The sequence below is a fragment of the Triticum dicoccoides genome, chromosome 5A (assembly GCF_002162155.2).
Source record: "Triticum dicoccoides isolate Atlit2015 ecotype Zavitan chromosome 5A, WEW_v2.0, whole genome shotgun sequence".
Lineage (NCBI taxonomy): Eukaryota > Viridiplantae > Streptophyta > Magnoliopsida > Poales > Poaceae > Triticum > Triticum dicoccoides.
This window is the reverse complement of record NC_041388.1, coordinates 436,242,582-436,314,670: the sequence shown is the minus strand read 5'-3', so window position 1 is coordinate 436,314,670 and position 72,089 is coordinate 436,242,582. Positions and strand designations below refer to the sequence as shown.

General features: G+C 45.5%; 2 protein-coding genes across 2 annotated transcripts; both read right to left on the bottom strand.

The window, feature by feature from the left end:
- Nucleotides 1–43,166: 43,166 nt before the first annotated feature.
- On the bottom strand, nt 43,167–51,516 carry LOC119302142 (DNA topoisomerase 3-beta-like). The gene is made up of 15 exons (XM_037579175.1): nt 51,410–51,516; nt 51,229–51,285; nt 50,564–50,667; nt 50,139–50,232; nt 49,526–49,625; nt 48,835–49,078; nt 48,223–48,385; nt 48,028–48,147; nt 47,582–47,661; nt 46,501–46,779; nt 46,120–46,288; nt 45,897–46,025; nt 45,559–45,771; nt 44,269–44,448; nt 43,167–43,928 (listed from the first exon to the last, which is right to left on the bottom strand). The coding sequence occupies exons 1-15, from the start codon at nt 51,428–51,430 to the stop codon at nt 43,278–43,280; spliced, it is 2,604 nt and encodes an 867-aa protein (XP_037435072.1). The 5' UTR covers nt 51,431–51,516; the 3' UTR covers nt 43,167–43,277.
- A 1,910-nt stretch (nt 51,517–53,426) lies between these two features.
- On the bottom strand, nt 53,427–59,989 carry LOC119302141 (type I inositol polyphosphate 5-phosphatase 13-like). Its single transcript, XM_037579174.1, has 11 exons — nt 58,864–59,989; nt 58,503–58,755; nt 57,591–58,398; nt 56,723–56,847; nt 56,513–56,597; nt 55,962–56,115; nt 55,797–55,834; nt 55,455–55,722; nt 55,138–55,261; nt 54,683–55,043; nt 53,427–54,268 (listed from the first exon to the last, which is right to left on the bottom strand). The coding sequence occupies exons 1-11, from the start codon at nt 59,795–59,797 to the stop codon at nt 53,864–53,866; spliced, it is 3,555 nt and encodes a 1,184-aa protein (XP_037435071.1). The 5' UTR covers nt 59,798–59,989; the 3' UTR covers nt 53,427–53,863.
- Between the last annotated feature and the right edge of the window lie 12,100 nt (nt 59,990–72,089).

Below are 72,089 nucleotides of genomic sequence, written 5' to 3'. Positions count from 1 at the left end.
CATTAACTCGTACCACTGCTGAGATGCTCGAAGATAAGGACCGAGAGAATCGGGCCTTGAGGCTGGAGCTTTTCAATACCCGTGCTGATCATTGGGCCACATTGACTCGGTTTGCACCTACGGTGCAAGCTGGATGTATGGATACAAGGGATCTGTATCCTGTGAGATCAGCTCTGCCAGACATGGTGGATTGGCATGATGTGGGAGGCATCAACCCACCCTGTGGTCCCCGCAGGCCACCGTTTGTTGGTCCAAGACCTCATCCTATCCCCTATGGTCCACAGGCTCCTCAGGACCGTCTGTTCCCGGATGGTCATGTTGAACTTCCAGGCTACGGAGGTGACTTCTATGAGGACTACTACGGAGCTGTCTGAGTTAGTAGTAGTACCACTAGTATTGTAGTAGTTGTATCTCCACTGTCCTGCATGACTTGTGGAATACGACCTAGTGTGTAGTCAGTTTCGGAGGTGTAGACAAATAATGTATAGGAGCTTGGAATGCCTTCGATGAGATGTAACGTCTTCCGTCATAGTTGTACTATAGCCTGGCTTGTACTAAACTATGTATGATGTGTATGACCGTTGGTATATATATGGCAGTTTTATATTACCATGACATACGGATGAACATCTCTGCATTCCGTGTTATCCATTACATACTGCACTTCCTTGCTAAGTTTGAGCCATCCTTATCTAAACCATTGTCTTGTTTTCTCCTAGGATGGTCAACACCCGCAGCAACCCTACTGCCTCGGAGCAGGGGGAAGCCAGTGTAGCTAGGGGTGAAAATCTGCCTCACCCGCCTTCTCTGGCCGAAGTAATGCTGGAGGCGGAAAGAAACAAGCGTGAGACTAACCGCCTGCTAGAGCGGATTGAGCATAACACTGCACGCCACCCGCGAAATGACTTGGTGTCGATCAATGACTTTATCAAGCTGTACCCACCAAAGTTTAACCATTCCGTCGAACCCCTCGACGCGGATGACGGGCTTCGCAGCATTACCCACAAGCTACATTCTGCCAACGTAGCCAAAGCCGACAAGGTTACCTATGCTGCCTATCACCTCGAAGGCCCTGCTAGCCTTTGGCGGGAAAACTTCGAAGCTATGCGCCCGGTCGGCCAAATCACTACTTGGGCTGAATTCAGTGAGGCTTTCCGTGAGCATCACATTCCGGAAGGTCTCATGGATCGCAAGAGGGAGGAGTTCTGCAATTTCACCCAGGGAAGACTGGCTGTGGATGCATATAGTCGTGAATTTGGAAATCTGGCACGCTATGCTCCTGAAGAGGTATCTACTGACGCTAAGAAGCAGGCAAGGTTCCGCAAGGGACTTAGCCATGAGCTTCGCCGCGATCTTCGTCTGCACAAGTGCACCTCCTTTCAGAAGTTGGTCAATAAAGCCATCAGTGCTGAGACGGGCCAGACTGATTATGACGCTTCACGCAAGCATTCCCGTGACTTTGGCTCATCATCCGGCTCTGGAACTCAGAAGCGCCGGGGGTGGATTCCAAGCACAGAACTGCCACCCAGGTTCATTCCGAGGCCATCCTTTGAGGCGCCTCGTCCCAACCAGCAATTTGCACCACCCAAGCCCTATGGTGGCCCCGCTGCTAATGCTGCTCCACGCCCCAATATGGTGACATGCTTTAAGTGTGGAGAGCCGGGTCACTATAGTCGAGAGTGTCCCCAGAACAACAACCCCATTCAGACTGGAAAGTCCGTTGGCCATGGTAAGCCCGCGGGAAAGACATTCTACGCCAAGCCGGTCACCACTGCCCATGGCCATGTCAACTATGTTTCAGCCGAGGAGGCTCATGAGGATCCCAACGTTGTTCTTGGTACGCTCCTTGTTAACTGCCATCCGGCATCTGTTCTTTTTGATACTGGAGCATCTCATTCATTCATATCCGAGAACTATGCTCGATTGCACAACATGACATTCTGTGACATGCCCTCTACCATGGAAATTCAAACTCCTGGCTCTAGATGGCAAACTTCTAGAGTAAGCCATGGGAACGAAATCCTTGTCGATAGACTTGTCTTCCTTGCATCCTTAATAGCTCTCAAGTCCTCGGACATAAACATCATCTTGGGTATGGACTGGATGTCAGCTCATTATGCTAAGATCGATTGTGCCACTAGAACCGTTCAACTCACTCACCCATCGGGCAAGACAGTCAATGTCTTAACTCGAGTGGCCAAGCGCCAGCTTTACTCTTTAAATGCCAACCCCCTTCCAGACCTTGAGGATGTTCCGGTAGTCCGAGACTTTCCGGATGTCTTTCCAGAAGAACTGCCAGGTGTTCCACCTGACAGGGATGTCGAGTTTGTGATAGACCTTGTTCCAGGAACCGTTCCAATTTCTAGAAGACCCTACAAGATGGCACCCTTAGAACTAGCCGAGCTTAAGAACCAACTCGATGAGTCCTTGAAAAGGGTTTCATCCGTCCTAGGTCCTCTCCTTGGGCTTGCCCCGTCCTCTTCGTTAAGAAGAAGGATGGAACGGATCAAATGGTTGTGGATTACCGACCTGTCAACTTGGTCACCATCAAGAACAAATATCCGCTTCCCAGGATCAACGATCTGTATGATTAGCTTGTTGGATCCTCAGTCTTTTCCAAGATGGATTTGAGGTTGGGCTACCATCAAATCAAAATCAGAAATGGGGACATTCCCAAAACGGCCTTTGTTACTCGTTATGGCCAATACGAGTACACCGTGATGTCCTTCGGTTTAACCAATGCCCCAACCACCTTCTCCCGGTTAATGAACTCGGTTTTCATGGAGTACTTGGACAAATTTGTCGTAGTATACCTCAATGACATACTCATCTACTCCAAGAATGAAGAGGAACATGCCGAACATCTAAGGCTGGTATTGATGAAACTTCGAGAGCATCGCCTTTACGCCAAATTCTCCAAGTGTGAATTTTGGTTGCCAGAAGTGACCTATCTAGGCCATGTAATCTCTGGTAAGGGTATTGCTGTCAATCCCGAGCGAGTTCAAGCCATCCTTGATTGAACTCCACCTGAGACGTTTAAGCAAGTTCGGAGCTTCCTTGGCTTAGCGAGCTATTGCCACCGCTTCGTCGAGAATTTCTCCAAGGTTGCTAAACCTCTGACTGAACTCCTCAAGAAAGATAAAAAGTTCGAGTGGACTCCATAGTGTGAGTTCAGTTTTCAGGAACTGAAAAGACGCCTGACATCTGCTCCCGTACTGGTACCACCAGATTTCTCCAAGGACTTTATTATCTATTGCGACGCCTCGCGACAAGGACTAGGTTGCATACTCATACAAGATCGTCAGTTAATTGCCTATGCTTCACGGCAATTACACCCACATGAGGAAAATTATCCCACACATGATCTAGAGCTTGCAGCTGTAGTCCATGCACTTAAAACTTGGCGACATTACCTTCTCGGTAATCGTTGCGAGATCTTCACCGATCACCAAAGTTTGAAATATATCTTCACCCAACCAGATTTGAATCTCAGGCAAAGACGTTGGGTTGAGTTGATCTCAGATTACGACTTAGGAATAACTTACACCCCGGGCAAAGCCAATGTCATGGCTGATGCGCTAAGCCGTAAGTCCTATTGTAACAATCTGATGTTACAACAAAGTCAACCACTTCTCCATGAGGAATTTCATAAGCTTAATCTTCACATTGTTCCTCGAGGATTCCTATCCACCCTAGTGGCAAAACCTACCCTTACGGATCAGATCATCAAGGCACAGAAGGTAGATCCGGGAATCTCCCGTATTAAGAGAAACATTAAGAAAGGAGTCGTGAATTGTTTCTCCATTGATGATCAAGGTGTCGTATACTTTGGAAATTGCCTAGTGGTTCCAAAGGCACAAAACCTGAGGCGGCTGATCCTTAAGGAAGCTCATGAATCCCCTCTCACCATTCATCCCGGTAGTACCAAAATGTATCAAGACCTACGCCAGAGGTTTTGGTGGACTAGTATGAAGAGGGAAATCGCTCATTACATTGCTAATTGCGATGTTTGTCGTCGTGTTAAAGCAGAGCATCAACGGCCTGCTGGCACCCTTCAACCTTTGGCTATTCCTGAATGGAAATGGGATAAAATCAGTATGGATTTCATCACTGGGTTTCCCAGGACCAAGAGAGGGAATAATGCCATCTTCGTCGTGATCGACCGACTTTCCAAAGTAGCCCACTTTCTACCTGTTCATGAGAGTATCACCGCTAGCCAGCTAGCCGATTTATACATCTCCCGAATAGTGTCTCTTCATGGTGTTCCATTTGAAATTAATTCAGACCGTGGGAGTCTCTTCACCTCTCGATTTTGGGAAAGTTTCCAAAATGCTATGGGAACTCGTCTCTCTTTTAGTACCGCCTTCCATCCTCAATCAAGTGGTCAAGTAGAGCGAGTCAATCAAATTCTGGAAGATATGCTCCGAGCCTCTGTCATCTCGTTCGGAATGGGTTGGGAGAATTGCCTCCCATTCGCGGAGTTTGCTTATAACAATAGTTATCAAGCCAGCTTGGGCAAGGCTCCTTTCGAAGTTCTCAATGGACGAAAATGTCGAACGCCTCTTAACTGGTCAGAAACCGGGGAAAGACAACTCTTTGGCCCGGATATGATTCAGGAAGCAGAAGAGCAGGTTCGCGTTGTTCGTGAGAAATTGAAAACAGCCCAATCTCGTCAAAAGAGTCAATATGATCGTAAACATAAGCCTATGACTTATGAAGTCGACGAGAAGGCTTACCTTCGGGTTACCCCGTTAAAGGGAACCCATCGTTTCGGTATCAAAGGCAAATTGGCTCCTCGTTACAATTGGACCCTTTCGCATTCTTGCCAAACGAGGAGAAGTTGCCTACCAATTGGAACTACCTTCGCATCTTTCCAGAGTTCATGATGTCTTCCACGCTTCTCAACTCAGGCGTTGCTTCGCGGATCCCATCCGTGGAGTGGACCACGAAACGCTTGATCTACAAGGTAACCTCTCATATCAGGAATATCCCATTCGTATCCTTGATCAAGCCGAGCGTACCACTCGACGTCATAATATCAAGTTTCTCAAGGTTCAATGGTCACACCATTCCGAGAAAGAAGCCACTTGGGAAAGGGAGGATCGTCTTCGACTCGAGTACCCCACCTTCTTCCCGGAGGATCCTAAATCTCGGGACAAGATTCTTTTGAGTGGGGGTGAGTTGTCACACCCCAGCTAGTTCAAGCATTAGAGTGTGCATCATGTTTATTTTCCTCTTAAATTTGAAATGGGGATGACAGAACCCCCAACACCCCCCCTGGAAACAACTAGGGTTTACTAAAATTATTTTCAATGAACCTGAAATGCCCTTCTAAAAAGTTCACCCTCTTTGTCTTGGGTTAGAACCTCTGGCAAAATTGGTGCACAATTTTCTAGATCAACAGAAGGTCATTGAATTAAACCATAAGTATTTGAATTTGGGCATTTAAATGCTATAAAATAATTTAAATGCTCAAATAATTCTGGAAATAAATGTTTGCTGTTGGAAATAATCTAAACAGAGCCCATAATTATTTTCAGAATTTTTGGAAAACGTTTTAGTATTTTAATTAAAGCCCAACAGTTGCAGTTAAATAGAAAAACATAAACAAATTAGAAAAAAAGAGAGAGAGGGAAGCCACCTGGGCCTTACCTGTGCTGGCCCAGCCCACCTGGCTCGGCCTAGCCGATTGGCTGCCAGTCGTCGTCCTCCTCCCGCCAGAAGGACGCGGAGCGCGTGGCCGGCGCCCGCGGCCACACGCTGGCTACCTCCTGCTTCCGCCGACGCCTCGGAGACGTCCAGGGATGCCACGCGACCCCCACGTCCCCCTCTCATCCTCTCGCACTCTCCCCCTCGTCTCTCTCACTCTCCCTCATGATGGCCGAGCGCGAACCTCGCCGCCGATCGCCGTAGTTGCCACCAGAGCACCCCCTCGCCCCTCCGACGAGCCCAATAGCTCCGCCTCGTCGCCCTGCACCTCCCCGCCGACCCACGCGACTCCAACCGCCGCCGAACGCCGTCTTCGCCCTCGTCTTCAACCTCAGGCACCCGAGCCATCTCCGGCCGATTCGCCGCCGCCAGGACCTCCCCGAGCTCGCTGACCCCCTCTCCGACCCTGCTGTGAGCTCCTCTTCCTTTTTCCCTAGCTCCCATGCTCGTTTGGCCCCTGTAGCCGCCACCTCCACCGCACCCAAGAGCTCCCCGCCGCCGGCCATGGCGCCGTCGTGGCCAGAGCCACAGTGGCTCGAAGCCAAGCCCACCGTTGAGCTCTGCGCAGCACCAGGAACCCGTAGCCACCACCAACTCCTTCTCCAGTGCATCGTAGCCTCGAAACCAACCCCGCTCGAACTCCGGCCGCCGCCACGAGCTCGATTCCGGCGAGCTCGCTCCACCCCAGCTCCTCCCACTTGCCCCACTAGATGCGCGAGAGCCCCAGCTACGTGTAGCACGTCTCCGCCGTCGATTTGGTCACCAGGGGACCAAATCTGAAGCCCTCCGCCGTCTCGGCCTCGCCGGCGGCTCAATGCCGGCGGGATTAGCCCCGCCGACCAGGGGTTTGACCCTAGTTTGACTCCCCTGAGTCAATGACAAGTGGGCCCCCTCTGTTAACTAAATCAGATTAGTTTTAACTAAAAATAATTAGCTTAATTAACTACTAACATGCGGGACCCACCAGTCAGGTTTGACCTGGACGTCCCTGTTGACCACTGACGTCACCCTGACGTAATGCTGACGCAGTAATTAAATTACTGGAATTATTCTTATACAGGAAATTCCAGAAAATAGTCAAAACTTCTAAAAATCATAGAAAATCAACCATAGCTCCAAATGCAAAGATTTATATATGAAAAATGATCAAAAAAATTCAATCTATCCATCTGTAATGGTTTCATGCATGACAAAACAAGTTTACCTTGCTGTTTAAGAAGAATAAGGAAATGCACTATTAAGGCCATGTTTAATGAGCTAATATTTGAATCTTTGATTCAAATGAGTTCATTCCTTTCTATTATAACTTGCATTAGGCCAGGACACATTCATATTGCCATGTCATAGCATGCATCATATTGTTGCATATCGTCATGTGTTGATTGTGTTCCGATGTGTTCTTCGTGGTAGGTTCTGCCTCCGAGGATATTCACGAGTATCCAACTGAAGGGCAGTATCCCACTACCACTCCATCAGGCAAGCAACCATTGATCATTTCGATACATACCCATGTTCTCGCTTCTGCTCTTGTCTACTGCACTAAGACAACGCGATTCAAACTGCTGTGTGTTACGGTAGTTGAACCCTTATCCTCTGCATGACATGTCATTGCCACAGTAATTAGATGAAACCCACTAGCATGTGTAGGAGTTGATTGAGCCATGTATGTGATTCCTACCTTGCTATGCCTGCTATGCTTAGAGTTGCGTCAGGTCTGGTTCATCTGGGTGATGGGCTAGAGTGAAATGTTTATGTCGGTAATATGAGGGATGTGTTGAACATGTTTTAGTAAAGGTATCGATGAGAGGCCATGTAGGAGTACATGGTGGGTTGTTTCATTGAGGCCATCCATAAGAAATGAGATATGTATGTGTGATTTAAGATGCAGTTACTACCGTACATTGGGCCCGAAACCAATGAACCCTCTCGGCTTCTTAATCACCCTAGTACTCTGTCCAGGAGTTGCAAATAGTTTCTGGTGTTTGTAGGTTATGTGTTGGCGGCCGTGCGTAGCGCTGACCCTAGGGGTGGGCTATGTTGCGGTAGATACACCGTGGCCGGGTATGCCGGGCGCCCGTTAGGCGTCTCGGGACCCTGTTCACATCGTTCGGGGCCGTATGTGGAACTCGGCCGGACTCCCTGCGTATGGAACTTGGATAGGCGATAACCCTGGACTAGAGACTTAAGTGTTAGGTAGGCCGTGGCCGACACCCTCGCTGGGCTTCCGCTTGAAGGTTGCCGAGTACATGTCGTGTAAATGGCGGTAAGTGGTGAAAGCGTGTATGAAGAAGTACACCTTGCAGGGTATAAAACTATTCGAATAGCCGCGTCCGCGGTAAAGGACTACTTGGTTGCCTATACAGTTCATACACAAGTTAATGGATACTACTAAAAGACTCAAGATAAGTGTGAGTACCGAGGATGGCCCTCTCGTAGGATGACGAGGGAGGATCCCCGGTGGAGTATTGTGTTGGTGAGTAGTGGACTCGTGTGCGAAAACTATTTTACTGGTGGAGTTCCGTAGGATAGCTTAGCCAAGAGTCAAAGCTGGCTTGCTGCATTAACCCCACCACCTTCTTGAGAATAAGCATGTTTAGTAGGTTCCGATGTAAGACTTGCTGAGTACCTTTGTACTCATGTTTGCTTAATTACTGTTTTCAGATGACAACACCGCCCCCTCCGATGGGTTCTACGTAGACCTTGATGTCAACGAGTGACTAGCCACCCGGGTGGTGATCCTGGCCATGGAGGGCCCTATGTAGATAGACAGGCTTCGAGAAGCCTTCTTTCTTTCTAGAGTCTGTACTCAGACTAGTTGCTTCCGCATGTGCTTGTATGATTGTATGACTTGAGTGTCGGGTCATGTGACCCCTATCTGTATGAACTTGTTATGTATGGCTCTCTGGAGCCTTTAAATAAAGTACTTGAGTTGTAGAGTTTTGTTGTGATGCCATGTTGTATGTACTCATATCGGGCATATTGTGCGTATGATTGAAATGCTTGGTATGAGTGGGATCCGACAATCTAGTTGTTTATCCTTGGCAGCCCTTCTTATGGGGAAATGTAGTCTAGTGTTCCTTGAGCCATAGTAGTCCGCTACAGCCCGGTTCACCGGAGTCCTGCTAGCCTAGCACTACTGCTCAGGACACTTGACTGGCCGGCATGTGTTTCACTTTGTTCCTATGTCTGTCCCTTCGGGGAAATGTCAGGGGTGATATCCGGAGTCCTGCCTAGCCTGCTACAGCCCGGGTTCCCCGGAGTCCTGTTAGCCCAGTGCTACAGCCCGGAATCACTCGCTGATGATCGACATGTTTGATGTGATTCATGCATGCCTGTCTCCATAGGTCTATACCGCTTTGGGTTCACGACTAGCCATGTCGGCCCGGGTTCTCTATCATATGGATGCTAGCGACACTATCATATACGTGAGCCAAAAGGCGCAAACGGTCCCGGGCCATGGTAAGGCGACACCCATGGGATACCGTGCGTGAGGCCGCAAAGTGATATGAGGTGTTACCGGCTAGATCGATGTGACTTGGAATCGGGGTCCTGACACGGACGAAAATAAATAAATAAAAGAGGCCAAAGAAGCCCAAATAAAAAAAGAGAAAAGAGGCCATAAAAAGAAGAGAAGGCCCAAATAAAAAAATAAGAGAAAAAGAGAGAAGGGCAATGCTATTATCCTTTTACCACACTTGTGCTTAAAAGTAGCACCATAATCTTCATGATAGAGAGTCTCCTATGTTGTCACTTTCATATACTAGTGGGAATTTTACATTATAGAACTTGGCTTGTATATTCCAATGATGGGCTTCCTCAAAATTGCCCTAGGTCTTCGTGAGCAAGCGAGTTGGATGCACACCCACTTAGTTCTTTTGTTGAGCTTTCATATACTTATAGATCTAGTGCAACCGTTGCATGGCAATCCCTACTCACTCACATTGATATCTATTGATGGGCATCTCCATAGCCCATTGATACGCCTAGTTGATGTGAGACAATCTTATCCTTTTTGTCTTCTCCACAACCACCATTCTATTCCACCTATAGTGCTATATCCATGGCTCACGCTCATATATTGCGTGAAGATTGAAAAGGTTTGAGAACATCAAAAGTATGAAACAATTGCTTGGCTTGTCATCGGGGTTGTGCATGATTTAAATATTTTATGTGGTGAAGATGGAGCATAGCCAGACTATATGATTTTGTAGGGATAGCTTTCTTTGGCCATGTTATTTTGAGAAGACATGATTGCTTAGTTAGTATGCTTGAAGTATTATTATTTTTATGTCAATATTAAACTTTTGTCTTGAATCTTATGGATCTGAATATTCTTGCTACAATAAAGAGAAATACATGATGAATATGTTAGGTAGCATTCCACATCAAAAATTCTGTTTTTATCATTTACCTACTCGAGGACGAGCAGGAATTAAGCTTGGGGATGCTGATACGTCTCCAACGTATCTATAATTTTTGATTGTTCCATGCTATTATATTATCAACCTTGGATGTTTTATATGCATTTATATGCTATTTTATATGATTTTTGGGACTAACCTATTAACCTAGAGCCCAGCGCCAGTTTCTGTTTTTACCTTGTTTTAGAGTATCGCAGAAAAGGAAAATCAAACGAAGTCCAATTGACCTGAAACTTCACGGAACTTATTTCTGGATCAGAAGAAGCCCAGAAGACTTGGAGTGCACGTCAGGAAAGAAACAAGGGAGCCACGAGGTAGGGGGCGCGCTCACCCCCCTAGGGCGCGCCCTCCACCCTCGTGGGCCCCTCGTGGCCCTCCTGACGTACTTCTTCCGCCTATATATCTCCATATACCCTAAAAACATCAGAGAGCACAATAGATCAGGAGTTCCGCCGCCAGAAGCCTCCGTAGCCACCGAAAACCAATCTAGACCCGTTTCGGCACCCTGCCGGAGGGGGGAATCCCTCTCCGGTGGCCATCTTCATCATCCCGGCGCTCTCCATGACGAGGAGGGTTTAGTTCTCCCTCGGGGCTGAGGGTATGTACCAGTAGCTATGTGTTTGATCTCTCTCTCTCATGTTCTTGATTTGGCATGATCTTGATGTATCGCGAGCATTGCTATTATAGTTGGATCTTATGTTTCTCCTCCCCCTCTACTCTCTTGTAATGGATTGAGTTTCCCCTTTGAAGTTATCTTATAGGATTGAGTCTTTAAAGATTTGAGAACACTTGATGTATGTCTTGCCGTGCGTATCTATGGTGACAATGGGATACCACGTGATTCACTTGATGTATGTTTTGGTGATCAACTTGCGGGTTTCGCCCACGAACCTATGCATAGGGGTTGGCACACGTTTTCGTCGTGATTCTCCGGTAGAAACTTTGGGGCACTCTTTGAGATTCTATGTGTTGGTTGAATAGATGAATCTGAGATTGTGTGACGCATATCATATAATCATACCCATGGATACTTGAGGTCACATTGGAGTATCTAGGTGACATTAGGGTTTTGGTTGATTTGTGTCTTAAGGTGTTATTCTAGTACGAACTCTAAGGCTGTTTGTGACACTTATAGGAATAGCCCAACGGATTGATTGGAAAGAATAACTTTGAGGTGGTTTCGTACCCTACCATAATCTCTTTGTTCGTTCTAGTGACTTTGGAGTGACTCTTTGTTGCATGTTGAGGGATAGTTATGTGATCCAATTATGTTATGATTGTTGAGGGAACTTGCACTAGTGAAAGTATGAACCCTAGGCCTTGTTTCCTATCATTGCAATACCATTTACGCTCACTTTTATCACTTGTTACCTTGCTGTTTTTATAATTTCAGATTACAAAAACTATTATCTACCTTCTATATACCACTTGTATCACCATCTCTTCGCCGAACTAGTGCACCTATACAATTTACCATTGTATTGGGCGTGTTGGGGACACAAGAGACTCTTTGTTATTTGGTTGCAGGGTTGCTTGAGAGAGACCATCTTCATCCTACGCCTCCCACGGATTGATAAACCTTAGGTCATCCACTTGAGGGAAATTTGCTACTGTCCTACAAACCTCTGCACTTGGAGGCCCAACAACATCTACAAGAAGAAGGTTGTGTAGTAGCATCAAGCTCTTTTCTGGCGCCGTTGCCGGGCAGGTGAGTGCTTGAAGGTATATCTTTAGATCTTGCAATCGAGTCTTTTAGTTTCTTGTTTTATCACTAGTTTAGTTTATAAAAGAAAACTATTTAAAAACGGAATTGAGTTTGTCTCATACGCTTCACCTTTTTAATATCTTTCGTGAGTATGATGGAAAGGATAATTGTGCTCAAGTGCTAGAAGAAGAAATCTGTAAAATGTTTGGCACTAAATATTTGAATGATGAGCATGATTGCAATGTTGTTAGTATGAATTCCTTTAATATCCATGATGCTAATGATATGCAAAGCCACAAGCTTGGGGAAGCTATGTTTGATGAAGATGATATTTTTTGTCCCCCAAGTTTTGATGAGCAAATTTATTATGATGAAAGCATGCCTCCTATCTATGGTTATTATTGTGATGACATGTATGCTTTAAAGAAAAATAATAACAATGAAACTTGTCATCTTGATTTCAATTTTCAATCCCATGATAGTTACTTTGTTGAGTTTTCTCCCACTACTATTCATGAGAAGAAATTTGCTTATGTGGAGAGTAATAAAAATTCTATGCTTGTAGATCATGAAAATAATTCTTTGTGTGATAGTTATATTGTTGAATTCATTCATGATTCTACTGAAAATTATTATGAGGTAGGAATATATGCTTGTAGGAATTGCAATAATACCAAGTTTCCTCTCTATGTGCTTAAAGTTTTGAAGTTATGCTTGTTTTACCTTCCTATGCAAGTTGATTCTTGTTCCCAAAAGTTGTTTGCTCACAAAATCCCTATGGATATGAAGTGGGTTAGAATTAAATGTGCTAGTCATACTCTTCATGATGCTCTCTTTATGTTTCAGTTCTTATCCTTTATGTGAGCATCATTGAAAATCATCATGCCTAGCTAGGGGCGTTAAACGATAGCGCTTGTTGGGAGGCAACCCAATTTTATTTTTGTTCCTTAATTTTTGTTCCTGTTTAGCAATAAATAATTAATATAGCCTCTGTTTAGATGTGGTTTTATGTGTTTTAATTAGTGTTTGTGCCAAGTAGAACCTTTGGGAAGACTTGGGGAAAGTCTTGTTCATCATGCTGTAAAAACAGAAACTTTAGTGCTCACGAGAATTGCTGCCATTTTTATTTGGAGAGTGCTATTTAGTTAATTCTTTTTGAAGATGATTAATAGGTAAATTCCTCAGGTCCGGCAATTTATTTGGGAATTTTATAAGTTCCAGAAGTATACGTTTGATCCAGATTACTACAGACTGTTCTGTTTTTGAGAGATTCTGTTTTTCAAGTGTTGTTTACTTATTTTGATGAATCTATGGCTTGTAAAATAGTTTATATGTTGGGGAACGTAGCAGAATTTTAAAATTTTCTACGCATCACCAAGATCAATCTATGGAGTCGTCTAGCAACGAGGGAGAGAGGAGTGCATCTACATACCCTTGTAGATCGCGCGCAGAAGCGTTCAAGAGAACGGGGTTGATGGGGTCATACTCGTCGTGATCCAAATCACCGATGACCTAGCGCCGAACGGATGGCACCTCCGCGTTCAACACACGTAAGGTTGGGAAGACGTCTCCTCCAACTTGATCCAGCAAGGGGGAAGGAGAGGTTGATGAAGATCTAGCAGCACGACGACGTGGTGGTGGAAGCAACGGTGATCTCGGCAGGGCTTCGCCAAGCTCAGGGAGAGGAAGGAGTGTCACGGGAGGGAGAGGGAGGCGCCAGAGGCTAGGGTGTGTCTGCCCTCCCTCCCCCCACTATATATAGGACCCCTAGGGGGGGCGCCGGCCCTAGGAGATTGAATCTCCAAGGGGGGCGGCGGCCAAGGGGGTAGAGTGCCCCCCAAGCCAAGTGGGGCGCCCCCACCCCTAGGGTTTCCAACCCTAGGCGCAGGGGAGGCCCATGGGGGGCGCACCAGCCCACTAGGGGCTGGTTCCCATCCCACTTCAGCCCATGGGGCCCTCCGGGATAGGTGGCCCCACCCGGTGGACCCCCGGGACCCTTCCGGTGGTCCCGGTACAATACCGATTACCCCGGAAACCTTCCCGATGGCGGAAACTTGACTTCCTATATATAAATCTTCACCTCCGGACCATTCCGAAACTCCTCGTGAAGTCCGGGATCTCATCCGGGACTCCGAACAACTTTCGGGTTACCGTATGCTAATATCTCAACAACCCTAGTGTCACTGAACCTTAAGTGTGTAGACCCTACGGGTTTGGGAGACACGCAGACATGACCGAGACAACTCTCTGGTCAATAACCAACAGCGGGATCTGGATACCCATGTTGGCTCCCACATGCTCCTCGATGATCTCATATACAATTCCCTTTGTCAATCGGTACGTTACTTGCCTGAGACTCGATCGTCGGTATCCCAATACCTCATTCAATCTCGTTACCGGCAAGTCACTTTACTCGTACCGTAATGCATGATCCCGTGATCAACCACTTGATCACATTGAGATCATTATGATGATGCATTACCGAGTGGGCCCAGAGATACCTCTCCATCATACAGAGTGACAAATCCCAGTCTCGATTCATGCTAACCCAACAGACACTTTCGGAGATACTTGTAGTGTACCTTTATAGTCACCCAGTTATGTTGTGACGTTTGGCACACCCAAAGCACTCCTACGGTATCCGGGAGTTGCACAATCTCATGGTCTAAGGAAATTGTCGTGGAATTGTCACGACAGATGTCCTTTTGCAAGGACTTAGTCGTGGAGCCATCGCAACTAGGAAGCTTAAAAGGGTTAATCGGGACAAGGACACGCGAGGTTTATACTAGTTCAGCCCCTTACGGTGAAGGAAGGCCTATGTCTAGTTGGGTTGGAATTGCTTGAGGTTTCGATAACCAGGGAGCGAGATACGCTATGCCTGGCTCTCGATCGATTGTTTTTCGCCCTAAGCCGCTGGCGGGTCGTCCCCTTATATACACGGGTTGACGCCCTGCGACCTACAGAGTCCCGGCCGGCTCATAAACAGTGTCTGGCTCGGCGACTAGTTACTTCTACCTTACAGTACAAGTTATACCAGCACGGCGGTTTATCTTTACGGGCCTCAGAGTTGCATGTGGGCCTTTAAGCCTTTTAGTGAACCGCCATCTTCATGCCTTGGTCTTGGGCTTCTGATGAACCTCTATTTGCATAACCCGGCCCCTCCTGGATGGCTTACACAAATAGTCATATCCCCAACATTAGGCCCCAGATTGATTTGAACCGGTTCATGTCAATCTTTGTAAATCTTATGAACTGGCCTTTAGTCTTCTGTCTTGCGTGAAAATTGTAACCCGTCATGACATCATCCTATGGCTCCGGGTTAAATCATCATGACGTCATATTCAATAAAAACTTATATTTAATTCATCATATCTTCAACGGATCTTTGCCTTTACTGACCCTCCCGAAAATCGAGGCGTCGGGGCCGCTGGATAATGATGTCTTGGCTCCTCGTTTCTCGCGCCGTCTCAGTCGGTCCTCCTTATAAATAGGCGCGACCTAGGTCTTTTTCATTTCCTCCGGTCGTCTTCTTCCTCGCACTCCCTCTTCTGCTGCTCGAGCTCCGCCACCGCCACCGTCGGAAACCTCGTCTTCACCGACTCAGGCCGCTGCATCACCCTGTTTTTTGACCAGAGAACAACGACAACCCTCCGCAGTTCTTCCACATCGGTGAGTTCTCTTTCCCCCCTTTCTCAGATCTGCATTAGTACTGTCTTGAGTTCATCGATTTTCATCGCCGCCTGGCGCAACCTCCATTAGTTCTTACCTCTAATACCTTGTTCAGATCGTAAAAACCACATAGAACTGCCGCGGAGGATGTTGTGTGCTTATTCTGTATGAAAACAGATCTCATTTCCTTGTTTTGGAAGCCCTCCTTGAGTATATGAACTTCCCTGTACTGTTTTAGGTCTAGAAATTTTTCCTTTCCAGAGCATCGTTTGATCCAAAATAATAATTGCAACTTGTGAAACCTGTTTGCTCCACACTTAGCCAAAAACTGTGCCTGTTGACTCTGTTTCAGCCATAGTAGTCCGTGTAACCGGTTTAAGATAATACCGGCTGTCAGCACCGCTTGCCTCTGGCGACTTAAGAAAACCTTAATCATCTTTAATACCTCCAGCTGTTAAACATTATCACATAGTTACATGTATGTCATTAGGCCCCTTCTTAAGCCGCCATCTTAAATAACCCAATAATGTTTATTCTCCGGGTTATAATAAACCGGAAAATTTTCCTTTATCTTGTTGTAGGCTTCAATTTACCCAATGGCACCCAAAGCTGTTAAACCTCCGGTTACCTGCAACTGGGTCCCATCCATTGTTACAGAGAGCAAACTGTCCGAGTTTGTAAAGTCTGGCCATCTGCCCAAGAAGGATGTCATGTCTTATCGTGCTCCTGACCCGTCTGAAGAGAAACCTCAACCCAAGGAAGGGGAGGTGATCATTTTTACCGATCACATGAGCCGGGGATTTGCTCCTCCCGGTTCAAAATTCTTTAGAGACGTTTTGCACTTCTTTGACTTAAAACCTCAAGACACCGGGCCCAATTCTTCTTCAGATATGATCCGCTTCTCCTTGGTTATCTCCACCACCTGACAAAGAAAACACATAAACCTTTTTTGGGAGTGGAAAAAAGGACAAAGGTCTTGCTTTATTGCTTTATGTAATATACATAGTATAAGTATATACACATTAGAGCCGATGGCTCAAGTATAATAAGGCCGAAGATGAGCGATATTCCATGGCCGACGGGTGTCCTCCTCCGACTTACGTGAGTCTTTGTGTTCCCGAACGTCGATAAGGTAGTATGATCCGTTGTTCAGATTCTTGCTGACCACAAAGGGTCCTTCCCAAGGAGGGAATAGCTTGTGCATGTCAGATTGATCCTGGATGAGTCGGAGCACTAAGTAGCCTTCCTGAAAGGTTCTGGACCTAACCCGGCGGCTGTGGTAGCAGCGCAGGTCTTGCTGGTAAATCATCGAGCGGGCTATTGCCAAGTCTCGCTCTTCATCCAACAGGTCAAGTGCGTCTTGCCGAGCTTTTTCATTGTCTTCCTCAACATAAGCCACCACACGGGGTGAGTCATGGATGTCACTTGGCAGGACCGCATCTGCTCCATACACCATAAAGAAATGCGTGTAACCCGTAGATCTGTTAGGTGTAGTATTGATGCTCCAAAGTACAGAAGGTAACTCCTCCACCCAACAACCCGGCGTCCGCTGCAAGGGGACCAAGAGCCGGGGCTTGATACCCCTCAAGATTTCTTGATTAGCTCATTCTACTTGACCATTGGATTGAGGGTGAGCCACAGCTGAAACGTCAAGCTGGATATGCTCTCGTTGACAGAACTCCTCCATAGCTCCTCTGGAGAGGTTAGTGCCATTATCAGTTATAATGCTGTGTGGAAACCAAAGCGAAAAATCACCTTTTTCATAAACTGGACCGCCGTGGCTGCATCACACTTACTGACTGGCTCCGCCTCCACCCACTTTGTGAACTTGTCAACCGCCACCAAGAGGTACGTCTTTTTATCCTTAGACCTTTTGAAAGGCCCGACCATATCAAGCCCCCGGACTGCAAATGGCCAAGTAATTGGAATCGTCCTCAATTCTTGAGCCGGCACATGGGCTCGTCGTGAGAATTTCTGACATCCATCACATTTACTGACCAGGTCTTCTGCATCAGCATGAGCCGTCAGCCAATAAACCCCATGATGGAAAGCTTTGGCCACAAGAGATTTTGAGCCGTCGTGATGACCACAATCGCCTTCATGAATCTCACGAAGGATCTCCTGACCCTCTGTAGGTGACACGCAACATTGAAACACTCCAGTGACGCTGCAATGATGTAACTCGCCATTGACAATTGTCATGGACTTGGACCGCCGGGTGATTTGTCTTGCCAAGGTCTCATCTTCAGGCAACTCTCCCCGGGTCATGTAAGCCAAATAAGGCATTGTCCAATCCGGGACAACGTGGAGAGCCGCCACTAGCTGTGCCTCTGGGTCTGGTATTGCCAGATCTTCCTCTGTAGGTAACTTAACAGAAGGATTATTCAAAACATCAAGAAAGGTGTTAGGCGGCACCGGCTTACGCTGAGATCTCAGCCGTCTTAAGGCATCAGCCGCCTCATTCTTCCTTCGATCAATGTGTTCCACCACATAACCCTTGAAATGTCCAGCCATAGCATCGACTTCACGACGGTAAGCTGCCATAAGGGGATCTTTAGAGTCCCACTTGCCTGACACCTGTTGAGCCACAAGGTCTGAGTCTCCCAAGCATCTTACCCGGCTCAAGTTCATCTCTTTGGCCATCCAGAGACCATGGAGTAGGGCCTCGTACTCAGCTGCATTGTTAGTACAAGGAAACATAAGCTGGAGCACATAACAAAATTTATCACCTCGAGGGGAAGTTAACACGACTCCAGCCCCCGAGCCTTCCAACTGTCTGGACCCATCAAAGTGAATAGTCCAATAAGTGTTATCGGGCTTCTCCTCAGGTGCCTGTAGCTCTGTCCAGTCGTTGATGAAATCCACCAAAGCTTGAGACTTAATGGCAGTGCGTGGTACGTACTTCAGACCATGAGGCCCGAGCTCGATGGCCCACTTGGTGACTCGTCCTGTAGCCTCTCTGTTCTGAATAATGTCTCCCAAGGGGGCAGAACTTACCACAGTAATAGGGTGACCTTGGAAGTATTGCTTCAGCTTCCGGCTTGCCATGAACACCCCATAAACAAGTTTCTGCTAATGAGGATATCTTTGTTTTGACTCGATGAGTACCTCACTGACATAATAAACCGGCTGTTGAACCGGATGTTCCTTACCAGCCTCCTTGCGCTCTACCACAATTGCCACACTGATGGCTCGTGAATTAGCAGCCACATATAACAGGAAAGGCTCTTTGTCAATGGGGGCTGCAAGAACTGGCGGCTCAGATAACTGCCTCTTCAAATCCTCAAAAGCGGCATTAGCAGCATTACTCCAGACAAAGGTGTCTGCCTTCTTCATCAATTGGTACAGCGGTAGGGCCTTCTCACCTAACCGGCTTATGAACCGGCTTAAAGCGGCAACATGACCCGCCAGTCGCTAAACATCATTGATACATGCCGGTTTAGTCAAAGAAGTGATTGCCTTAATCTTCTCCGGATTAGCCTCGATGCCCCTGTTTGATACCAAGAATCCCAAAAGCTTGCCTGCAGGCACACCAAATACACACTTCTCCGGGTTAAGCATCATTTTGTAAACCCGAAGATTGTCAAAGGTTTCTCTGAGATCAGATATCAAGGTTTCCGCCTCTCTGGATTTCACCACTATGGCATCCACATAAGCTGAACATTGCGCCCAATCTGATTGTGGAGACAATTCTGTACACACAGTTGATAAGTCGCCTAGGCACTCTTGAGCCCAAAAGGCATAGACACATAGCAGAAGGCTCCAAACAGAGTGATGAAAGCCGTCTTCTCCTGGTCCTTAACTGCCATCTTGATCTGATGATAACCAGAGTAAGCATCCAAAAAGCTCAAACGCGCACAACCCGCCGTAGCATCAATGATTTGATCAATACGGGGGAGAGCGAAAGGATCAGCCGGACAAGCCTTATTTAGGTCCGTGTAATCCACACACATCTGCCAGGTGCCGTTTTTCTTGAGCACGAGCACCGGGTTAGCCAACCACTCCGGGTGAAACACTTCGACAATGAACCCAGCCGCCAAGAGCCGGGCGACCTCTTCTCCTATAGCTTTTCGTCGTTCCTCATTGAATCGCCGCAGAAACTGCCTGACCGGCTTATACTTTGGATCAATATTAAGAGTGTGCTCAGCGAGTCCTCTCGGTACACCCGGCATGTCAGAAGGCTTCCATGCAAAAATGTCCCGGTTCTCACGGATGAACTCGATGAGCGCGCTTTCCTATTTAGGATCCAAGTTGGAACTGATGCTGAATTGCTTAGACGAATCGCCCGGAGTAAAATCAACGAGCTTAGTATCTGCAGCCGATTTAAACTTCATGGCCGGGTCATGCTCCATAGTCGGCTTCTTGAGGGAGGTCATATCCGCCGGGTCAACGTTATCTTGAGAAAATTTGAGCTCCTCTGCTGCACAGACAGACTCGGCATAAGCCGCATCGCCTTCTTCGCATTCCAGGGCCACCTTTCGGCTTCCATGCACAGTGATGGTACCTTTGTAACCCGACATCTTGAGCTGTAAATAAACATAACACGGCCGCGCCATGAACTTGGCATAAGCCGGCCGCCCGAACAAAGCGTGATATGGGCTCTTGATTTTTACCACTTCAAAAGTTAACTTTTCTGCCCTAGAATCATGCTCGTCTCCAAAGGCCACCTCTAGCTCAATCTTACCCACAGGATACGCCGACTTACCAGGTACCACTCCTGGAAGACGGTGTTGGAAGTCTTTAAATTCTTGTCAGTTAAGCCCATGCGCCGAAAGGTCTCATAATAGAGGATGTTGATGCTGCTACCTCCATCCATGAGCACCTTAGTAAATTTATAACCACCAACCTGCGGTGCCACTACCAAGGCCAGTTGACCCGGATTATCAACCCGGGGAGGGTGATCCTCCCTGCTCCAGACAATAGGTTGTTCCGACCACCTCAAGTAACGAGGGACTGCCGGCTCAACAGAATTCACCGCCCTCCTATGAACTTTCTGATCCCGTTTACACAAACTTGTGGTGAACACGTGATACTGCCCACTGTTTAGCTGTTTTGAATGGCTCCGATAACCCGACTGCTGCTGCTGCTGACCTCCTTGACCAGACTGCTGTTGATTATAACCACCCTGGCTTCCCTGAAAACCGGATCCTGAACCGCCGCCCAGACCATGAAAGCCGCCAGCTCCTGAGCCGCCGCCTGGGCCTTGATTGCCATCAAACGTATTAGAATTCTTGAAAGCCTTCATGATTGCGCAATCCTTCCATAGATGAGTCACTGGTCGTTCCCGGGTACCGTGTTTCGGGCAGGGCTCATTGAGTAGTTGCTCAAGAGACGGACCTGGCCCACCAAACCGAGGGGGTGGTTTTCCTTTGCGTTTCTGATTGTTACCCTATGCATTGGCCACAAATTCCAGGTTACCATCCGCCTTACGCTTATTGCCTCCTTGACTCGCCGGGTTATGCTGCTGACCCTTTCCATTACCGTTCTTCTTTCCCTTCCCTGTCTTTTCCTCATCAGACGCGGGAACCTTGGTACTATCAGAATCGGCATACTTGACTAAAGCCGCCATCAGCGTCCCCATATCGTTGCAATCATGCTTAAGGCGCCCCAGTTTCTGTCTCAGAGGCTCAAAGCGGCAATTTTTCTCCAGCATGAGAACTGCTGAGCCGGCATCCATCTTGTTAGACGAATGTATTATGTCTTTGACCCGGCGCACCCAATGAGTCGTAGATTCACCTTCCTCCTGCTTACAATTTGTCAGGTCCACAATCGACATAGACCACTTGCAAGTGTCCTTGAAGTTCTGGATGAAACGGGCCTTTAGCTCCGCCCATGACCTAATGGAATTGGGTGGCAAACCCTTTAACCAAGAACGGGCCGTTCCGCCCAACATCATGGTGAAGTATTTAGCCATCGCTTCATCACTAACCTCCAGCAGCTCCATGGCCATCTCGTAACTTTCAATCCACGCCCCAGGCTGTAAATCGGCCGTATAATTCGGCACCTTTCGAGGTCCCTTGAAATCCTTGGGCAGACGTACATTACGTAGAGCCGGTATCAGACAAGGAACTCCTCCGGTTCTAGTAGCAACACCCGCCTCAACGGAAGTCGTCGGGTAAGCCGATGAGTCCTGTTGGGCTGCTAGCTGAGCCGCCCGCTCGTCCTCCTAACGTATCCGATCCTGAAACGGGTTAACCCGCCGGGCTGGTTCCGGCGTTGAGTGCTACTTGACAAGGCCTCTGACTCCATGTGTCTACTGTAACTCGGGCTCCGGTTTTGACGAGGCGGAGCTAACCAGGGCGGAGGAGTTGAGTGAATCATGTCCCGGCTGTAGGAGTAGGTCTCTTGCTGAGCCAGGGCTGTTTAGACAAGTTCCCTAATCCTCCGGGTTTCCATCGCTGTCGGATCATCACCATCTACTGGGAGAGCCGCCAAACGTGCTGATGCCGCGATTAAGTTCTCCATGGGGTTGGAGAAGTGACCCTGTGGTATTGGTACGTAATGGGGCGATGCCATGTTGCTGTGAAGAGGCGCCGTCACCGGAGGCTGGACTGGGCCTCCCGCTTCGGATGTCATAAACTGATTTGCACCTGGCGGGTTACTTGGGCCGGCCCCGGGTGTAGCAAAGAGATTCCGAGGATCATAAATCTGAGGTAAACGGGACTGAGTTTTCTGATGTCTCCTTCTCATTACCTCATTAGATGTGTTCAAGCTCAACGTGAGCTAAAAGGCCTCTGCCTGAAGTTGCTGCGCCCGTACGTCCAAAGCCGCCCGCTCTGTGGCTAATGTAGTATCTTCAGCTGCTAAGGTTTCCTTGGCCCGGGCGATCTCATCGCGAACCTGTGCCACCTCTGCCTCATGCTCAGATTGGTTCGCAGGGACGACTGTAACAGTTAATAAGGCCGTAAGTTTATCCATGAGATCCATCAGCACCTGAGCCGGTGAGCGCACAGGGCCTCCTGCCCCGGCTGCTCCTAACCCGGACGTTATCGCCGCTGAGGCCGTAGAATTTTGGCCGGGTTGAGTACCAGCCATGAAGACTCCTGCCCAGTTTGGCGACTCTGAGGGGTCCGAAATAGTGCTGCCATCGGAATAGCCCCCAAGCACACCATCTTGAACTTGATATAGTGAATCTGTTGAGCCGGCGGATGAATCACCGTCAGAGAGGACGGCCGGCTCACCATCACCTTCAGATCCTTCAGGAAGTTCACCTCCGTGGATGCAACCCACAAAGGCACGCTTCACGACGGGTTGAGCTCGGGCGGGTTTTGCACGATGAGCCGTCTCGACGAGGTCGGTGCAGCTGTCCGGCTCAGGGCCCAGCTCACCAATTCGTCCGATGAAGACGTGAATTCCACCAAAGGGGACCCGGTACCCATACTCAATTGAGCCGGTGTTGGGGCCCCAGCCTTCGTTGTCGATGTAGATCTTGCCGCGACGACTCTTGGTCATCCGGCCAACTGCGTATCCCTTGAGCCCTTCGAAGCTGCCCTTCAAGAACTCAAATCCACCATGCGCTGGCCCCATGGTGGGTGCCAACTGTCGTGGAATTGTCACGGCAGATGTCCTTTTGCAAGGACTTAGTCGTGGAGCCATCGCAACTAGGAAGCTTAAAGGGGTTAATCGGGACAAGGACATGCGAGGTTTATACTAGTTCAGCCCCTTACGGTGAAGGAAGGCCTACGTTTAGTTGGGTTGGAATTGCTTGAGGTTTCGATGACCAGGGAGCGAGATACGCTATGTCTGGCTCTCGATCAGTTGTTTTTCGCCCTAAGCCGCTAGCGGGTCGTCCCCTTATATACACGGGTTGACGCCCTGCGACCTACAGAGTCCCGGTCGGCTCATAAACAGTGTCCGGCTTGGCGACTAGTTACTTCTACCTTACAGTACAAGTTATACCATCATGGCGGTTTATCTTTATGGGCCTCAGAGTCGCCTGTGGGCCTTTAAGCCTTTTAGTGAACCGCCATCTTCATCCCTTGGTCTTGGGCTTCTGATGAACCTCTATTTGCGTAACCCGGCCCCTCCTGGATGGCTTACACAAATAGTCATATCCCCAACAGAAATGATACTTGACATTCGGAAAAGCTATAGCAAACGAACTACACGATCTTTGAGCTATGCTTAGGATTGGGTCTTGTCCATCACATCATTCTCCTAATGATGTGATCCCGTTATCAATGACATCCAATGTCCATAGTTAGGAAACCATGACTATCTTTTGATCAACGAGCTAGTCAACTAGAGGCTCACTAGGGACGTGTTGTGGTCTATGTATTCACACATGTATTACGATTTCTGGATAACACAATTATAGCATGAACAATAGACAATTATCATGAACAAAGAAATATAATAATAACCATTTTATTATTGCCTCTAGGGCATATTTCCAATAGTCTCCCACTTGCACTAGAGTCAATAGTCTAGTTACATTGTGATGCATCGAACACCCATGCAGTTCTGGTGTTGATCATGTTTTGCTCTAGGGAGAGGTTTAGTCAACGGATCTGCCACATTCAGGTCCGTATGTACTTTACAAATATCTATGTCTCCATTTTGAACACTTTCACGAATGTAGTTGAAGCGACGCTTGATATGCCTGGTCTTCCTATGAAACCTGGGCTCCTTGGCAAGGGCAATAGCTCCAGTGTTGTCACAGAAGAGAGTCATCGGGCCTGACGCATTGGGTATGACTCCTAGGTCCGTAATGAACTCCTTCACCCAGATTGCCTCTTGTGCTGCCTCCGAGGCTGCCATGTACTCCGCTTCACATGTAGATCCCGCCACAATTCTTTGCTTGCAACTGCACCAGCTAACTACACCACCATTCAAAATATACACGTATCCGGTTTGTGACTTAGAGTCATCCAGATCTGTGTCGAAGCTAGCATCGACGTAACCCTTTACGACGAGCTCTTCGTCACCTCCATAAACGAGAAACATATTAGTCCTCTTCAGGTACTTCAGGATATTCTTGACTGTTGTCCAGTGTTCCATGTCGGGATTACTTTGGTACCTTCCTACCAAACTTACGGCAAGGTTTACATCAGGTCTGGTACACAGCAAAGCATACATGATAGACCCTATGGCCGAGGCATAGGGGACGACACTCATCTTTTCTCTATCTTCTGCCGTGGTCGGGCATTGAGCCGTGCTCAATCTCGTACCTTGCAATACACGCAAGAACCCCTTCTTTGACTGATCCATTTTGAACTTCTTCAATATCTTGTCAAGGTACGTACTCTGTGAAAGACCAATGAGGCGTCTCAATCTATCTCTGTAGATCTTGATGCCTAATATATAAGCAGCTTCTCCAAGATCCCTCATTGAAAAACACTTGTTCAAGTAGGCCTTTATGCTTTCCAAGAATTCTATATCATTTCCCATCAACAGTATGTCATCCACATACAATATGAGAAATGCTACAGAACTCCCACTCACTTTCTTGTAAAAGCAGGCTTCTCCATAAGTCTGCGCAAACCCAAACGCTTTGATCATCTCATCAAAACGAATGTTCCAACTCCGAGATGCTTGCACCAGCCCATAAATCGAGCGTTGGAGCTTGCACACCTTGTCAGCATTCTTAGGATCGACAAAACCTTTCGGCTGCATCATATACAATTCTTCCTTAAGGAAACCATTAAGGAATGCCGTTTTGACGTCCATTTGCCATATCTCATAATCATAGAATGTGGCAATTGCTAACATGATTCAGACGGACTTCAGCTTCGCTACGGGTGAGAAAGTCTCATCGTAGTCAACCCCTTGAACTTGTCAATAACCCTTAGCGACAAGCCGAGCTTTATAGATGGTTACATTACCATCCGCGTCTGTCTTCTTCTTAAAGATCCATTTATTTTCTATGGCTCGCTGATCATCGGGCAAGTCAGTCAAAGTCCATACTTTGTTTTCATACATGGATCCTATCTCAGATTTCATGGCTTCCAGCCATTTGTCGGAATTTGAGCCCGCCATCGCTTCTTCATAGTTCGAAGGTTCACCGTTGTCTAACAACATGATTTCCAAGACAGGGTTGCCGTACCACTCTGGTGCAGAACGTGTCCTTCTGGACCTATGAAGTTCAGTAGCAACTTGATCTGAAGTTCCATGATCATCATCATTAACTTCCACTCTAGTCGGTGCAGGCACCTCAGGAACATTTTCTTGAGTTGCGCCACTTACCGGTTCAAGTGGTAATACTTCATCGAGTTCTACTTTCCTCCCACTTATTTCTTCCGAGAGAAACTCTTTCTCTAGAAAGGATCCATTCTTGGCAACAAAGATCTTGCCTTCGGATCTGAGGTAGAAGGTATACCCAATAGTTTCTTTAGGGTATCCTATGAAGACGCATTTTTCCGACTTGGGTTCGAGCTTTTCAGGTTGAAGTTTCTTGACATAAGCATCGCATCCCCAAACTTTTAGAAATGAAAGCTTAGGTTTCTTCCCAAACCATAATTCATACGGTGTCGTCTCAACGGATTTCGACGGAGCCCTATTTAAAGTGAATGCGGCAGTCTCTAAAGCATAGCCCCAAAATGACAGCGGTAAATCGGTAAGAGACATCATAGATCGCACCATATCCAATAGAGTGCGATTACGACGTTCGGACACACCATTACGCTGAGGTGTTCCAGGCGGCGTGAGTTGTGAAACTATTCCACATTGTCTTAAGTGTGTGCCAAATTCGTGACTCAAGTATTCCCCCCCCACGATCTGATCACAAGAACTTGATTTTCTTGTCACGTTGATTCTCAACCTCACTATGAAATTCCTTGAACTTTTCAAAGGTCTCAAACTTGTGTTTCATTAAGTAGACATACCCATATCTACTCAAGTCATCAGTGAGGGTGAGAACATAACGATAGCCACCGCAAGCCTCACCACTCATTGGACCGCACACATCAGTATGTATGATTTCCAATAAGTTGGTTGCTCGCTCCATTGTTCCTGAGAACGGAGTCTTGGTCATTTTACCCATGAGGCATGGTTCGCATGTGTCAAATGATTCATAATCAAGAGAATCCAAAAGTCCATCTGCATGGAGCTTCTTCATGCGTTTGACACCTATGTGACCAAGGCGGCAGTGCCACAAGTATGTGGGACTATCATTATCAACCTTACATCTTTTGGTATTCACACTATGAATATGTGTAACATTACGCTCGAGATTCATTAAGAATAAACCATTCACCAGCGGAGCATGACCATAAAACATATCTCTCATATAAATAGAACAACCATTATTCTCGGATTTAAATGAGTAGCCATCTCGAATTAAACAAGATCCTGATACAATGTTCATGCTCAAAGTTGGCCCTAAATAACAATTATTGAGGTTTAAAACTAATCCCGTAGGTAAATGTAGAGGCAGCGTGCCGACGACGATCACATCGACCTTGGAACCATTCCCGACGCGCATCATCACCTCGTCCTTCGCCAGTCTCCGCTTATTCCGCAGCTCCTGCTTTGAGTTACAAATGTGAGCAACCGCACCGTTATCAAATACCCAGGAGCTACCACGAGTACTGGTAAGGTACACATCAATTACATGTATATCACATATACCTTTAGTGTTGTCGGCCTTCTTGTCCGCTAAGTATTTGGGGCAGTTCCGCTTCCAGTGACCACTTCCCTTGCAATAAAAACACTCAGTCTCAGGCTTGGGTCCATTCTTTGACTTCTTCCTGGCAGCTTGCTTACCGGGCGTGGCAACTCCCTTGCTGTCCTTCTTGAAGTTATTTTTACCCTTGCCTTTCTTGAACTTAGTGGTTTTATTCACCATCAACACTTGATGTTCCTTTTTGATTTCCACCTCCGCTGATATCAGCATTGAATATACCTTAGGAATGGTCTTTTCCATCCCCTGCATATTGAAGTTCATCACAAAGCTCTTGTAGCTCGGTGGAAGCGACTGAAGGATTCTGTCAATGACCGCGTCATCCGGGAGATTAACTCCCAGCTGAGTCAAGCGGTTATGCAACCCATACATTTTGAGTATGTGCTCACTGACAGAACTATTTTCCTCCATCTTACAACTGAAGAACTTGTCAGAGACTTCATATCTCTCGACCCGGGCATGAGCTTGGAAAACCATTTTCAGCTCTTCGAACATCTCATATGCTCCGTGTCTCTCAAAACGCTTTTGGAGCCTCGGTTCTAAGTTGTAAAGCATGCCGCACTAAACGAGGGAGTAATCATCAGCACGTGACTGCCAAGCGTTCATAACGTCTTGGTTCTCTGGGATGGGTGTGTCACCTAGCGGTGCTTCTAGGACTTAATCTTTCTTGGCAACTATGAGGATGATCCTCAGGTTCCGGACCCAGTCTGTATAGTTGTTGCCATCATCTTTCAGCTTTCTCTAGGAACACGTTGAAGTTGAGGGCAACATTAGCGTGGGCCATTTGATCTACAAGACATAATGTAAAGATTTTAGACTAAGTTCATGATAATTAAGTTCGTCTAATCAAATTATTCAATGAACTCCCACTTAGATAGACATACCTCTAGTCATCTAAGTGAAACATGATCCGAGTCAACTAGGCCATGTCCGATCATCACGTGAGACGGACTAGTCAACATCGGTGAACATCTTCATGTTGATCGTATCTTCTATACGACTCATGCTCGACCTTTCGGTCTTCCGTGTTCTGAGGACATGTCTGTACATGCTAGGCTCATCAAGTCAACCTAAGTGTATTGCGTGTGTAAATCTGGCTTACACCCGTTGTATTAGAATGTTAGAATCTATCACACCCGATCATCACGTGGTGCTTCAAAACAACGAACCTTCGCAACGGTGCACAGTTAGGGGGAACACTTTCTTGAAATTATTACGAGGGATCATCTTATTTAAGCTGTCGTCGTTCTAAGCAAATAAGATGCAAAACATGATAAACATCACATGTAATCAAATAGTGACATGATATTGCCAATATCATTTGCTCCTTTTGATCTCCATCTTCGGGGCTTCATGATCATCGTTGTCACCAGCATGACACCATGATCTCCATCATCATGATCTCCATCATCGTGTCTTCTTGAAGTTGTCTCGTCATCTATTACTTCTACTACTATGGCTAACGCTTTAGCAATAAAGTAAAGTAATTACATGACATTCATGTTGAGACGCAGGTCATAAATAAATAAAGACAACTCCTATGGCTCCTGCCAGTTGTCATACTCATCGACATGCAAATCGTGATTCCTATTACAAGAACATGATCAATCGCATACATCACATATATCATTCATCACATCCTTTTGGCCATATCACATCACACGGCACATGCTGCAAAAACAAGTTAGACGTCCTCTAATTGTTGTTGCAAGTTTTTACATGGCTGCTATAGGTTTCTAGCAAGAACGTTTCTTACCTACGCCAAAACCACAACGTGATATGCCAATTTCTATTTATCCTTCATAAGGACCCTTTTCATCGAATCCGATCCGACTAAAGTGGGAGAGACAGACACCCACTAGCCACCTTATGCAACTAGTGCATGTCAATCGGTGGAATCAGTCTCACGTAAGCGTACGTGTAAGGTCGGTCCGGGCCGCTTCATCCCACGATGTCGCCGAATCAAGATAAGACTAGTAACGGCAAGCAAATTGACAATATCCACGCCCACAACTGCTTTGTGTTCTACTCATGCATAGAAACTATGCATAGATCTAGCTCTGATACCACTGTTGGGGAACGTAGCAGAATTTTAAAATTTTCTACGCATCACCAAGATCAATATATGGAGTCATCTAGCAATGAGGGAGAGAGGAGTGCATCTACATACCCTTGTAGATCGCACGCGGAAGCGTTCAAGAGAACGGGGTTGATGGAGTCGTACTCGTCGTGATCCAAATCACCGATGACCTAGCGCCGAACGGACGACACCTCCGCGTTCAACACACGTACGATTGGGAAGACGTCTCCTCCAACTTGATCCAGCAAGGGGGAAGGAGAGGTTGATGAAGATCCAGCAGCACGACGACATGGTGGTGGAAGCAACGGTGATCTTGGCAGGGCTTCGCCAAGCTCAAGGAGAGGGAGGAGTGTCACGGGAGGGAGAGGGAGGCACCAGGGGCTAGGGTGCGGCTGCCCTCCCTCCCCCCCCTATATATAGGACCCCTAGGGGGGCGCCCGCCCTAGGAGATTGAATCTCCAAGGGGGGCGGCGGCCAAGGGGGTGGAGTGCCCCCCAAGCCAAGTGGGGCGCCCCTACCCCTAGGGTTTCCAACCCTAGGCGCACGGGAGGCCCATGGGGGGCGCACTAGCCCACTAGGGGCTGGTTCCCCTCCCACTTCATCCCATGGGGCCCTCCGGGATAGGTGGCCCCACCCGGTGGACCCCCGGGACCCTTCCGGTGGTCCCGGTACAATACCGATTACCCCGGAAACCTTCCCGATGGCCGAAACTTGACTTCCTATATATAAATCTTCACCTCCGGATCATTCCGAAACTCCTCGTGACATCCGGGATCTCATCCGGGACTACGAACAACTTTCGTGTTGCCATATGCTAATCTCTCAACAACCCTAGCATCACCGAACCTTAAGTGTGTAGACCCTACGGGTTCGGGAGACACGCAGACATGACCGAGACGACTCTCTGGTCAATAACCAACAGCGGGATCTAGATACCCATGTTGGCTCCCACATGCTCCTTGATGATCTCATCGGATGAACCACGATGTCGAGGATTCAATCAATCCCGTATACAATTCCCTTTGTCAATCGGTACGTTACTTGCCCGAGACTCGATCGTCGGTATCCCAATACCTCGTTCAATCTCGTTACCGGCAAGTCACTTTACTCGTACTATAATGCATGATCCCGTGATCAACCACTTGGTCACATTGAGCTCATTATGATAATGCATTACCGAGTGGGCCCAGAGATACCTCTCCGTCATACGGAGTGACAAATCCCAGTCTCGATTCGTGCCAACCCAACAGACACTTTCGTAGATACCTGTAGTGTACCTTTATAGTCACCCAGTTATGTTGTGACGTTTGGCACACCCAAAGCACTCCTACGGTATCCGGGAGTTGCACAATCTCATGGTCTAAGGAAATGATACTTGACATTCGGAAAAGCTATAGCAAACGAACTACACAATCTTTGAGCTATGCTTAGGATTGGGTCTTGTCCATCACATCATTCTCCTAATGATGTGATCCCGTTATCAATGACATCCAATGTCCATAGTCAGGAAACCATGACTATGTTTTGATCAATGAGCTAGTCAACTAGAGGCTCACTAGGGACGTGTTGTGGTCTATGTATTCAGACATGTATTACGATTTCCGGATAACACAATTATAGCATGAACAATAGACAATTATCATGAACAAAGAAATATAATAATAACCATTTTATTATTGCCTCTAGGGCATATTTCCAACATTATAAACCATAGAGAAGTTGGAATACAGTAGGTTTAACACCAATATAAATAAAGAATGAGTTCATTACAGTACCTTGAAGTGGTGATTTACTTTCTTATACTAAGGGAGCTTACGAGTTTTCTGTTAAGTTTTGTGTTGTGAAGTTTCCAAGTTTTGGGTAAGGATTCGGTGGACTATGGAATAAGGAGTGGCAAGAGCCTAAGCTTGGGGATTCCCAAGGCACCACAAGGTAATATTCAAGGATATCCAAGAGCCTAAGCTTGGGGATGCCCCGGAAGGCATCCCCTCTTCCGTCTTCGTTCATCGGTAACTTTACTTGGAGCTATATTTTTATTCACCACATGATATGTGTTTTGCTTGGAGCATCAATTTATTTTGTTAGGATTTTCTTGCTGTTATTTAGAACAATGTTTTGCATCTTTTATTTCAATAAAAGTGGCATTGATAGCCTTTACTATGCCTATTTTACAAGTCCTCATGTTGCTGTTTGAAAACAGAAAGATTACCGCTGTTGCAATAATTCCCTAGAAAAGTCAGAATGTGATAAAATGTTTAAACCTTTTGCATATTAAGCTCTGATAAATTTACTACAGTGGGAATTTTCTTTCATAATTTTTTGAGCTAGGGAAGTATGGATCTTGCTGCACTCTTTACAGACTGTCCTGTTTAGGCAGATTGCTGTTATGTTTGCATATGTTTGCTTCTTTGATGATTCTATTTGAGGATAGGACTATTAAATATGCAGAGGCATGTAGTATGCAATGTTGAATAATAATTTTAGTTATTTGCTACAGTAGAGTATGATAAGGTTTTTGCAATGGTTTATACTAACTTATCTCACGAGTCCTTGTTGAGTTTTGTGTGGATGAAGCTTTTGAGATTTAGGGAGACTGTGATATGAGAGGAATTAAGGAGACACAAAAGCTCAAGCTTGGGGATGCCCAAGGCACCCCAAGATAATATTTCAATAAGTCTCAAGCATCTAAGCTTGGGGATGCCCCGGTTGGCATCCCACCTTTCTTCTTCAACAACTATCGGTTAGTATCGGTTGATCCTAAGTTTTTGCTTCTTCACATGATGTTCGCTATTCTTAGATGTCATTTTATTTTGTTTTTCTTGCTGTTTGAATAAAGTATCAAGGTCTAAAATTATTAAATGGGAGAGTCTTCACATAGTTGCATAATTATTCAACTACTCATTGATCTTCACTTATATCTTTCGGAGTAGTTTGTTGTTGCTCTAGTGCTTCACTTATATCCTTTTAGAGCACGGTGGTGGTTTTATTTTATAGAAATAGATGAACTCTCATGCTTCACTTATATTATTTTGAGAGTTCTAAACAGCATGGTAATTTGCTTTGGTTATGAATCCTAATATGATGGGCATCCAAGAGGGATATAATAAAAACTTTCATATAAAGTGCATTGAATACTATGAGAAGTTTGAAACTTGATGATTGTTTTGAGATATGAGGATGGTGATATTAGAGTCATGCTAGTTGAGTAGTTGTGAATTTGAGAAATACTTGTGTTGAAGTTTGTGATTCCCGTAGCATGCACGTATGGTGAACCGTTATGTGATGAAGTTGGAGCATGATTTATTTATTGATTGTCTTCCTTATGAGTGGCGGTCGGGGATGAGCGATGGTCTTTTCCTACCAATCTATCCCCCTAGGAGCATGCACGTAGTACTTTGTTTCAATAACTAATAGATTTTTGCAATAAGTATGTGAGTTCTTTATGACTAATGTTGAGTCCATGGATTATACGCACTCTCACCCTTCCACCATTGCTAGCCTCTCTAGTACCGCGCAACTTTCGCCGGTACCATAAACCCACCATATACCTTCCTCAAAACAGCCACCATACCTACCTATTGTGGCATTTCCATAGCCATTCCGAGATATATTGCCATGCAAATTTCCACCGTTCTGTTTATTATGACACGCTCCATCATTGTCATACTGCTTTGCATGATCATGTAGTTGACATCGTATTTGTGGCAAAGCCACCATTCATAATTCTTTCATACACGTCACTCATGAGTCATTGCATATCCCGGTACACTGCCGGAGGCATTCACATAGAGTCATATTGTTGTTCTAAGTATTGAGTTGTAATTCTTGAGTTGTAAGTAAATAAAAGTGTGATGATCATCATTATTAGAGCATTGTCCCAGTGAGGAAAGGATGATGGAGACTATGATTCCCCCACAAGTCGGGATGAGACTCCGGACGAAAATAAATAAATAAAAGAGGCCAAAGAAGCCCAAATAAAAAAGAGAGAAAAGATGCCATAAAAAGAAGAGAAGGCCCAAAAAAATGAGAGAAAAAGAGAGAAGGGCAATGCTACTATCCTTTTACCACACTTGTGCTTCAAAGTAGCACCATAATCTTCATGATAGAGAGTCTCCTATGTTGTCACTTTCATATACTAGTGGGAATTTTACATTATAGAACTTGGCTTGTATATTCCAATGATGGGCTTCCTCAAAATTGCCCTAGGTCTTCGTGAGCAAGCGAGTTGGATGCACACCCACTTAGTTCTTTTGTTGAGCTTTCATATACTTATAGCTCTAGTGCATCCGTTGCATGGCAATCCCTACTCACTCACATTGATATCTATTGATGGGAATCTCCATAGCCCATTGATACGCCTAGTTGATGTGAGACTATCTTCTCCTTTTTGTCTTCTCCACAACCATCATTCTATTCCACCTATAGTGCTATATCCATGGCTCACGCTCATATATTGCGTGAAGATTGAAAAGGTTTGAGAACATCAAAAGTATGAAACAATTGCTTGGCTTGTCATCGGGGTTGTGCATGATTTAAATATTTTGTGTGGTGAAGATGGAGCATAGCCAGACTATATGATTTTGTAGGGATAGCTTTCTTTGGCCATGTTATTTTGAGAAGACATGATTGCTTAGTTAGTATGCTTGAAGTATTATTATTTTTATGTCAATATTAAACTTTTGTCTTGAATCTTATGGATCTGAATATTCTTGCTACAATAAAGAGAAATACATGATGAATATGTTAGGTAGCATTCCACATCAAAAATTCTGTTTTTATCATTTACCTACTCGAGGACGAGCAGGAATTAAGCTTGGGGATGCTGATACGTCTCCAACGTATCTATAATTTTTGATTGTTCCATGCTATTATATTATCAACCTTGGATGTTTTATATGCATTTATATGCTATTTTATATGATTTTTGGGACTAACCTATTAACCTAGAGCCCAGTGCTAGTTTCCGTTTTTACCTTGTTTTAGAGTATCGTAGAAAAGGAAAATCAAACGGAGTCCAATTGACCTGAAACTTCACGGAACTTATTTTTGGATCAGAAGAAGCCCAGAGGACTTGGAGTGCATGTCAGGAAAGAAACGAGGGAGCCACGAGGTAGGGGGGCGCGCCCTCCACCCTTGTGGGCCCCTCGTGGCCCCCCTGACGTACTTCTTCTGCCTATATATCTCCATATACCCTAAAAACATCAGAGAGGACAATAGATCGGGAGTTCCGCCAGAAGCCTCCGTAGCCACCGAAAACCAATCTAGACCCGTTCCGGCACCCTGCTGGAGGGGGGAATCCCTCTCCGGTGGCCATCTTCATCATCCCGATGCTCTCCATGACAAGGAGGGATTAGTTCTCCCTCGGGGCTGAGGGTATGTACCAGTAGCTATGTGTTTGATCTCTCTCTCTCTCTCGTGTTCTTGATTTGCCACGATCTTGATGTATCGCGAGCTTTGCTATTATAGTTGGATCTTATGTTTCTCCTCCCCCTCTACTCTCTTGTAATGGATTGAGTTTCCCCTTTGATGTTATCTTATCGGATTGAGTCTTTAAAGATTTGAGAACACTTGATGTATGTCTTGCCGTGCGTATCTGTGGTGACAATGGGATACCACGTGATTCACTTGATGTATGTTTTTGTGATCAACTTGCGGGTTCCGCCCATGATCCCTAGGCCTTGTTTCCTATCATTGCAATACCGTTTACGCTTACTTTTATCACTTGTTACCTTGCTGTTTTTATAATTTCAGATTACAAAAACTATTATCTACCATCCATATACCACTTGTATCACCATCTCTTTGCCGAACTAGTGCACCTATACAATTTACCATTGTATTGGGTGTGTTGGGGACACAAGAGACTCTTTGTTATTTGGTTGCAGGGTTGCTTGAAAGAGACCATCTTCATCCTACGCCTCCCACGGATTGATAAACCTTAGGTCATCCACTTGAGGGAAATTTGCTACTGTCGTACAAACCTCTGCACTTGGAGGCCCAACAACGTCTACAAGAAGAAGGTTGTGTAGTAGACATCGGGAGCAAACTTAACAAAATAACTATCATGTGAGGCATAATCCAATTGAAAATTAAAATCAAAATGACAAGTTTCATGGTTATCATTATTCTTTATAGCATACATGTCATCACAATAATCATCATAGATAGCAACTTTGTTCACATAATTAATTGGAACCTCTTCCAAAATAGTGGAATCTTTACTAAATAAAGTCATGACCTCTCCAAATCCACTTTTATAATTATCACAATAAGATTCAACATCCTCCAAAATAGTGGGATAATCACTTCCTAAAGTTGACACTCTTCCAAACCCACTTTCATCAATATAATCATCATAAATAGGAGGCATGCTATCATCAAAATTTGGGGGACAAAAATATCATCTTAATCAAACATAGCATCCCCAAGCTTGTAGCTTTGCATATCATTAGCATCATGGATATTCAAACAATTCATACTAACAACATTCCAATCATGCTCATCATACAAAGATTTAGTGCCAAACATTTTAATGCATTCTTCTTCACACTTTGGCACAATTATCGAAATCCTTATTTTCATGAAAGACATTAAAAAGATGAAGCATATGAGGTACCCTCAATTACATTTTTTGTAATTTTCTTTTATAGACTAAACTAGTGATAAAACAAGAAACAAAAAGATTCGCTTGCAAGGTCTAAAGATAAACCTTCAAGCGCTAACCTCCCCGGAAACAACGCCAGAAAAGAGCTTGATGTCTACTACACAACCTTCTTCTTGTAGACGTTGTTGGGCCTCCAAGTGCAGAGGTTTGTAGAACAGTAGCAAATTTCCCTCAAGTGGATGACCTAAGGTTTACCAATCCGTGGGAGGCGTAGGATGAAGATGGTCTCTCTCAAACAACCCTGCAACCAAATAGCAAAGAGTCTCTTGTGTCCCCAACACACCCAATACAACGGTAAATTGTATAGGTGCAGTAGTTCGGCGAAAAGATAGTGATACAAGTGCAATATGGATGGTAGATATAGGTTTTTTGTAATCTCAAAATATAAAAACAGCAAGGTAACTAATGATAAAAGTGAGCACAAACGGTATTGCAATGCTTTGAAACAAGGCCTAGGGTTCATACTTTCACTAGTGCAAGTCCTCTCAACAATAATAACATAATTGGATCATATAACTATCCCTCAACATGCAACAAAGAGTCACTCCAAAGTCACGAATAGCGGAGAACAAATGAAGAGATTATGTTAGGGTATGAAACAACCTCGAGGTTATTCTTTCTGATTGATCTATTCAAGAGTCCGTAGTAAAATAACATGAAGCTATTCTTTCCATTCAATCTATCCTAGAGTTCGTACTAGAATAACTTAATGTCACCTAGATACTCCGATGTCACCTCAAGTATCCGTGGGTATGGTTATACGATATGCATCACACAATCTCAGATTCATCTATTTAACCAACACAAAGAACTTCAAAGAGTGCCCCAAAGTTTCTACCGAAGAGTCAAGACGAAAACGTGTGCCAACCCCTATGCATAAGTTCACGAGGTCACGGAACTCGCAAGTTGATCACCAAAACATACATCAAGTGGATCACGTGATATCCCATTGTCACCACAGATAAGCACATGCAAGACATACATCAAGTGTTCTCAAATCCTTAAAGCCTCAATCCGATAAGATAACTTCAAAGGGAAAACTCAATCCATCACAAGAGAGTAGAGGGGGAGAAACATCATAAGATCCAACTATAATAGCAAGGCTCGCGATACATCAAGATCGTTCTGAATCAAGAACACGAGAGAGAGACCAAACACATGGCTACTGGTACATACCCTCAGCCCCGAGGGAGAAATACTCCCTCCTCGTCATGGAGAGTGCCGGGATGATGAAGATGGCCACCGGAGAGGGATTCTCCCCTCCGGCAGGGTGCCGGAATGGGTCTAGATTGATTTTCGGTGTCTACGGAGGCTTCTAGCGGCGAACTCCCGATCTAGGTTCCTTTTTGTAAGTTTGGGGTTATATAAGAGGTGTTGGAGTCGGGAACAAGTCAGGGGGGGTCTCCGGGATGTCCACGAGGTAGGGAGGCGCGCCCAGGGAGTGGGCGCCCCCCCCCACCCTCATGGGCAGCCCGGGGCTCTTCTGTCCCAACTCTTTTACTCCATGGCCTTCTTCTGGTCCAAAAATAAGTTCCGTGAAGTTTCAGGTCAATTGGACTCCGTTTGATTTTCCTTTTCTGCGATACTCCAAAACAAGGAAAAAACAGAAACTGGCACTGGGTTCTAGGTTAGTAGGTTAGTCCCAAAAATCATATAAAATAGCATATAAATGCATATAAAACATTCAAGGTTGATAATATAATAGCATGGAACAATCAAAAATTATAGATGCGTTGGAGACGTATCACCCCCCCCCCCCTTGTCATGTCAATTGTAACAAGAGGAGATGTGTTTGGCAGCAGCTTCCAATGTGGGGCCCACTGATTATGGGATGACAGTGGCACCGCTCGTGACTGCCACTGTCATAGCCACTCCACAACTTACTCTAGACCTCGCAACGATGGCCATGGCATCGAACATCCATGTCCCTTGCTTCGGCATTGCGGCGAACCCGAGCATTGATCACCACGCCACCACCGATGTGGATGCATGGTACTAGATGGATGTGATCATGGAGGAATATTTTCCTATGGCGAGGAGAGAGGCAGACTGCTATGACGAGTTGCGGAAGTGCCCCGACATGGAGGTCGCCTGCTAGGCCATTAATTGGATAGTTGGTGGCTTAACCACCTGGATGAATGGGTGGAGGCGGTCGATCGAGTAGTCAGCAAGGCTAGCGGCATAACCATCAAGCCCAAAGGGAGGCAGCAAGGAAATTGTTCGGCATAGTTGTGTGGACAACGGAATCCAACGATGTTTCCATGGCACTTGTTGGGAAAAATAGTAAAAAAAAATGCCCTACAATCCTGATCTCAGGAACACTACGAAGATGCATTAGAGATCTATATCAGATCGTTACCAACTTTAAGTTGCAGCAAAAGAAGAGTTGGTGTAGACTGAACTTGAAGTCCCTTGAACCGTCCACAATGATCCCTCGAACAAAAGACCGAAAGCACGGCATGTTTACGGATTGCACGGATATGGGCTTCACGATCTGGTAGCACTTCGCCGTCCAGAGCTTGGCTTCACCAAAGAAAGAGAGGTGGGAGAAGAGAACCACACGGGGCTTCTCTATTATGTGGACTAGAGAAAATTAGAACTAGATCTAGTCTAGAACATCACCGGTAGCACTTCGGCAATGGCGGTAAGCCCTATTTTCACCTCCTCGCTAACGATTTTCATATTTGATCCACGTATTAGATCTGGTTTGCGCATTTGATCTACGTGCTAGGGATGATTGATTGTGAGGGTTCGATATGATTGATCAGCACATCTTGATGAGTAGTAGCAGCGATGGATTTTAGGGTTCGATCAAGATTGAGTACAAGGGGATGGGGAATGGGGTAAATCTTACACAGTAGCGCTAAATCCTAGCCACGACAACCCTGGAGGCACTTAGAGTGGCGGGGGCCCTTGTCCTTGTAGTTTTCCACCTTCAGATCAACCGTAGCATGCACCATCTCCTCATCCTCACTGTCGTCCAGAATGATTGGCATAGTACGGTGGCCTGGCTCCAGCACCCTGACCACCACCTCCACCGCTTCTTATTCTTCCTCTGACTCTAGAATGATGATGGTTGGCGCCACTATGGAAGTTGGCTGGTCTTGACGAGCCTTGTACTGATTGTACTTCACCATCTGGCTCTCTGACTAGCATCGTCAGACTCGGCATGATCCATCACCCATCATAGCATGTCCACTAACATAGCACCTTTGACTAGATCAAGAATCAAAGTCTTCAACTCCTTATATGTCGCCTTCAACAACACAGTGTTTGCCTCCTTATGCATGTCCTCGATGTTGGGCAAGTTAGAGCACACTTCCATTGTGTTCTTGAACTTGGTGCGATCACCAAGTGGGTATCCAAGAAAGAAAGCCCTCCATCCAATTCCCCAGGGGATGGGGTTCATGGCGATGGAGATGTGGAAGAGGAGTGATAGTGAGAGATAGAGAGGGTTAATTGAGTGCGGTGGTGGGTAAATAGTAGAGCCTTTGGGTGGGTAAATATAGGGGCTTTGGACGATATAATTGAATGTTTATCAACCTGTGAACTTTATGTGGTTCATAATGTTGATCGAGATGGAGAACACGAAGGGCAAGGAGGTGGTGGCGCCCAGGGACAAGGGCAAGGTGGTGGTGGCGCCCAACGACAAGGGCAAGGACGTGGTGTCGGCCTTAGACAAGGGAAAGGAGGTGGTGGCTCCCTTATACAGTAATGTGGTGTTGGATGGGGGCCCAGCGGAAAGCGGAGGAACTATGACCACTACCATGAGGAGGCAGGACCAACTCACTTTAGGTGATCATTGCCCTGAAGCTGGAGTGCCTTCATATGCCTCTGTACTTCACGAAACACTTATCTGTCGTGCCTTAGGAGTTCAAGCTGAAGACGAACACTAGATGCACATGGAGGGTGACAGTCCGACTGATGAACGGCAAGGTCATCGTTGATCAGGGTTGGGCCCCCTTTGCCGTTGTTCACCAGATCAGGAGTGGCTACATGGTCACCTTGTTGCTGACTCCCGACACCCTGAAGGTGATCGTCTTCAATGACGACGACATTGGAGTGGTGACCAAGTGCAAGAAGCACGATGACGCCTTTGTCGTGAACGTCTAGAAAGCTCTCTTTTGCCTGATTGCGTGTCTTCAAAATTAAATTGGTTCCTGCTTTTTTAAGACTATGTCGTGTTGGCTTGGTTTAAGACTGCTTGTTTAAGTTTTGTACTATGTTAAACTTCTTCCTATGCTATCTATTTTGTGTGTCTCTAGTTTATTTTGCTTGTTAGTGTGATGGTAACTTCACCACCTCCACGAGGAGGTTACCAGACAACATGTGTTGCATGTAACTAAACAGACTGACTTGTGTTTCCACCTAATAAAACCCGCAACCAAACAACCCGCCTTCCATTTCGCTGTAGCCAGGATAGAGGGTATGCAGGCAACCAAACAACATGCAGATGTTGGCTTTTAGCCTGTTTTCCTCAATCAGGCCCACTAGGACAAGCATGAAATGCAAGAAAATAGATGCGAGCAACCAAACACGTCTTAGTGATTTCGTGGGTTTTGGTCTGCTGTCCTAAAAAACTCGAGCAGGAGGGAGTACTTGGCAGAAGCAATCCTCCCCAGCCAGGCCCGGGGAATGCAGCTTTGGCCCATTTGGTTGCCTCTGTTTCCTTATGTTCTACTCACCTCCTTAATCTCCTTCACCTAATCTCTTCTAATCTACAAACATTGCTTCGGTTTGAGATAAGCTCTACATGAAAAGATGCACATCGGCGTTGTGATTCCATTCAGGCAATCGGTTGCGGACTTGTTCCTATGCTATCGATTTTGTGTGTCTCTAGTTTGTTCTGCCTATTAGTGTGATGGTAACCTCACCACCTCCCCGAGGAGGTTACCAGATAACATGGGTTGAATGTAACCAAACAGTCTAACTTGTGTTTCCGCCTAAACAAGCCCGCAACCAAACAGCCTGCTTTCCATTTCGCCGCAGCCAGGCTAGAGGATATGCAGGCAACCAAACAACATGTAGATGTTGGGTTTTAGCATGTTTTTCCTTAGTAAGGCCCAACTGGGACAAGCATGCAATGCAAGCAAAATAGATGCGAGCAACCAAACACGTCATTGGTGATTTCGTGGGTTTTGGTCTGCTGTCCTTAAAAACCCGAGCAGGAGGGAGTACTTGGCAGAAGCAATCCTCCTCAGCCAGGCCCCGGTAATGCAGCTTTGACCCATTTGGTTGCCTCTGTTTCCTTATATATGTTCTACTCATCTCCTTAATCTCCTTCACCTAATCCCTTCTAATCTACAAATGGTGCTTCGGTTTGAGATAAGCTCTACATGAAAGAGATGCACATCAGCGTTGTGATTCCATTCAGGCAATCGGTTCCTAGTTTCAATTACCATAAATCTTCAATTCATGCTTGGAGTTTTTTCAGACGAATTTCGGCAAATTCTTCACACACACACACACACACACACACACACACACACATTTGACCATTTGAAACTTCATTTAACCACTAGCTTCATCTCGTTCCATGCGGCTTTCGTGTTGTAAGTGTTCTGTTTCGACGGTCGTAGCCGAGTAGATCTATGTCTCCCTGCTGGACTATACAAATGTGTTCATGTGTGTGTGCTGTTTTTGGCGAATTTCGGCAAATTCTTCGCCCCAGGTTGATCGTTTGAAATTTCCTTTGGCCACTAGCTTTATTTCATTGTTCCACACAACTCTCATATTGTTAGTTTTTTTTTCTTTATTTCAACACTCATAGAAAAGTTCTTCAAATGTGGTGGTGTGACCGTGTGAGGTAAGTTCATGCATATAACCAAATAGTTGAGTGTTGCATATGATGAGCCCATCCATGCAAACAATCAGTCATGTGTATGTTTCTACTCAGCCAGGGTGGAGGTGCAGGCAACCAAATTGAGTGCAGGACCTAGAGCATGTATTTACTCAATCAAACTCTACCAGGCCACATATGCAAAGAGGTCAAAATTGATGCAGGCAACCAAACAGGCTCCTGGTAAATCAATGGAGCCGTCGATTGTCACATAACTGTGTATGTGACATACACAGTTATTTACTACTCCCTCTGTTCTAAAATAAGTGTCTCAAACTTAGTACAACTTTGTACTAAAGTTAGTACAAAGTTGAGACACTTATTTTGGGATGGAGGGCGTACGTGACTGTGTATGTGAGTTAATATATGTCACATAATTGTGTATTTACATAACTTATGTGCCTCAGTTAATATATTTATTACCCTTTTGCGAAATAATTCGTTTACTTTTTGAGTTTGGTGTTTATTTACTATAGGGGGTATAATTCTGAGAAAAACATTAGATTGTCATTACAAAGAACCCAAAATAGGTTCTTTATTCTTACTTAAAATAATATTATAAATGATTGTGAAATAAAAAAACTCATATTCTTTGTAGATTATTTTGAATCCATTACATTTGAATATTAATTGATCCATATATAGTTTTTTTAGCAGCTTGGAACTACGTGAGCTTGTATCTAGCTCGGTCCCTGCAAGGTCTATTCTTAAGCAGCGACGCAAGCCATGCAACCTTTGCTTCATCAACGCGTGCTTGTATCTTTTCCGCAAAAAAGAAAATGCATGCTCGTATCTGCTTTGGTGGCGGTTTAGGTTAATCCTGTGGCGAAGCCATGCAAAAACTATTTTTACAAGCAGTCTTTGCTTCACCAACAATAGACATTAGCATGTTAACAAGTTGGAAGTTTAAGGATTGCCAAAGGCTATGAAAGGTAGTTTCACCAAAAACACTAAGGCCTTGTTCGGTTGCGTGCGAATCCAAGTGGATTGAAGGGGTTTGAGGGGGATTTAAACCTCTTGTAAGTCAAAATACAAACCAATCCTTGCCAATCCCCTTCAATCCTCTTGGGGAGAGGATTAACCGAACAAGCCCTAAAACTGATCTACCATGACTTTGTTTTTCATAGAACGGTACTATCATGGAGATCCTGATAGAAGTACGTAGAAAGATTTGATTGCGTGCAGTCCAGCGCTCCTAGTTTCTCATGCCTCGGTATAAATTCAAAGTAAACCAGACAGAAGCAATAACTTGTGGCTTTGAACAAACAACTACTTCAGCATATACACTGCAATCAATATGCCCCATTTACAGTACAAGCAAAAAAAAAAAGTTAACCGGCAACTACGGATTGATCAAAGGAAGCCAAAGCTGCTGAGGTTAAGACCAAATATGTGTAAGCATTTAGATATCAACAGGCTATGATGTCAGAAGACCAAACCTGTGTAAGCATTCACAAAATGGACAGTGCACCATTTACGCATAAACTTTGCTAGATGCAACAGAAGATAACACTATATGGATCATCATGTCTTACAGAGTAGGGTTACAGGTCAAAAACAAAAAGGCTAATTAGAAATCTCTGAAGCTCATCTTAGGATCGTCGTGTCTCGAGTTCCCCCGCCTTCCCCTACCCCGGCCGCCTCTCCCTCGTCCCCTACCCCTACCTCTCCCCCTGCCTCTCCGCATAAAGAACGACTTCCCATGCTTCATCTCAACGAGGGAATGTAACAGCTCATCACACAAGATACAACCCTCATGCAAAGTAGCTCCATCTTCAAGAGGGGTGGCTTTCTTGTTGAAGTCGACTTCAATGATAGTTGACTCACATGTTGGGCATTTCTTATCTGTGGTGGTGATCTTATGAGCGGCATGTGGGAGTAGCACAACGCAGTTACACGTGTTGCAGAGAAGCCGCCATTTTGGTGCGCTAACTGGATCAAGAATCAGGGTACCGCTACACTCTGGACAGGCGCAAACTCCCTGAGTGATCATCGATTGCTTGCATGTCGGGTGCGGGCAAAGGAAGCACGGCATGCCAGCCCCTTTCCCAACCTTGCCGGTGTCATCAAGCTTGAGTGCACCGAAAAGTTTGTCGATGCCTTCGAATGGAGGACTATTGTAGCAACAGGGGCATAGTGGAAAAGATTTTGCATCAGGGCCCACCATTGAGAACAGAAGCAACTCAAAACCATCAAGGGGGCAAATAATTTCCTTGTAAAGCTGGAAAGGATAATATCATTAATCAACCAAGTATACATGAATTGATGCTTGGCAGAACAAAGCATAAAAGATAATGCACTTTTTACAATCATTACACATATCACAAAGGTCAATGCAGTAGGTATGTTCAACATGAAACGTGGTAAAAGAATGTTAGGCGTGACATACCGAAGTTTTGGACAGAAAATAAAGCAAAACAAATGGTAACAGAACGAATATAATATGGCAGTGAATAAGAAAAAAACTGAAAGCTGCAAAAACAGGACATCATGCTGAAAACTAAAATAACGACCACATAATCACACAGAAAAATGGGAATAGAATTTAGTAAAGTAACCACCTTAATAGAACCATTCTGGGGAAGATAATAGACCTCCTCACAAGTTACACAATACATCCTCATTGGCTGAGTGGAAATATATTTCATATACCGACCACATTTACCGCACTTGCTCAATAGACGCCCAGAGTCTGCCAGAGGTGAAAACTGTGCTTCGAACAAAGTATCCATGTTTTCAATCTGCAAGCAACACAGTTCATTATAAGAAACTAGGAGTAGAAGAAAAGCATCCATGTCAATCATTGTCATCATGTACAAAGGAATAGTTCAATAGTCAATTGTAAAGATGGATGTTATTAAAAAGCATTTACTAAGAATCTAAAATTTTATAGCAACTCAAACATGTCATGCCTTGCACTTGTGCTTTAACTAAAATTTGCCAACATTTTCTAGGTATGGCTTTAATGAGTTGCTCACTCAATGATTTGGAAATGCAAATGTAAATCGTAAAATAAGCAAAACTAACACGATGGAGTCGGTCTTTGCCACTCAAATGGTAATTCTCAATAAGTTGATATTTTCACTGTAACATAAGTTTTGGGACTCCATAGACCAAAATTATAAGGCATGACATTAGTAGGGGAACCGGGATTAATACCCTTTTCAGGCCGGGACCAAAGCCCTGTTTTCTACTAGTGTTACACTGGGAATGTTGACAGATTGTCAAGTGCCAATCTTTAAGGTGGCAAACGACCAGCTGTCCCTTAAAAACAATACACCACATATAAAACCATAATTTTAAATTAAAGTCTGAAACATTTGTTCTAACTTAACAATCTTATTATATTTATGAACGAACGGGCGTGAGCTCTGCCTAATTTCTTTATTTATAGAAGGTGAAAATAGAGTATGTACAAAGTGTCGCCGGCAAGTAAAGGCCCTGCTGAAGGCCGACCAAGCAACTGGAGAGGGAAAGCTAACTCACATGTACAAACGCTGAAACAGCCAAATGTAGCTAATAGGGACAACTAAGCACTTTGGCGTGCCCTCTCACACTATATCAGTAAATATTGGCTGTTAAAAACAAGTTAGGACACTGAAGATCGAACAGTACTTAGCAACACAATGAGAAGTAAATCTGTGGATCGTATGTTCCTCTGTTTAACTACATCAGCCAAATACAAGAAAGCATGGGTTTATGCTTGATGCGGCATTGGAAAAAGCTTAAGAACCCATTCAAGTCAATGAACATATATATTTTGGAAGATTATGCAAGTATGCTCAGGTGAAATATACAAGAATGCAATTCACAAGACATCAAAATCTCAGACTATTAACATAATCAACTACCTTCTTCACAAAATAAGAGTACTTTCTCATAAACTGTTGAAGGACATGTTGAATGACTTGAAGATGATCAGCTTTGCCTTTTGCAATTAGAGTAATCTGCTGCTCAATAAAACTTCGGATATCTGGCAGGCAGAGATCGGCATCAATACACTGATATCCTCTTATCAGGGTAGTTCCCAGGGCTGTTGGTACTAATCTTCTTCCAGAATTTACCTTCAATAAAGATGAGGAGTTGCATTTACTCATGTGTATATTTGCATATTTAAGCAGGCATGCAGCGTTGAAGTTCACTACCATAAGATGTCAAAACTGTCAGGAGAGAAAAGCCCTCAACTAACCTGGACATAATTACGCTCCGAAATGTTGTTTATATGGACAGGAATTGATGCGTCTGTGCCTATGCCATTCTTTTCCATGAGAGAGATCAATTCACTCTCACTAAGGTAATCAGGAGCCGTGGTGCTTCCCTTAGTAAAGAATAAATATCCGTCAGTAATCTCACATCCAAATAAAAAGCAAGCTCGGGTAAATGTGAGGCTGTGACAAACTCATAAGCTTTACCTCGTATATGTCAACCTTATGAATATTAATTGTGTCCCCTTTTTTAAATGTTGGGAGATTATTCTCACCCACAGCCAGCCATGGCATAATAGATGTAAATCCTTTGGAAGTGACTCGGTGGCCAACACAACGGAAAATCTCTCCACCTGAAGTGAACTCAACTGCAGTCCTGCAAACCATTTTTCCCAGAAAGGGAGATGTTAATCACTAATAGTTCCATCAATAATCAATAAAGCAAGAGCTGGATTGATATGTTTACATTACAATAGAACAAGACATAAATTTAGGTACGGGGATCAGGAATAATGCATGTGATGACCAATGGGACAACAATACATATAATTTAGCAATCAAATGCAAATCCGAATACTCGTGCACTACCTTGTATATCTACAATCATGACTGACAGTGCCAATAAAATGCTGGCATATGTACTGGTACAGCCTCCATGCATCAGTTTCCAAAGCTTCTTCTGGTGCTAGTCGCATTGGAGTAATCGGGGGATGGTCCCCAACATCATGACCTTGACGAGGCTTAACAAAACCAGCATCCATCAACGTCCGGACGTTATTGGACCACAAAGGATTATGTGCTAATGTAGAAAGTACACTTCTAAAATCAAATGACGCGGGATAGGCAGTGCTCTCTGTACGCGGATAACTGTATAAAGATAATTATTAGAGCTTTAGCAGGAAACTCAAAAAACAAACATAATCATTAACTGTACATCAGCACCTATTTATGCAATTTTCAGCTGTAGTAAAAAGATGGTTGTAAGTCAGATGACGATCTACTCTCATAAGTCGTAACTACAACAAGTTGACTACAGTAGGGGGCTCCCTTACAGTCTTTCTGTTAAGAAAAAACAAGTTGACTACAGATTTACAAATTTTCCAGATAAAATTTAAAACATTATCCTGTGTACTACATATGACATCGTAGAGAGTAGTGTAAGGCTGACCCTTAAATGACACCTAAAATAAAATAAGACCATGTCAGCATATATAAACTTGACATAAAAAGAGTTCATGCAGGAATAGTGGGTACAAGAAGGACAAGTCAGACCGCCTGTGAAATATTTTGACAGTTAATCATACTACTTATGTGATAATGCTAGCAGATAGAATGTATACGGTAAGTTGGTAAAACTTTTGCTAATTCTCAGTTTCCTGAAATTGTTGAAAATCTCAGTCACCCCATACTGCACAGGATTTAGCCCACAATTGCGCTCTTGGACGGTGTGCAACTTTAGATAAATGTTAGTGCAATATTTTTAGTTTAAGGTTATATATGGAATTACATGGAGGTGGAGAAGGTTGGATGTTGATCCAAAAGCTTACAGAAGTGACTGAGAGTTAAGAAACTTCAGGCTAATTATGAATAGACCCATATGTTAAATAGCTCATGCCGACTTCAAATTAACTAACATTTTCCATAGAAAAGGGAGAGTCATTTCTGAAACCTTATGTATCCTTGAATGTAAAGCCGCTCGGCCATATGCATGGCTGTCTGGGGTCCGATACCTAGCGCACTTGATGCAACCTGGGATAAGAGCAATATTAAGCACACTAAAACATGAAACTGATTCAATGATTGGAGAAACTCTATCTAAGCGTATCCTAGAACTAGAAGCCCATTTTATACTCAAACGGATGCCCTGGTGCCATTATGACATACTCCAACAGCATAATCTTGGTACTAGATTCCATTTAAAGGCCATATACATTAATATGAAATTGCAATATCAATACTAAGGTCCAAACAGAAGTGAGCAATGCATCATTCACAGGTAAGCACAAATGAACTTTGTAGGCAACAAAGTAAAATGGCAATCCATACAGACATCGTTATCCAATGAAGTTGTAACTTAAACATGGAAAAATACTGCCAGCCTTAGAACTATCGCACCTTAAGCAGATTCACCGTATTAAGACCAGGTGGGCGGGCTTTGCACTCTTCCTTCACTGATATATCTGTTATTTTTAGAGCTCCATCACTGGCTACCATCTTTTGGAACATTACAGTAACCTGTGAAATTGAATGATGAACATGCTGAGAATACTTAGAAGGATGAAGTCAAATCACTAAGGTAGGGGATCTTACATCGAAATCAAAAAGTTTCTTCCTGTCCCATTCTAGCTGTATTTCATCACCATCTTTGATAATGTAAGCTCTCAAAGACCAGAATTTCTCTGGTTTGAATGTGTTAATTTGCTGGTAGCGTTGTACACAGAATCCAAGCGTAGGTGTTTGACAGGGACCGTACCTAATTTAGAAGAAGAAAAACAATCATAAGACCAAATTCTCCAGGAGATTCTTAAAGCAGGGATTAATCAAAGCTTTAAGAAACAGAAAAATGAATGATAATTGCAATTCAAATCTCTCCCTGTAACCAGATGAATCATTCAAACATCAAAAGCATAAACATCCGCACTTTCCAACATGAAAACGCCAGTAAAGGCATACTTACATTACTTGCACTATCAAATTTATAGAAAGTGTCAAAAGAAGAATATTTGGGAAGGTTGCAAAACTCAAGAGACCGAGCAAAAGGAACTTCCGGGAAAAGGTGATAAGCACTGACAATACAGATATTTAGATAAAAACCAGCAATGAGTATTTGAAGAACGTAGGTGGTACTTTCTTGTCAGAAAATTAATTCAATATGCAATTGGTTAACAAATTTATAGAGCTAAAGGGAGATAGAGAACTCACGAAATGACTCTTGAGTCGAGATTTCCATATTTTCCTTGAAAATATCGGGTCTGAAATCGAGTAAATGCTACTCCTACCTTCAAGTCTATTTCTTGCCGAGCATCCACCGCTAGTGCCTCGTCTTTGTTTGGCAACACAAGATTATCCATAGCATTTGATATGTCTTTCTCGGTAACAGATGAGAATCTAGCTCGAAATATTCTTTTGCCAACCTCATTCTCAGGAATCCCGGTGCAACTAATTACTGGAAAATACGATAGCATTGCTATTACATTAATAGGTTGTGAAAGAACCGAGCAAGCTGTGTACGCAAAAGTAATGAATGAAAATCACTCATATCAATTACATTACTCAGGAAAAGGTAAAATCTTGCATACACCAAATAATTTAGTTATAGATATTCGCTGGGGAAAGAAAAATTATGTATAGCTTTGAGAAATTCAAAGCAATCTAACTAATCCAGCAGTAAACTTAGTTCAGCAGAGTATTTTGCCATCTGATAGTCTCTCTATCTTGGTCAAGTTGTTTGAACTTTGCTTTCTATTTCTAGAGTCCAGATCGTTTCTATCTCTATAGAGTCCAGATCATACAAAAATAAACTTCATGTAGAGCTCTTTGTGCAACAACCGAATTTCTAATACAGAACTAGATAGGATATAATGCACATATATTGCAGAACTGGAAATTATACCTTCAAAGCATATGTTTTCCCCTTCTCGGTCACAGTCAAGCCAAAGTACCAAATAGGTGCAGCCTCTAGCTTCCTGGGCTAGATGCCTGTGGATATGAGCCTTCAAGAGATACATATATCAGTTTGTATTTAAATATGGAAATGGGACTGTAACGATGGTGGTATTTGTGTATGTATAGTCAATTTGTCATAAAACTTAAGAAGAGGCATTTCAGTATTTCACCCACCATGTCCTTTACAAATTTATCCAAGTAATACAGCCGGGAGTTCTTTTGTGATAGGGCAGTAAATTTGTCAGTTTAGATTCTAGAAAGTAGAAACTAGGCATAGTGTCAAAACGTTCTTATATTTTGGGACGGAGAGAGTACATCAAAAAGCCAAGTAAACACTTATAGAGAAAAAGATGAAATAGGATGACTGAGGGTCAGCTAAACTGTGTAGTAGATCCACCATAGTACCATCTAAAGGTAGAGTAGAACTCGTGTATAAATGTACAATATATACGTAGAGAACTAACTGAAGTTGTTCTTACATAATTGAGATTGTTTGATTACTCCTGTGTCCTACTGTTAACTGAGTTGTATTCGCTAATTAGAGTTATAGAGTGCATTACCTTTGGGTTGCTCTCGGATCTCAGAACTGGAGCGTTAAAAAGGTCCATCGGATCAGTCCCTTCCCAGTTCTGATATGCAGGTGGGAAATCAACACTGCAAAAGACGAGACATTGAGTAAAAAAATGGACACAAAAGAACTTATTGCCCAAGGTTAGAATTGTAGTGAGCAACTGCAATATTCATTCAGCAAAAGTGGAATAATTACTTATATATTTTGTTTAAGGTATCTATTTTGCAAATATGCAGTGGGTCCACCATGTGTTCATGTCTGTAACTGTAAGTATCAAGACTGACATGAAGAAAGCGTATGCACATCAATTCAAATGCATTGCGCAGTTAACAACTGGAATGGACTAGAGCTAGTGCATCAAGTGATGCAACTGTAATGAAGGATCTTGAAAGAATTGATGAAGAAATGCAGGACCTGAAGACATGTCCGATGACTGATGTCACTCTGAAGAATGCCTGAGAGCCCTGAAACATCCCATCAAACTCGTGAACATCGGTACTTCCCTTCCGCGTAGACATCTGCACAGATGTTGACGATTTTGAAATGTGTGATGAGAGTGAAATGCTAGAGCACCAAACGCCCATTTGCTTTTCATGATATAGCCCACATATGCAGTACAGTAGCAACTACCCAAAAGTGTATAGCCCTTCATCCCGGAAGTGATGAGTTGATCATTACACAAAATTTTGCACTAAGTTTGATTTGGATTTGCAGTGGGAGCATTAAGCAGCATCAGAAAGAAATGTTCCATCCATGTCAGTGCAACTAGTTCTATCAGCTCTCTACTAGCATGCCCTGAATCTCACTGGAGCTACTCTACAGTGACAACGACCGCGACTACTTGCAACATCGAGCCATTACGAGGACAAGCCGTTTCCTATAGGGGAAACCTGGGCTGCGACCAGACAAGCTATCTGCCTGGCTTCTCTGAACCAGAAACTTGTTGCCGTTAGGGCTCGGTCCTAATACACTGTCGCCGATTTCGAGTTAAAACCACAGCCAAATTAGTCGCCAGGGGGGCAAAAATATCACGGCCGTGGGAGGTTTGGGCGCGGGAGGGAGGGAGGAGGGAGACTTACGCGGCCGCCGGAGAGGGCGGAGGCGATGGAGAGCGCGATGCTGGGCTTCTCCGCGACCTGCAGCGACGGCGACCCGAGCGTGAGAAGGTCTGGAGAGTAGGGCTACCGCGGCCGCCATTAGCGACAGCGCGGTGGCTCGGTAAGCTACGCCGCGGCGGCGGCGGCGGCGGTGGGTGCTTACCATTAAAACCTTGGGCGCCATGGGGACGGAAGGAGAGAAAGAGGAAGAGGTTCGGCTCTGAGTGGGTCTAGCGGCCGAGCCCGTGTCCGTGTGGTACTGTGGTTGCGTTCGTGTCGTGTGTCGACCAATTGGCGGCCCTCACAGTAGTACCGCCGATACAGTAGCACTTTCTTTTTCTGATTCCGAGAGTAAAATCTGTTTTAAACCTCGTAAAAATTTGAATTTGTAGAGATGGTTTAAATCAAACCCTAAACTTCATGAAACAAAATCAGCACCAACCGACAATTCATGGTCATTTACCTTTTGTCCATTTGCAAATAGGGATCGCTAACGTGGCCACAGTCGTCATGTCTATTTCATCGGCAACCATGAACCACATGTTCCCTCACACCATATCCCACATCTCCCCTGCTACCAACACACTTTTTTTAGTCATGCCCGTCCCTTCGCGCGCGCACATGAAGCTTGAGGAGGCCACCCCAACCAACACGCCGCTTCAGTTTGGAGCTCATTTGTGCCGGTCCTCCTTGCGGATGTTCTCCCAAGCTGCCTAGAGATCCACATTTGAAGCCACCGTGGCCATATGTCGGCACGGCACGACACGACACAGGGCCAAGTCGGCCCTTTTAACACAGTTTGGGGCCGTTTTAACCCATTTAGGGTTGTTTTGACCTTTGTGGTGGTTGTTTTGGCCTTTTTAACCTAAAAACAAAAGGCCCGGAAGACCGAAACAGCCCACAAGGTCAAAAATCGAGCCCGAAACAGCCCACAAGGTCAAAAATCGAGCCGGATCATCCCTTTTATCATGCGTGTCAAGGCAATTCATGAGTCGAAACCTTTGGACCAGCATGACATGAGCCTTTTATAAAAGGGCCTACGTGGGTTAGTCATGCCAAGCCTTTTTATGGCTGGGTTGTGTCATGCCGCCCATATTGCCGCCCATATGGCCATGTTTGGATTAAACGCTTGTAATCCCCTCTCCCACACCGCCTCTCTGCATATGTATATATCCCTCTTGTACTTTGTACACATTGCAATGAAAATTACTAACGGGGAATCACCTGGTCATTGAGAAGCTTCACCTTAAGGGCATTGACACATCTACATGGCATACCAAGGACACCGTGAAGAATTGGTGGGTAAGCAGAACCAGCGTGGGCACATCTCATCGAAAAGTCATAGCTTTGCTTACCATGCTTATGGCTTGGACCATTTGGAATGAGCGTAATGCTAAGGTATTCCGCCACAAGAGCGCCTCTCCGGCAATCCTTCTCAACATCATCATGACCGAGGCAAACTTATGGATCACCGCAAGTGTGAAGAAATCAGGATCTGTTGTATCCAAGGTTATTTGTAACAAACTCTATCCTCCCTTAATTAATAGATTAGGCAAATCTTTTGCCTCCATTTCAAAAGAAAGTATATTAGCATGTGACAAGATGAGGATGATAGATATCAATATCTGTTGCTCATCTTGAGGGGAGTGTTGTGGTTGGAATGTGTTTATGTGTGTGGAGTAAAAGGCCCAACATGCATGTGCACTGAATATATATGTACTCTCCCTGCCTCACAATATAAGACGATTTTGCAAGCTATGGGACGGAGGGAGTATTATGTATGTCTTCCAAGGCAAGAAGAGAGAAGGATTTGGAGAGTTGCACACCAAAAATCGGGTATTTAAAATGGTGTTCAGGCTCATGTGCTCCGCATTGAATACTAAACCAGAAGAAGAAAACAGTAAAAAAATGTTTACTCTCAAGTGTCAACATGAGTGTCTTGTAAACTGTGTGCAAATTTTCACGAGGAAAAGACATCTATGGTGGTCTGCGAAAAAAATTAGCGTTCATAACCCTGAGTTTCAAAATGCTTCCCCCACCAAAAAATCTGTTAAAAATGTGTACTGTTATCGTCTATCCTGCACAACTACAAACTGAGATCAAAAATTGAAGGTCAGTATGATGACTGACATAATCACCATGGAAGACCCTTGGGCACAAAAACTTCTGGATGATTCAAGAGAACAATGAATTGATCTCTTATTGACAAAATGAATAAGCCATCAGTTACAAGATCATCAGCAGTTTTGAGTGAAGGAAAGAACAAGCCTAAGGTAATTCTATGAAACAGATTACACTGATCACTGTCCATTCATTAACAGGACGAATTTCCCCTAAAGAACACTCCTTAAGAATCAAGAGGGAAAATCCCACTCCCTAAAGAACACTCTTGAAGAAACAAGGAGGAAAAAATCAACTTATTTTTTAGCAGTGGCATGACTCTAGACTCCTTGTTTGGGCTACACAGAGAATGGCAGCTGGTAGAGGTAAGTGAAACATATGTACAGAACCGGAGCAACTCCTTCCCTTCCTGGTTTATGTGAGACATCTAAAGGCTTCCCTGACCCCCATCTCCTAGACAGAACTGCAGTATTGATTGTACTCCTTTCTACAGGCCTCAGGGACAACGCATGCGGTACAAATCATGCACCTCCGCGCTTGCGAACTGCGCGTAGTCCTGTTGTTGTTGACGACTCGCCTCCTTCTTCTTAGAAGAACGCTTAGTCGGCGCTTCACTGGGCATGTTATTGCTTCGTGGAGTTAGTGTCACCGGTGGATTGATAGGTGGGGGCGCTGATGTTGCTGGGCAGCGATGTCGGACATTGATCATGTGCGTCTTGGTTTCAGTTGAGGTGCTACCAGTTATGTTTACCATAATAACAGCTTCCTTGTCCCTGGTGTCTTCGCACCACCAGTTTTGTGGTATCCCGTCCACAAATTCTTCTTGTGTGTAGAAGTCCTCATGGTGTATTGTAATATCCACAGTTTCTCCTGGTTTAATAAGACCGTTCGCTGGTAGGACCTGTCGTGCCATGGTAAATTACAAGTTGGTTATGGTATTCAGCATAAAGGCAAAGACAAATCGAGAATGCCAAAGAACCCGCACTTCAGAACTACTGTCTGCCCTCTGCCATGGTCAGTCAAACTTCCGCCGTGATTCAGTAATGACTAACGATTATTGATCTATATGGGCAAATGGCTGCATAGTTTGTTTCTTATAATCTTTGCTAGAAATTATAAGGAGTAATAATCGATGAATCATATGGTTCCTATAGGTTGCCGCGAGAACCTACATATAGACTGAAGTTTCACATCATGGAGTCATCGATGGATCATATGGTTCCTATAGGTTACCTTTAGACTCCATGATGGTACAACATAAAAAGTTGGTCGAAAAATTTAGTTGCATCAAGTATAAAAAAATAGTCATTCATACCTCAAGCCAAAGTGGAAAGCCAAATGATGCCCTTGGAATAATCTCTGGTTTAGTCCCGTCGTCCTTTTTGGTCGACTGGCCTTCACATAGGATTTCAAAAGCTGCTTTGCTTGTTTCACAATTATTGGTAATTTGGAAAACAATATTCTCTTGATTTTCCAATATAATTTCCTCTGTGCTAACTGTGCTGTCAGGAACAAAACAAGACTCCTTAAGCATAGACCGCACTTCCTCATTCGATTCGATTATTTCTCCATACTCTTGTCTTCTTGTTAACTCATCTACTCGTGCAATATCAACGCTAAATGTGCACCTCACAGGTTTATGATCACTCTCTGTGACCTCCATGACAGCTACATACCTATTAAAACAGAGGTAAAACAATATGCATATGAGAGAAAGGAATGGTGGGATATCACAAGAAGAAATCAAGAAAAAGTGTTGTAGTAGCTGACGATGTAATTGCAGCAACTACAGGGCACTCTAGCGAGCATTCGGCTACTGATACAGCACGACTGTCGCGATATAGCACCCTATCACACCAAGCAGGTATCCGCTTCTTCTCACCCGAATCATACCCTACAAGGCAGTTGAATAAGAAGCTTAAGAACCAATGGTTTTATTTACTATGCGCTAATAAATTACAAAGCAATTAAGAAATATATATTTCTAAGTGAGCCAGTGGCAAGATCTGAGCAGAGTTTTTAAAAAAAAAATCATCGGTGAACAGAAAATAATTGATCAAATGCTTGTAGAATCAAAAGAGGCATACCTCCAAGACCTGGCGCGTGCTTTTGGAATTTGTAAGTCGGTGGGAATTTGATCAGACCTTCACGCATTCCTTGAAATACTTTTCCAGCTTTCATTTCTGCTCGAAGCTGATCCTTCTCTCTTAGCCAATCAAAGCTTCTTTGGGAAACCATGTCCCTTGCTTCATCATATGTGATACCATAAAGCCGGTAGTTGAAATCACCAAGAAAGACAACCATATCAGCATCAGCCAAGTCAGGCCTGACCTCATCAACTGGATTTCCATTAACCTGCCATTACCACAAAATCTGGACATTAGCATAATTCATCAGTATGGATATCCTGAAGGTTAGAGAACACGTACATTCACTGTTCTGTGCAATTGGACAGATGTAGCAGAAGCTGAAACAAAAGAAATCACAAGGGTTAGAGAAAGTACATTTTGGTGCTTGAAACAACATTATGCAAGTACATATGTAACACCTAAAGTCCAATACAAAAATATATGGAAATTAAATAGGAAACGAACATGTGGATCCATGAGGTTTGTTGAAAGCCATTGTACGATAAATGTGATCGAAGTCAGCATTGCGCCTGGCAACAGCTTCCAGATGTGCAGCAAAATGATTGCTCACAAAACACATTTTACGATCGTAGACTCTTATTCTTAATCCTACACCACCCTGCAGAAGAATCACTTGTCATGACACAAGGAAAATAATTGGGGAGCATGACTTAGACACATGCAACAAAATATAAATCGGTGCAGTCATCAGTGATTTGAATGTGCTCCTGCATGCAAGTGTTTCTTCCTATTCAGAGACGCTTGCTTATGAAATCGTAAATAGAATTTCATTTTCCCACATAATATATACCACAGAAGCCCTTTATCTTGTAAGGAGTATGCAAAGAAAAGATCCTCGAATATCTGGCGAGTACTCTACTGATTACTTTGTTCCAACTTTCATTCTTCATGTTTAGAAACATGTCATTATGGTAGTTGTACATAAGGACACAACCTTCAAAAATGGAGGCCACAACGAGGAACTTGAATGTCTGTACATATATACCATCATATACCTTATTGCCGATGGCACGTCCAAGACCACATGGAACTGCTGCAGCCTCAACATCACCGACATATGGCTTAAGACTTTTTCTTGCCCTTGAAAAGTTAATATTTTCCATATTATGTATATCACATGAGAACGGAAACTCAACAGGTTATCATTATGCGGCAAGAGAAATTTGATCGTAATTCTAAGAAACTAATTCATGACAGGCCCATACCATGCAGCAATAAGCAATGCAGCCAACTGCCTAGAACCAACTCGGTGGAATGATGTCCCCTCATCAAGTGCTTTGCCTATATTATCTATCCACCATTGACCATTGGCACTTCCCTCAAGTCCTACCTAAAACCATGAACAAGGGAAGTTCAGTAAAGCGTGTGACTCAGGGATACTTACACATAATGAAGGCAACAATATGAGCCATCACGGAGATCATAATTTTTAAATTTGAGAGAGAAAGTAAAACAATCAAAATAAGATAGACTTAACGAAAAGAATGATGCAGATGACATTTTGGTTCATTCAAGTGAATATCATAAAATTGGAAGTGTCCAAGAAAAACCGTAGTTGACATGAAACAATACATAAATCATGTCGCATTGATGATTGATAACCAAAAGCTTGGTTGCTGGGGAAAGCAACAACTAATGACTGAATTGTACAATATCAGGAAAAGATGAAACAGCATAACCGTGATAAAATGGCTAAAACATGTTAGTAAGAGTATAATGAACAACATTACAACTTGGAACAGTATTGAAGTGTTCTTTTCGCATAAGAATGCTCGTAATTGCTTTAGAAAAAAAATGCTGTCACAAAACTAATCTCCGGTGGTGAAAATTCAAGAGTTGAGAGTGATCTAAAGCACAAAAACGGAATCTAAAGGGAATAATCTCACTTCACAAGTAAATTGCTAAGATGGTGCGATTGGCAGGTTGAACCATATACTTCGAATTAACACTCCTAAAGCAGGATTAGTTGTTAATGTTCTTAGCTACCAATACATACTTGGACGCAGGCTTTAAATAATTGATTGATTGAACAGCAACAAAATGAATGACTGAAAAGGAGATAAAGTATCTCACAGTTTCTTTTGCTGCAGAAATTGCAAGAAAACCTGCACCCATCTCAACCTCTTGTAATCCAACAACAACTAACCCGACATCAGATGCTACGCTACCCAACCATGCTTTAAGTGACTCGGCAGTTGCTTTTCCCTGCGCTACATTCCAACTTCCAACCATTATGTTTATCTTTTCCATTCTAGTGTATGACAATTCTTTGTTAGCCAATTCAGTTCGCAAAACATCATCAAGAGGTCCAGGGGAAGTCAGTGGCCATCCCCGGATACCGCCATGATGTGCCAGAGTGTAGATGTAAGAACCACCAATCGCCATCCTTATGACCGGGCAGCTATGTCCAGTCCATCCTGCGAGAAGGTTACCATCGACATCCATGACTTGAACAGTACCACTGGCGTAGCCGACCCACACCCTATCTCCGAGTGCCTTTATGCACTGCACAGAAGAAGTATGATGCTGGAACTCCTGCATTCGGTTCCCATTTCCATCCCACTGGATAATGCAACCATTTGTGCATCCAGACCAAATTGCCCCATCATCTGCTTGAGCCACTGCTCCTGTTCTCCGGTTATCTTCGACAAATGTCCCCTTTGTTGCAACCCTGCGCACCGCGTCGGCTGCTCCCATTAAGGCATTCCTAGATTTCTGGAAGAAGTTCAAAGAGCCTCCCGACTTGTCCTTCTTAGATGGTTTTACTTTGACCTCTACTTCCTCCATGGGTTGCTCTGGCATGACCGGTGTATCTAGCCGAGCCGACTCAACTTGGCCATCCATTCCAAATACTTTCAGCAGCTCCCTTGTACGAGCATCCCTGAGGCACACATTTCAGTACAATCTACAAGTTAAAGCAGCTACCTGGCAAAGACGGTAATCTAATCTAAACACAACATTTCATTAGTATTTCTGAAGGCATACCAGAGAGCAAATGTCATGCTTGTCAGGGTCCAAACCTTGGCCCGAGAATGATCGGCAAGCATGTACTTAACATCAGATGCAGGGAGAGAGCATACGTTGCCAACTGTGCAATGGTTCCTGAGGTCAATGTACGCCCTCTCCACCAACAATGCAGCCATGTGCCTCTCTTCCGGTGACAGCGAGAGGGACTTGGCAATGGCGTCGTATGGCCATGCCTTTATGACTCCACCCTCTGAGCCCGACCATATCTCACCTGTCAGATTCAAACAGCGAGAGGGACTCTTCACATTTGGCAAGCACATACAAGAGAAATGCATTGTCACAATATGAGGAGATGATAGATAGATGGCATGCTGCTCACCATACGAGGTGATGGCCATGGAGAGCACCGGCGTGCGGCCGTAGGCCTGCCACGTGAGGGCTTCCCTGAACACGGGGGCGCTGTTGGGTCCACCGTGTGCGCTTCCCCCAACGCTCCCTTCGCCGCCTGAACCAGGAGGCGGAGGCGCGGGCGCCGTGGCGGCCGTCTCGAGGTCCATGCGCCACGAGCGGATCCTCCCGTCCTTGTGCCCCGTCCACAGCAGGCCGTTGGCCCTGTCCATGGCGACGCAGAGCGCGGGCGGCGCGGGCACGCCCTCGCGGAAGGGCGCGCTCTCCTCGTCGCCGCGGCGCGCGCCAGCGCCCCACCCGGCGAACACCTCGTCGAGCGCCCACACCCGGATCCCGGACTCGGCCCCAGCCCAGAGCTGGCGGCGCTGCGGATCGGAGGCGAGCGTGCGGAGGAAGGAGCCGGCCTGCGTCTCCCGGAGCGGGTGGGGCCGCACCTCGAGCGGGGGAGGGCGGTGCGGGTGCATTGCCGCGCGGAGCGGCACGCGGAAGATGCCCTTGCCGCCGCCCGCGCCGACGAACTCCGGGAGGGTGCCGGCGCCGCCGCCGTACTCGGACATGGCGCGCTCGAGCGTCATGGAGCCGTCGCTGGCGCCGCCGACGGAGCGGCGGGAGCTGGGGCCGGAGGAGTAGGAGGCGCTGGGGTGGTGGTGGTGCTGCTGCTGCGGCGGGAGCGGCGGGTGGTACCCCGCGGGGACGCCGGCGGAGGGGTCGTGGTGCGCGTAGGAGAGGGAGTGGGAGGCCGGGAGGACGTGGTCGTCGTCGAGGCTGAGGTTGCGGAGCGCGGCGCGGCGCGCGGACGCGGTGTCCCCGCGCGACAGCGGCTGGCTGTAGGAGATGCCCCTCCGCTGCGGCGGCCGCGACGAGGCGGCGGCCAGCTCCTTGAGCGCCTCGTCGTCGGGCTCCATGGGTGTGATCGCGCCCCCGCCACCGACGGCCGGTCGATCTGATGTGCGTGCGTGCGCGCGGCCTGATCGGTGAGTGGTCCTGGGGCTGGGCGTGGGAATGGGAGCGGGAGGGATAAGATGGAAATGGTCAAGATGGCGAGGCGAGGGAGGAGGGCGCGGCGAGGGAGGCGCGGGAGAGGGAGTGGTCGGGGCTCCGACGCCGTCGGAGACGGAGGCCAAGGGGGGCGCGTGTCGCGTGCTCCTGTCTGCGGACCGGGCCCCACTGTCAGCGCCCAAGGCTATTTTTTCACTCTTTTCATCATTTCTCTTCTCCTTGCATGAAATTTCCTTCAATTTCAGCCACCTAAATTAGTACTGCTACAAGATTAGTTACTATCTAACACTCAGCCAAGCAATGTTATTGGGTACTATGTTTTTTTGTGTTTAGGGTATTACGTTTGAGGTTCTAATTATGTTTCAAATGTGATTAATTAGTCCTAATAATTTGAAACAACCTAGTCCCAGTTATTTACAGACCTAACCTACTACCAGGCGAGTCCGAGCGCCCCTTCTCCCTCCGCCTGTCTCTGCAACGACGGGAGGGACGGGCACCTCAGGTCTTCGGTCTGATGGTGGTAAGGTTAGAATAAATTTAGCATTGTCACCATTCGATGGCGGTGAGGCAATGTTTTGTCGCCGTCAACGTGGAATAAGGTCTTCCAGTCTCGCCCTCATTCCAGTGATGCTTCTTCATATCATCGGGAGGTGTGTAAAAGATGTTGTGTCCCGAATCTGGTTCTTTAGGTTTGCTTTTTTTTCCTATAGGTTTGTCTCGATCGCACTATCCTACACAGGGAAAAATGTGGTTGTACATCTTGGTCATCTGGCTCCAGTTCCGATATATGATGGTTGGCAAGCCTCGGTCCTATTGGGGAGCGTAGGAGATTTCTTCGACTCCGTCTGGTCAGAACTGAGGCGTTCTGCAGGCCTTGTCTTGAGTTTTCTTCTCTAGGGCGGCGATTTTTTATGCAGGTTGCGGCCACCTGTGTCTTATGGTCTACAAGGACAATTTTACGGCCGCTACTTTTGCAAGATCCTAGGGTTAAACAAGTTTTTTCTGCTAAGACACGGGGCAGAGGCGACGACAAGCTTTGCTTGAGGCGCGTCGTCGATGAAGGCAAGAGAACGATACATTGCCACATATAGTCTACTCTTGACGGCGTACGATTTAGGGTGCCGACGGTGCTCAATGTATTCACATCAGAAGGTGCGACAAGGGGGTGTGGCTCTGCGGACCAAGGGAATGGAGACGCGGTGATGAAGGCCCGACCCCCATCCCTTGAGCAGCGACATACGACCGACCGAAGGAGGGACCCTTGTTCCTCTTTTTTTATGGGAGCATGACCGGTTCGTTCTCTCAAGAGGCAACCTCCTCTGTCCGGGAGGGAAATAATGAATCGATATCCACTCACAAGTGGCAAAGGGGGGTAAATACTCCCAACTTCTAGGGAACATAGCAAAATGGTTAGTTGTGAAGTTGGAAAATTGGGGTGATCCGGAAGCCAAAAATACACTACCAAGTTCTAGGTTTTTCACCGCCGCCTGATTCGAGCTCCCCTCCCCCCTCCCCCCGGCGCCACCGGATCCCACAGACCCACTGCCACGCCGCCGCCGCGTTTCTACGGCTCGATTCGAGCTTATCGTGCCACTACGCCGCTACGCCGCTGCCAATCTGCCACCCAATTCGAGCTCCCGTCACCGGCCATTTGAGCTCCCTGCCCGCCACATTTGACGCTAGACGCTCAGGCGCTGCACCGCTCCTCGCCGCTCAGCCACTGACGCTCCTCTCGAAGCTCGGTCGTCACCGCGCGATCTGTAGTCGTGTCGCCGCCATGTCGCTAAAGAAAATCCCAAAGAGTAAGACCGGATTCTTCGGGGTGCAGAAAAAGCCGTTTGGAAACTTCAGCGTGGAGTTCCAGTGCGATGGCTATCGCTGCTGGATCGACATGTTCAACTCCATCACATGGTCCTGCGTGCATACGACATTGCCACGCGGCGCTTTGGCCGACAGAGGCACAAGATGAACTTCCCAGAGATCGAGACTCAGGCGGGCATGGAGCTAATTGGGCCGAAGAATATTAACATTTGGCAGATGAAAACGAGAAGGAGGAGGAGGAGAAGCAGAGGCCGGTAATTCTCTTTGCTCCCGGCGATATTCATGAGGCGACAATGACGAGGTTCGCGCGGGAGCATCCAGAGTATGTCCAGACCGACCACGAGTTCTTCTGAAAGCGCAAGGCCAAGCAAAAGAAGAAGAGGATGAAGAAGAAGGAGGAGACCAGCCCCTCGGCAATGATCACCGTCGAGTCTGACTCAAGAAGCATGATAGTTGGGGAGCCGGATCCCCTGACGTACGGCCACCTGACGTTAGGTCACTGACGCGTGCGTCCAGGTCCACACGTTAGTGTGTGGACCGTACATCAGAGGAGCCGTGTCCAAGGCAGAAAGAAACCATTGCTACCTAGGTATGCCGTCGCGGATATATATCAGTACACTGCACAAGGTTGTTTCGGCGAGAAGCGTACCTTGTGCAACGGCTTGCTATACTTCATGTAGGAGTGAGCCTATTGTTTTGTAAGCCAAAAGTCATCTTCTGCTCCCGAGCTCATTTGAGCTTGGGATGGACAGTAAAACCTAAAAATAAATAAAAATATTGAAATATTTTTGGTGTAAATACTGATAAAAGTTTTACGTGCTCGCAAAATTTCATGTTGCAAAGACATTTTTGGAAATCATGGCAAAAGAAACAAAATCAACACTCCAAAATACTTTCGAAAATAACATTTTTGAAGAATCGGTTTTTCTTACCGCGGATTTTAACAATGTGAAGATGAATTTTTGTGAGCATGTAATTTTTTTTGTCAATGTTTGTACCAAAAAATCAGAACCTTTTGATTTGTTCTTTTTTTGGACTTTACTGTTCATTTGAGCTCATTTGAGCTCGGGCTCAGAAACTTCATATCCATTGTAAGCAGCCTTTTTATATAGAAAGTCATATTACGAGTGGGCTTGCATTTTAGTTTTTTCTTGTGCAAGCTATGCTTCTATTAATTAAATTCACAACAATAGCTGCTATCCTTGTTTTAGGTTCTGTCAATGGCCGACTGAGATGTCTCTACTGTCTCATCACCTCGATGATATTTTCACACACACACACACACACACACACACACACACACACGCACACACACCACACACACACACATTCAGCTTATCATGTTTTCTCTAAACAATATTTTTTCAAAACAAAATCTAAAATCATTTATGACCTAGTGTCTATTTGCAAAAATTGTTTCTAAACATTAAATTATTTGTTAGCTATTTCCGCAATAACGTATTGGGTATCATCTAACAACCCACACCACGACAAAGGAATTGCTTCATACTCCCTACGTCTAAAAAAATTTGTCCCTCAAATAAATGTATCTAGCATCAAGTTAATGCTAGATACATCCATTTAAAAAATAAGATTGGGACAAGTTTTTTCGGACGGAGGGAATACAACCAATACGTCTTAGGGATGCAAGAGTGGGTCCCACCAAGCCCGTAAAAACATGAAAAAATTCTGTGGTAACGATAGGTGGTGCAACACATTGCGCCAACCTTGTCTCCCCAGCGAGTTGTTGGGTTTTTCTTCTACACGTGGGTGGGAGGATTGGTACATGCTTTCTTTTGCTATATATCTAATTTTCCAAAATGAACTATCTCTTAATCGAACTCAAATTACAAACTGTTTTCACTGTTGTGTCTGTTGTGTCAAGAGCTTCAAAACTAGATCTTATATTAATAGATTTTAATATATTTTTCTCAGGCTTAACTTATACTCTCAACTATATTTAGACCAGTATCACATCCCCGCCCCTGCTAGGGTCCCCTGAAGGTGCAACTATCCCTGAGTGGTTTTGGTAATTCCTAACAACATATAGCTCATTGAGTTAACATTATTCCAAGATTAATATTTCAGGAAAAACTCAATGAATGGCATGGCATGAATGAGGAAAGTGGACCCCTCAAAATACTAAGGACAAAAAGATTGGCTCAAGATCAAAGCTCAAGACTCTACATTTTATATTTTAGTGATCCAAGATCACATTGAGTCTTTAGGAAAAGCCAATACTATCAAGGAGGGATGAGGTGTTGCTTGATGAGGTTCTTGCTTCATAGTGCTTAGTGATATGCTCCAAAAACATCAACTACCTTCCCACATCCATATATGACCTAAACTAAAAGTCAAACTCGGCCCCACCGATTCTTTCTATCCTGCGCCACCGAGTTCAGATGTCATAGCCACTTCCACAAACCCTAGACAAATCGGTCTCACCGATAGGGATCTCGGTCACACCGAGATGGGGTTGTAATCTCTCTGTTTTCCTTCGTAACGTTTCGGTACTACCGAGATGAGTGACCGGTCCCACCGAGATTGCAATGTAAACTCTCTGTTTCCCTTCTGTAACATTTCGGTCCCACCGAAATGAGCAAATCGGTCCCACCGAGTTTACCTGACCAACTCTCTGGTTAGCTTATTACCAAAATCGGTCCCACCGAGTTTGTGTAAGCGGTCACACCGAGATTACATTATGCCCTAACCCTAACCATATCGGTCCTACCGAGTTGCATCTCAGTCCCACCGAAAATCCTAACAGTCACTAGGTTTGCAAAATCGGTTCGACCGAGTTTCTCAATTCGGTCTCACCGAGATTGGGAAATTGTGGTGTAACGATTAGTTTTTGTGTGGAGGCTATATATACCCCTCCACTCACTCTTCATTCGTGGAGAGAGCCATCGGAACATACCTACACTTCCAATACACATTTTCTGAGAGAGAACCACCTACTCATGTGTTGAGGCCAAGATATTCCATTCCCACCATATGAATCTTGATCTCTAGCCTTCCTCAAGTTGCTTTCCACTCAAATATTCTTTCCACCGAATCCATATCCTATGAGAGAAAGTTGAGTGTTGGGGAGACTATCATTTGAAGCACAAGAGCAAGGAGTTCATCATCAACACACCATTGTTACTTCTTGGAGAGTGGTGTCTCCTAGATTGGCTAGGTGTCACTTGGGAGCCTCCGACAAGATTGTGGAGTTGAACCAAGCAGTTTGTAAGGGAAAGGAGATCGCCTACTTCGTGAAGATCTACAGCTAGTGAGGCAAGTCCTTCGTGGGCGATGGCCATGATGGGATAGACAAGGTTGCTTCTTCGTGGACCCTTCGTGGGTGGAGCCCTCCGTGGACTCACGCAATCGTTACCCTTCGTGGGTTGAAGTCTCCATCAACGTGGATGTATGATAGCACCACCTATCGGAACCACGACAAAAACATCCGTGTCTTCAATTGCGTTTGAATTCTCCAAACCCTTCCTTTTACATTCTTGCAAGTTGCATGCTTTACTTTCCGCTGCTCATAGACTCTTTGCATGCTTGCTTGAATTGTGTTAAGATTGCTTGACTTGTGCTAAGATAACTAAAATCTGCCAAAGACTAAAATTGGGAAAAGGATAGATTTTTAATTGGTCAAGTAGTCTAATCACCCCCCTTCTAGACATACTTTCGATCCTACACCCCCCCCGCCACCGCCCGCCCGCCCGGTGTGGCGCCCCTCTCCCCTGCTCCCGCTCCCCCGCTCCCGCCGCCGCTCGCCCGGCGCTGTGCCCAGCTCCCCTTTCTCCCTCCCCTGCTCCCGCCGCCACCGCCCGCCCAGCGCGGGCTCCCCGCCCCCTCTCTTCCCTCCTTATCGTCCCGCCGCCTCCGTCGTCTCCCCGGGAGGCGGCCGGGACGGTGTGCGACCCCCTTCCACCATGTCCGCCCCTCTTCGTCCCTTCCCCCGCCGCCGCCTGCGGTCGCCCGCGGATCTGGCCGGGTGGTGTCGGCGGTGGCGGGTCATCCCTTATCCGTGCGCGCTCCTCCTTCCCGGGGTGGGGGAGGCGGCGGTGATGCTCGGCCGTGGCGGTCCGGCGTCATGGTGCGGAGGCCGGCAGCGCTCGCCGTGGTGGTGCCGCTTCTTGCTGGTGGGGCGGTCCGGTGGTGCTGGTCGGCCGGTGGCGTGTCCCCGATCCAGATCTGGGGCCGTAGGGTCCCTTTTGGGTCCTTGCGGGTCGGCTCCGGCGTGACCATGATGCCCTCTGTATTGGGAGGCAGAGGTGCGGCTTGGACTGCGACAACGTCGATGACGGCATGCCAGCTGCTGCGCGGAGGCGGGAGCTGTCCTGGCCTCTGAGGGCCCGGCCAGGCCTGTGGGGCCACGGGCCCGGTAGGCTCCTGCTATGGCATCCGGTCGGCTACCATCGTGGATGGTGGAGGTGGGGCCCTCCTGTATGCCGACGGTGCCGCTGCACTAGTCCCGGCTCCTCTTCTTTGTTGTGAAGACCATCTTCGCGGTGCTGTGATGAGACAGCGTGGGAAGCTTCGTGTCCGTGTTGGCGCTGGGTGGTGGTCGGTTTGGTGGCGAGCTCCGAAGTGCCTGAGGTAGAGGCTGGGATTGGGAGAAATCCCTGTTGGCTTGGCCGACACCGACGCGGTGGCGCCTGAGGGTGCCGCAGGACCTTCCTGGAGGGCATCGGGGCTACCCTTCCTCTCTCATCGCCGTGTACCGGCGGAAACCCTTGGCAGCAGCGTCGTCATTGTCGCGTTCCTTCTTGGAGGTGTTGATTGGTATTGCCACTTCGGAGTCTCGGAGCTTGGTGGGCGATCTCCGGTGAACGCAGCGGTCATGAGGCTTTGTCATTTTTGTCGAGCTGCTGTTATCGGCATTTGTTTCTTTTCTTTTTCTCTTTCATTTCTTTTGGGCGTGATTATGTTGCTTCCGCCCTAGCTTCTATCGTTGGTTGTATCGGATGGTTACTTTGTAATACAAAGCAGGGAAACCCTTTTTCTTAACTATATTTAGACTTGTACTCCCCATGCCACAAACTTGTACTTCACGTGTAACATACTTCTACTCCCTATGTGGTAATGTACTTCTCGGGGTTGTAATTTGTACTCCTAGTGGAGTGCAACCTGAACTACCCGCATCACACAACCTGTACTTCCGATGGTATACTCCCTATGTGTTCAACACGTACTATCTACTTAATGCACTTTTTTTGCGGGCTATCTACTTAATGCATTTGTACTCACACGTTGTGTGAGAAACCCAAGGAAGTATTAGAGAGAGAAATATTTGTTAACCCCAATAGAAAAAATCAGACACAAAATGCAAAACAAACAAAAAGCACCAGTCTCCCCATACCGACAACCTCCATGCCTGTATCCCTCATGTGCCTCTGGGCGCCACTTCCTAGGCTTCTATCGTGTGCCATGCATCACATACTTGGGTCATCGTGCACCCGAGAGGTGCCCCATCTATGGGGGTTACCTCCTAAAAGAAAGAAAATAGTTAACGTGTCTGTATACTTCTTTTGCCAACTCAGCCTGACAGTTGAGACCTCCTGTCATAAATCGCATCAATCGGCAGTTATGGGGCCATCAATGTTTTAGAGTCATGGGTGGTTCTTCATTACCTAAACGAATTGTGATGGTTTTTGGTTATTTTTTACGCAGATATGATAATTTTATGTGATTAACTCAATTATCCCGGTCACGGCCATCTGAAACAAGAGGGGTAAGTCTGGGTCTGAGTTAACCAAGTCGTTCAGCGTGTACCCCTTGGCTGAGCTCTAGCGAGTCAAAGGCGGCTAGGGATGCACGCCTCCCGCCGGCCCCGCCGCAGGTGTATTCGTCTGTTGTGGCCTTAGGCTATGGATATGTGGTGGATCTCGGTCATTACCGGCGGGAGGGCTCCAGCTCTGTTCTTAGGTGCGTAGAATGCGAGGTCGTGGAGGCTCTTTGAAGATGGAATAATGTTCTCCCCGCCCGCCCTCTGTCCCGACGGTACATCTAGCCTCGTTGGAGGGCGTGTGGAGGTGTGTCTCCGGCGGATCCTCGTGGAATTCGGTCGGTGTTTGTCTTCGGTGGATCCGCTTGAATCCATTCTTCGTTCGTCTGCCTGTGTACCTGCAAGTAGAATCCTTCCGATCTATACTTCTCTTAATCAGCGGTGGTTGCTGTTCTAGTGCGCTAGTCCCAGTGGCGGATCCAGGAATTTAAAATTGGGTGTTCAAAAAAAAAATCACGCTAACAGAGGAGCCAATTCGTTCACAGCAATACAAATTGTTCAGTAGCAACAACATCTGTATCAATAAAAGCAGAAGCAAGCAACTAAAAGACAACAGATGAGTCAATTCTGGATCCGCCTTAACAGAGGAGCCAATTCGTTCACAGCAACAACAATACAGATTAAGGAAATTACAAAATAGATAAGAAAATTAGAACTCGACCATACGCTTTGTCATGGCTTGAAAGCGAGAAATGACAACATCATCCTTCACTTCAAAAAAGAATTCCCTCTCAATAAATGTAACCAAGCAATCATTCAAGAGTTGATTCCCCATTTTATTCCGTAGCTTGTTTTTCACATAAGTCATTGAAGAGAACACTCTCTCAACACTAGCTGTTGCTACTGGTAGGATTAGAACCAATTTGAGAAGCTTGTAAACAAGGTTATAAGTGACACTCTTGTTTGTCTCGACAAGCATAATAGAAAGGTCGACTATGTTTTTGACCTTTCTAAACCTCTCATCTCTACGCATATCAGTAATGAAGTGTGTAAGTTGATAAGGAATATGCATCAGATCTTCCTCCGTGAAATCCAAAGGATAAAGATGTGCAAGCTTAACCAAGTTTTCCTTATGATAAGTAGCAAAAGAATTTACCGGACTGAATGATCCCATGTAATGAAGTAATTCAGTGTTTACCTCATCAAATCTACCTCCAAGCTCTCGAAGTTGCCTATCAATAAGACCCAAAAACATCTCAACATGGAAGCGATGGAGATTCGTGAGATTTTTGTAGAATCTTGAGGGTCTTCCAGGTGGCTTGCACTTACCACCCATTTGAGGAACTTTGACTTTATGCTTGACACAATAAGAAGTGACCTCTTCAAGGAAAGTTTCCCATCCACCATCATCTCTCAACAATTGCAATTGAATCTTTGTCAAATGAATGAGTTCAACAACATTAACAATGTCTTGATCTTTCTTTTGCAAAGCACGACTTAAGTCATTGGTGTGCCCAAATATGGTTTGCAACAAGTGTGCCATGAAAACAAAGTCAAATGACTCAAAATATGTCAACATAGTTTCAGCAAGCATAGCCTCGTTGCTTTGAGTTGGGTCTCTTACTAACTTGTTGAGAACTAGCCGGACTGAAGGATACATGCGGAGAATATGCATAATAGTTTTGTGGTGAGATCCCCAACGAGTGTCACCCGGCCTACTCAAACCCATCTCTTGATTCATGCCTTTCCCAGTTTCAATTTCCTCCAATTCCAATGCTTTAATGATCCGTTCAGCTTGAGCCACACGAAGCATTCTAATCTTCTTACAAGACATCCCAAGAACATTCAATAGATTAGCAAGTTGTTGAAAGAACAAAACACAATCACGGTTCTCCTTAGCAACGACAACTAGAGATAACTGAAGTTCATGAGCAAAACAATGCACATAATAGGCAGAAGGGGACTCATCCATAATTAGTTTCTTTATACCATTTACATGACCCTTCATGTTGCTAGCACCATCGTACCCTTGCCCACGTACTCTAGAGAAGGTCAAACCATGTTCCATAAGCAAACTCTCAATTGCTGTTTTGAGTGTCAAAGATGTGGTGTCTGCAACATGTAAAATACCAAGAAACCTCTCAACCACCCTTCCGATTTTATCAACATAACGCAGAAAAAGAGCCAATTGTTCTTGTAGATACACATCACTTGATTCATCGGCAAGTATTGAGAAACAACTATCACCTAGCTCTTCCATCATAAGCCTAGTAGTTTCTTTGGCACAAGAGTTGATGAGGTCTGTTTGTATTTCATGAGCTATCATTTTGTTGTTCTTTGGAGCATTCTTAAGAACCACCTTATTCACTTCTTCAAAATTCTCTGCTAGCCAATGTAGAAGCTCAAGGAAATTACCTTTATTAAGTGAAACTTCTCTTTAATCATGTCCACGAAAAGCTAACCCTTGACCCAAAAGAAACCTCAGGCATTTAAGAGAATATGTCAAGCGAGCTATATATAGAACCTTGTCTTGTTTGGTGGTTGAAGAAAATGATTCTACGATTGTTGTTTTGGGTGCAATGAAGAAATTGTATTTCTCTTGTGCTTTGTTGTGTGCACTATTGATCCCACCAACATGTTTACCAAAACTAGCCTTGTGATTCCAATTTCTAAATCCTCCATTCACAAAGCAATCCCCACCAACATGTGAATTATCCTTGAAAAGATAACATACAAAGCAGAAAGCAGCATCTAGTTCTTTACTATACTCAAGCCATTTATAAGACTTGAACCATTTAGCTACAAATCGACGCATACCTCCAACAGGGTGTTGTGGAAAAGCATACTTTTTTGGTCGACAAGCCCCTTTTGCAATGTATCCTCTTCTAATCCTGTTCTGGTCATTAACATCATAATCTACAATAGCAATCCTCTTCCCAGGATCAGGTTCAAGCAGCTGAACATCGTAAACTGCATCTTCAGAGTCATTCTCTTCCTCTATATTTTCAGATTCTTTGCTTGCTTCGTGCTCAATCTCAGGTTCTGCAATTGGACTTGTGTTCATGGCACCAACAATCTGTAGCTGCTGCTGATTTTGTGTTGGGGAACGTAGCAAAATTTTAAAATTTTCTACACATCACCAAGATCAATCTATGGAGTCATCTAGCAACGAGGGAGAGAGGAGTGCATCTACATACCCTTGTAGATTGCGCGCGGAAGCGTTCAAGAGAACGGGGTTGATGGAGTCATACTCGACGTGATCCAAATCACCGATGACCAAGTGCCGAACGGACGATACCTCCGCGTTCAACACACTACGGTTGGGAAGACGTCTCCTCCAACTTGATCCAGCAAGGGGGAAGGAGAGGTTGATGAAGATCCAGCAACACGACGGCGTGGTGGTGGAAGCAACGGTGATCTCGGCAGGGCTTCGCCAAGCGCAGGGAGACGAAGGAGTGTCACGGGAGGGAGAGGGAGAGGCCAGGGGCTTGGGTGCGGTTGCCCTCCCTCCCCCTCCCACTATATATAGGGTGCCTAGGGGGGGCGCCGGCCCTAGGAGATCCAATCTCCTAGGGGGGCGACAGCCAAGGGGGTGCCTTGCCCCCAAAGGCAAGGGTGGCGCCCCCACCCCTAGGGTTTCCAACCCTAGGCGCAGGGAGAGGCCCAAGGGGGGGCGCACCAGCCCACTAGGGGCTGGTTCCCCTTCCACTTCAGCCCATGGGGCCCTCCGGGATAGGTGGCCCCACCCGGTGGACCCCCGGGACCCTTCTGGTGGTCCCGGTACAATACCAATTACCCCCCCGAAACTTTCCTGATGGCCGAAACTTGACTTCCTATATATAAATCTTCACCTCCGGACCATTCCGGAACTCCTCGTGACGTCCGGGATCTCATCCGGGACTCCGAACAACTTTCGGGTTACCGTATGCTAATATCTCTACAACCCTAGCGTCACCGAACCTTAAGTGTGTAGACCCTACGGGTTCGAGAGACATGCAGACATGACCGAGACGCCTCTCCGGTCAATAACCAACAGCGGGATCTGGATACCCATGTTGGCTCCCACATGCTCCACGATGATCTCATCGGATGAACCACGATATTGAGGATTCAATCAATCCGTATACAATTCCCTTTGTCAATCGGTACATTACTTACCCGAGACTCGATCGTCGGTATCCCAATACCTAGTTCAATCTCGTTACCGGCAAGTCACTTTACTCGTGCCGTAATGCATGATCCCGTGATCAACCACTTGTTCACATTGAGCTCATTATGATGATGCATTACCGAGTGGGCCCAGAGATACCTCTCCGTCATACGGAGTGACAAATCCCAGTCTCGATTCGTGCCAACCCAACAGACACTTTCGGAGATACCTGTAATGTACCTTTATAGTCACCCAGTTACGTTGTGACGTTTGGCACACAGAAGGCACTCCTATGGTATCCGGGAGTTGCACAATCTCATGGTCTAAGGAAATGATACTTGACATTCAGAAAAGCTACAGCAAACGAACTACACGATCTTTGAGCTATGCTTAGGATTGGGTCTTGTCCATCACATCATTCTCCTAATGATGTGATCCCGTTATCAATGACATCCAATGTCCATAGTCAGGAAACCATGACTATCCTTTGATCAACGAGCTAGTCAAC

Excerpts from the sequence above, each read along its gene's own strand:
- LOC119302141 (XM_037579174.1), bottom strand. The coding sequence starts at position 59,797 with ATGGAGCCCGACGACGAGGCGCTCAAGGAGCTGGCCGCCGCCTCGTCG. Across the intron at positions 55,723-55,796 it reads AATTGCACAGAACAGTGAAT|GTTAATGGAAATCCAGTTGA; the intron begins GTACGTGTTCTC and ends TGGTAATGGCAG. Across the intron at positions 55,262-55,454 it reads GCACGCGCCAGGTCTTGGAG|GGTATGATTCGGGTGAGAAG; the intron begins GTATGCCTCTTT and ends ACTGCCTTGTAG.
- LOC119302142 (XM_037579175.1), bottom strand. The coding sequence starts at position 51,430 with ATGGCGCCCAAGGTTTTAATG. Across the intron at positions 48,148-48,222 it reads AGAAACTTTTTGATTTCGAT|GTTACTGTAATGTTCCAAAA; the intron begins GTAAGATCCCCT and ends TCAATTTCACAG. Across the intron at positions 46,780-47,581 it reads TACATTCAAGGATACATAAG|TTATCCGCGTACAGAGAGCA; the intron begins GTTTCAGAAATG and ends ATCTTTATACAG.